The following is a 72,089-nucleotide window of genomic DNA, read 5'->3' on the forward strand; positions in this document are numbered from 1 at the left end:
GACCTTTCCTTGGGCAATCTCTTTTGAAGTGACCGGGTTGACCACAACTGTAGCAATTTCTACCCTTTGACCGGTTCCTGAACTTTTCATGAGCTTTGGATTTATCACGGCTAATCGATGCTTTATAAAAACTTCTTCTTCTTTTTTCCATGATAAGAGCTTGCCCCTGATTTTCGGGCTTCTTCCTCATCTTATCATTGAGTAGGATGGCTGATATAACCTCATTTAAATCAATGGTATCTCTACCATGCAAGATGGTTGTTGCCAAATTATCATAAGAAGATGGCAACGAGTTTAGAAACATGATAGCCTTATCAACTTCAGTGATTGTTTCTCCGAGGTTTGCCAGCTGTGTGATTAATTCATTGAACATATTTAAATGGGACAAAAAATTTGTACCTTCACTCATATGGATGGCATAAAGCTGCTTTCTCAAAATTAACTTGTGTTGTTAAGGATTTGGACATGTACAGACTTTTTAGTCTTTTTTAAATACCACATGAACTATTTTCATCCCCGACATAATTGAGTACTTCATCGGACAAGTATAGTCTGATTGCACTAGCTGTCTTCTTATCCATGTCTTCCCAATCCTCTACTTTCATGGTTTCCGGCTTTGCCTCTTTTTCATCTAGTACAATATCTAACCCTTGTTGGATTGGTAGGTCATTCATCCTTCTTTGCCATATGGAGAAACCGTCATTACCGTTGAATATTGTTACTTCATATTTTACTCCTGACATTTTTTTTATCACAAAGTAAAATCGACTGTAAATAATTTTTTAGCAAAACATGTGCTCTGATACCAGTTATTGAGAATAAACCCCCACAAAAATAATATTCACGGTAATAAAAGTAGAATAATAACGTAGCACCGAGATACGGTAATTAACAAGAATAAAAGAGTGACAACGATACCAAGAGTTTTGCGTGGAAACCCTTTTGAATAAGAAAAAAAATCACAGCCCGAGAGAAGCAACTGATATCACTATAGCAATGACTTTTACACTTTATAGGTCTAAGTAAGATACTCCAAAAACTACTATAATACTCAAAAGAAATGACCCTCTTTTGATATTCCCACCTTACAACAATATCGCTCACACTCTCTATTTTTCTCACAAACTATTTTCTTATACCCTGTCTGTGATGCCTCACTCTATCTTTCTCTCTTTATTGGTGTGTCTTCAACTGAAACAAAAGCTTGCTATTTATAGCAAATAAATGACTCATGTGATGTCATCAATGACCTCACATATTGTGTGAACTATAGTATAAACACAAGAAAAATTTGTCTTCCATTTTTCTATATTCAAAAAAGGTACACAATTCCCTTCAAACTTTCACACATAGGATATGGGACTGAACGCCACATAGATAAGGAGCCTACTGCTACAATTATCATTTATATTGAAGCACCAACAATTATATGGAATTTGCACATATTTTTAACCACAGACAGTCGCAACCTTTTGGTTCCCTAAATAAATGAGAAGCCAACTACATATAGTTTATATGTAAGTATATATTCTTCGGATCAAATTCAAATTGCACATTCATTCGAGAATTCAATACAATCCTCACCAAAGGATCTGAAGAACGTAACTATCCATTCATTTAGGTAAAACAATAACTTCTTTTTATTCTTACTGATTAATGATAATCATATATTCAATTTTTGATCCTATGTTTGCGATGCTAATGATACCTTTTGATAAATCTAAGAAAGAAAAGCGAAAAAAGAGAGAAGAAAAATAAATTTGACTGTTGAAGCAAGAATTTCTCCATTAATTTGAATATTGATCTTATAGTACATGCCTCTAATTACAATCCAAGTATAAATATTTTGTTCCTAGATTAGTATGTTGTTAACTAATTTTGTTTTCTAATTTTATGTCTAAAATATTCATGGCTACATAGGTAAAGAACCTTATCGATGAAAAGCCTAGTGAAGAGAAAATGAAAGTGGCCAAGTTAAGAACAAGAGAAGAGTTCTTGCAACAGCACAGCCAATTAGCAGCAGTAAAATCCAATCAATACATTTACTTTTTTCTAATCCATTTCACTTAACTTTACTGCATACACGAAGTAAAATATACATTGTTACTTCATAAAAGTTTATTGATTTTATTCATATGTTGGTTTTTCTTTTTTATTGTTTGGGGTCAAGGAGGATGGAGAGATTGATGAGGAAGTTACGTACCGTATAGGGGTGGGGTGGATGAAATAGAGGCTAGCGTCTGGTGTCTTGTGTGACAAAAAGGTGTCCCCGAAGCTTAAAGATAAGTTCTATGGAGCGGTGGTTAGACCGACCATAATGTATGGTGTTGAGTGTTGGCCAGTCAAGAATTCTCATATCCAAAAGATGAAAGTTGCAGAAATGAGGATGTTGAGATGGTTGTGCGGGCACGCAAGGCTGGATAAGATTAGGAAGGAAGATATCAGGGTGAATGTGGGTGTGGCTCCCATAGAAGACAAGATGCGGGAAATTAGGCTTAGATGGTTCGGGTACGTGCCGAGGAGAAGCATGGATACCCCGGTTAGGAGGTGTGAATGGCTGGCCTTGACAGGTGTGAAAAAAGGTAGAGGACAGACAAATAAATATTGAGGAGAGGTGATCAGGTAGGACATGGTGCGGCTTCAAATCGAAGACATGACCCTTGATAGGAAGTTGTGGAGGGCGAGTATTAAGGTTGTAAGTTATGAAGAAGGAGTCTAGCATGTGTTCTGTCTTAGGCTGCTAGTTGCTTCAATTGTGTCCATATAACTTCTTTAGGGTTGCAGGTTAGGTCGTAGGAGGCTAGTCCGATAGTGTAGTGTCTTAGGATGCTAGTGACTCTTGTTGCATCCATATTACTCTATTGTGTATGTAGTATTGTGCCATTGTTACTACTTATTGTTATTGCTTTTCTCTCTATTTTCTGGTTATTACGTTGCTGATGTTATTTTTCTTTCTTGCTTGCTTCCTCTGATATTACTGCGCCACTGTCTCTTTGCATCTCCCTCAGCCGAGGGTCTATCGAAAATAACCTCTCTACTCCTCCGGAGTAGGGGTAAGGTCTGCGTACACACTACCCTCCCTGGACCCCACTTGTGAGATTTCACTGGGTTATTGTTGTTATTGTTGTTTGTTGTATTTTTTGGGGTCAACGTATAGTCGCCCAAGTTACAGTGCATTTAATATTTTAAAGTGATTCTTCTATCAATTTGCATAACTATTGAAAAATACTTTTTTCTTTTTATTATATTTTTATTATTGTCTTCTTACTTAATTGTTAACAAAAATTTTACAAACATTTAACTTTCCCATTCTTTAAGAAAAATATAACATGTACAAATATGTTATAGTTTCTATTTTTATTTGTCGCATGGATCACTACGCTGAAACGTTAAAATGGAACAACTTTAAGAACAATATCGGCAAAGAAATATTAAATAAAATATACAGTTATATTATATGTTTATATCTCATAACAATAAAATTTATATAAAATATTTCTATCTAACTAAATATAACTAATTATCTTCGCAGGGCTATCCAATCAATTTGAGTTCAACACCATAACTATTTATTGTTTTCAGCTGGTATTTTTTCCTTTCAAAAATTTTTGTGTAATATTACACATGTTTTAGTAATATTTATATTGTATTTAACGGTTTTTACTGCTTAGTAGGATAATAAAGTTTAAAAAGAAAATTCCAGCGCTTGTTTAGTTCAAGCATCCGTAGAAATGTTAATTTGGCCCCCCGCTTAACATCTGAACTTTTAATAATGCTAATTTGGCCCCCGCGGCCCGGCTTAAGCTTAATCCCTTTTCTTTCGATTTTTTTATCACAATTTTCTAGCGCCGAAGCTGCAATTTGAAAAGACAAAAACAAAAAAACCCTAGAAAGAAGAAATAGTAGTAAGTTGAACCCAAAATCATGGCTTCTTCCGGCGATTGCAGCGAAGATGACGGCAGTATTTCTTACGGCGATTACAGCGAAGAAGACGACTGTAGAAATAGTATTTCTTCCGGCGACTACAGCGAAGATGACGGCTTTAGTGGTTGTATGTCTTGCGGCGACTACAGCGAAGAAGACGGCTTTAGTGGTAGTATTTCTTCTGACGACTGCAGCGAAGATGACGGCAGTATTTCTTCCGGCGACTTCAGCGAAGATCCTCCACCGTCGAAGAAACAGGAAGTGAGTGAAGTTGAAGGACCCCTAGACGACTATATCAGTCAGTTGCCGGACGCACTCCTTGTTCAGATTCTCTCTCTTTTGCCTACGACAGAGGAGGCGTACGCGACATGTGTTCTCTCAAAAGGGTGGCAGCATCTCTGGACTTCTGTTTACAACTTCTATTTCAGTCATTTTCGCGGGAAATCAAAACGCTTCCTATCATTTGTGGACTATGTGTTAGCTCATTCCGTTGCTTCCAAAATTAAAAAGTTTGAGATCCACTGTAGTCGCCTGTTTAAATACAAGTCCCAAATCGGTCGATGGCTTCGTTTTGCTGTTGACAAAAATGTGGAAGATGTTATAATCTATTCTGATCCTCACGTTTGCATATTGCCTGAATCTTTCTTCACCTGTTCGTCGTTGATAACGTTACATCTTGTAGAGAGTTGCTTGGTTTCTGATATTGTCATAGCGTGGAAGTCTCTAACGAGCATCAAGTTGGAGGATATGGTGGTAGTGGATGCCGAAATTATGAACATACTCTCAGGGTGTCCTTCACTGGAAACTATTGTATTTCATAAGGTTGGGGGCTTTCGTCGCCTGGAAATTAAATCTTCAAAAGTAAAAAGCCTGGCATTGGAAGGTTATTGGCTAGATGAAGGTTATTGGCCGGATGATGATGGAAGTGGAAGTAATCGTTCCTTCGAAATTTTTGCCCCGTATCTTCAGCATTTGGAACTTTCACAAGATTTTTATGATTTCAGGTGTAGGCTTGTAGATGTATCCTCCTTGGTTGATGCTAAGATTACTTTCGACATTAAATGTTTCAAAGAATTTCAGGATAATCCTGATCAAGATTCTGATGATGATGAGGAAGAGGATGACAGTTGTCGTGATTTTCATCAAGGTTTTAAGACCCTCGTCCAAGATTATCTTCAAAAGCTGAGATGTGCAACCAAGTTAACTATCGGAACTTGGTTCACTGAGGTTTGTGACGTTTGTCATTAATACCCTGCATAGCTGAAAAAGGATGTTTTTGCTTAGTTGTACATAACTTGGTGCAATTACGTTATCTTTCTCAAAAAAGTATAGTGCTCGTAAACATTATACAATTGAGAACCTTTGCAAAAATTTCCCCAACACAACTGGACATATTATAGAAACTTGTATGGACTTTTGTGCCTTTTCGCAATCTTTTTTGTCAATGTTGAATGTCGGTTATTTATTTTAGCAGATCTAGAAACGAGGATTTTTTTACGTCACGGTTAGATTTGTTACAACACTCTCTATCTCATGTAAAGTAGTTTCTATTCGTTGTTATTGCTTTCTCCATTCTTTAATAGTTTCATTGGGATTACTGCACCAGGTCCTGTGCATATTGCAGTTTAAAGAGGTGCCAATTCCAGATTTGAAATGCAAATATCTAGAGCTAGAGTTGCACTTGGAAAAGTTTAATTTGTATGGAGCAGCTGGGCTTTTGCGAGCCTCACCTCTTGTGGAGACAGTCATCATAGACGTCGAAAATCAGCCTGTAACTTCCTGGATCTTTTCTTTTCTTTTTACGTCTATTCATTTAATGGTGTTTTAACAATCTCCCCCCTCCCTTTCCCTGAAAAGTTGTTGTTGAAGGAGAATGCGAATATATCTTGAATTATCACTAAGAAGCTTTGCTTTTGTAACTGTAATATGGTAGGTTTTGTTGCTTTCGTTGTGGCAAATGAGATCTGAAATGAAAGATTGTTGCGCTGTCACCTTGTACCGCGGCTACCTGCCATGAATATTTATGGCCGGAAGGACCATCATAATCATGTTCCAAGTACCATTAATATTTGTTGGTTGTGAAATTTCTGTACCGGACACTTATACTGTGAAATCATTTTTTTGTCACTTTAGCTCAATTTCCATTAGGCTGGCCTGTATTTAGTCCTGACTATATTCTCCGTCTCCAGTTTAATGATTTCAGATGCCGCTTTGAGTTTGGATATTTGGAGAAAGGTGATAACATTGATCTGCAGAGATATATTTCAAGCTTTGTCTTTCCCAACCTAAAGAAGGTTAAGATTGTCATCTCCCCTGGGATGTGCTTGGAGGATCATCTCGAATGGGAATATATCAGGAAGGTTTTCCAACTTTCAAAATTTCTGTTAAAGAATGCATTGGTTTTGGAGAAGTTTGTCATCGTATCAAGTAGACGAAGGTGTGAGATATGTTATACCAAATGTGTGTCCCGATATTTATCTCGATTGGCTAAGAAGCTGTTAAATTGCCCAAGATCCTCCGCCAATTCTGTGATTATCTTCCAGGAGTGAGCTTTCTGTGACTTGACTGCAAGTATTTCTGTCTCAGGATACAAGAATGTTCCCTTATATTAAGTTACTGATAAACTTCATGCGATCACGAATCTTTAACTTCTCTATTAACTAATTACTGCCCCTTTGAACTTACCGTTATGGCATACCAAATGGTATAGTACCTTGGTTTAGCATTAAGCTTTTGTTTGATGCATTTTAGATGTAGTGCATGTGCATTGAGAGTTTCTTGCAAGTTGCAACACTTGTTTTCCTGTAAGTATTATGATGAGTAGATCTACAAACCACATTTCATGATAATTAACCTCATTAAATGTTGTGTTTTGCTACCTTGCTTCGTCCATAGCGTTAATCCTCTGACTGTGAAATGGTTCCCTCTTTGGCTCTTTTCTTGGAAGAAAGAGGTCTGCATTGTTTGTTTACCTCAGATGATTTTTAACAGTCTATAATTGAGGCTTACAGTGTTGTTGAATCTTTTTAGTTGAAGATAAGTCATAAAGTTTTCCCAATTTTTAGCCTTTCGTCAATGCTTCCGCTAGAAAATTCAATTTAAGTCATTTTCAATCACCACTAGAAAGTCTCTCCCCCCCCCCCCCCCCCCCACAACACACACGAAATCTCACTTTTTCAGCTGATTCAGGTTATAAACTTTATCATTTGTTAGTCATGTGGCATACGGCTTGGAAGTCTTTTGATTTAACATTCCATGTTATTCCAGCTTTGCTTATATTTCTCTCTTTTTCTTTTATACCAATGAATGGAAAGTTTTCTTGTTTGACCTATTAGGTGACAATTGATGGTGAATCTAATTTTTCATGAGTGACAAATGTTGATTTTAATGACAACAATCCAGGCTTGTTTCAAAATGCTATCTGTTATTTGAGCATCATCAATTAGAAAAGCTACCTCGAAAGGAAAACCTAAAAACTGGAAAAACTAGAATGGCAATACCCTGTATTCAAGCCAGATAGCAAGAGAAGAACTAGCTCTATCTCAAGGCTGTAATCTCATTTTTCTTCATCTTCTAATTTTCTATCCTTCTACATTAGCAATTTCTCCAGATTTTACCTTCTTTTCTGCATCTTATCATGAGTGAGACAGGCCCCTAACAAGCCATCCAAAACAGCACCATCTTGACTCAAAGTTACTACCGTGTTCCATTACCGAAGTTTTATTAAGTTTAAGTTAAGGGGAAGAAGTTCGCAGTAAATAAAAATAAAACAATAAATAACCTGCAACAATTAGTTAAATTTACAACCAATTAATTGTAAATGATAGAAAACCAAGATAAGGTGCTCATGGACCAATATATAAGTATCCTAAATGAAAATTAATGCCAAGTTTAGAAGGTCGTCTATATATTAGGCCAAAAGCATTTAATAGAAAAGGTTCTTAATTAATTTCACAACTATGAGTGAGCTATTTTTATAGGATGGAAATGATGCACTTGTAACAAAAAAATACTTAGTGTTTTCAATAAGCAAGAAAAGCAAATTATTGTCTTACTGTACAATAACAAACGACAAAAAATCTTTCCCTGGATTAGGCTTCAAAGCTACACTTTTATTTGCACGTAAAACCAATTTGTTTTATACTGGATAATAAGGGGTACTTTGGAGAGAGTGTTGGAGTCAAATCGATCGTGAGGAATGAAGACGTGTATCTAGATTTGGCCCAAAACTGTACTCAAATATCCTTTTGTAAACACTTGCTCAAGAAAATTCAGAATCAATCATTTTCAATTACACCAGAAAATTTTCGTAGTTACCAGTAACAATTCCATTCAGTTCGCTTTCGAAAAACTTGCTGGTCGCGGATTAGTTCGTTCTGCGCCGCCAGCGGCCTTTAGGAATTTATAAAATATTCCATAATCTACAACTTGTATTAGAATTATAAATTCCACAACAAAATATAAAAGATACACTCTAAAAATATGGTAGATTACCTATTAATGAGGAATCATATTTTGAAACGTATCCTTATTTGTCCCTAAAAATTCTCCAATTTATTAATATTGATTACCACTATAAGCACCCACTTGCCTTATTTATCCATGTATTATGCATCAATCAAACCATATCCCCTTGTATTATGCATCAATCATATCATATCCTTACCAAAAGAAACATTCCTTTGTTAGTTTTAAATTTTTTTACGAAATTATTTCTCTATTAGAACTCTTATGTTGTACACCATCCAAAAATCTCAAAGGATTCCCCAAATTTGATTTTTCTTCACCTCTCTGTCAACGCAAAACCCTGTTCCCCCAAGTCTTTTATAATATAATATTGTATATTGTTTAATATATACATGATATACATCTGTCTTGTATATTGTATATTAATCATATAACATACATTTTGTACAAGAAATATACAATATACAATATATTAATGGAGAAATTAGGGAAAAATTAATATGATAGATACTTTTAGATGAGAGAGAATCTTAAGAGAGATATTAGGATACATTTTAGGTGAGATAATCTCAATAGATATATATATAAGGAATATGAAAAGTTGTAAATTTTAAAATAAATTGTATTATATGTAATTTTATCAGTTGTAGGAAACTTAAATAATGTTAGAAAGGTTGTATTCTACGTAAATTCCTCAAAACTTTTGGCCCTTTATGTAACTTAAAAAGAACAAGAAATTTGCCCCTTTGCAATCCCATTTTTCTATTGGTTCCAAGTGGAAACTCTAGCGTTTGTTAGTCATACGAATTGAAATAATTGTGTGTTTACTTAATTACTTTCATTTCTTTCTTTTACTCAATTATTATAAAACTAAAAGAAACCAGTTTACCATAGTTAAGTGCTTAAGTTAAGAGTAAAATCTACCAAACCCCTTCACTTTTGAATGAGAATGTAAACTCCCTTGTCAGCCTACCCAGGGCTACTTATGTTGCTCAGCTGCATTCAGCTAAACACACAGTTGCATCATTTGTGTACTTCAGACATCCTTAGAACCATAATAGAATAGCAGCTGGTTCACAGCTAGCAGCATAGCAATACTTAGAAGTGTTGTACACGCCAGTAAGCTTTTCCACTAAGCTGCATTTGATGGAAAGAGACCCACCAATTTCGAGCATTCCAAATGCTGATATTTAGCATAGTGGCCATACTTGTCGCAGGTTTTCCTCCACTCCTTAGACATACCAAGCGCACACTGTACACTAAAGAATGATACAGCTGCTAGCTCCGATGGTGGGAATCTAAGCATTTCATACTCAATCTGTCATAGTTCAATCAAGAAGAAAGACATGAGCTCCACCTTCATATGAGTGAGAGAGAGAGTGGTTTTAAATCGGCTCATAAGCACATATACTTTAGGAACTGTAAGCTATTAATCATCAACTTTTCCGGTGTAATCCTTGTCAGAGATCAAAATTAAATCCTCCTTCACAGGTACAGAAACCTCTTCATACTTGCAGGCAAGAAGCATAACTGTTATTCCAACAAGCTGAAATTTTTCCCTAATCACTCATTGAACTGCCAGGAACCTAGTGATGAGATCCAAATACAAGGTCTCCCCAATCAGTTTAAACTTGTAGTGTACCTCAATCAGCCAGTCAAAGAGGATGGTTGTTATCCTCTAACTAATATCAGATTGTTGTTCCATACGGTTTGGCGGGACGCAGCCAAGAATCTGTCTTCTTGTAGTAGCATCATCAATGTACTCCACAACTGCAAGTGAGTTATTTTTATTGGCACTGTCTATATCCACAATTGACCACTCTTCTACATCGTCCATCTGTATTTCGCATCCATCCTATCCATTTCCTCCATCATTGCTCCTGCGTGTTGCATAAATATTGGTACGGCAGACTTAACCAGCATCCTGGGACTGGTAGGCTTTGTTACCTTGACTGCTGGTTGCGTGTTATTTGTGCAGCAAACTTCCTTGTGATTGGACGAACAAGAGGAGTCTCGTTAGCAGCATTTATTTTGTGGTCAGTAATGGCATTTCTCTTGTAGACAGCACAGGGTATTGGGGGAGCTCAAATTACATTCGAATTGATTGAACTTAGTGTCCTTCTATTTTGCCCGCTACTATAGTGAATTACTTTCACCACCAGGCCTTACCCCCCCTCCCCCCCTCTCTGAAGATTTGAAGGCCTAACGATACCTGGGTAGTTCTTGTCTAATCCAACCATCTTGACAGCAATCGAGTAAGACTAGATGAATCTCTATATTGATTGCCGGAAAAAAAATCAAAACTTTTTTCAACTAAAAAGATCCAACAGCATTGTAAGCCTCAAATACAACAGTTCAAAACTACTGAGGAAACAGACAATGGTGAGTTCAAAAGATTAATAGTAATTAGTTACATAAAGAAGTTAAAGATTCGTGATTACACAAGCAGTTATGGAAAGCTTACTCCTTGAAGATAATCATAGATTTGGCGGATGATCTTGGGCAACCTGACAGCTTCTTAGCCAATCTAGAAAAATACGTGGACACACAGTTCATTGAACATTTCTCGCACTTTATTCTTTTTGACATGAGAACAAAATTCTCCAAAACCTTAGCAGTCATTAACAGAAATTCTAAAAGTTTGTAAAACTTATCAAAGTCATAGACAAAAGCATACTTATAACCTTAAGGAGATGAAAATCTTTAACTTCCTCGAGGTTGGGAAACCCAAAGCTGGAATTCCAACTTTGCAAATCGCTATTATCTCCTTTGTCCAAATATCTTAACTCAAAGTGGCAGCGGAAACCATCAAACTGGAGACAGAGAATATAATCAGTACCAAATACAGGTCAGCCTAATGATATTGCATAAATGTGAAAGGAAATATTCATAGTAGAAGCGTCTAGTACGATAAAACTTCAAAACCAGCGAATCCTGATGGTACTCAAAAAAAGATTATGACCATTGTTCCTACCATCAAGATTCATGGCACAGTAATAGCACAATAATCATTTTTCTTTCAGAGCTCAATGGCTCATTGCCACAAAGAAAGCACCAGCACCAACCATATTAACATGAAGCTTTACCGTGAAATAAGCAAAGCTTCTTAGAGATAACTTAAGGATATATTTGCATTCTCCTTCAGCAATATCCCTGGAGGGGGGGTTTAAAACTTCATCACATGAATAAATATGAAAAGAAAAGAAAAATTTCCAGGAAGTCACATGCGCTGTTGCCATGTCTATGTCGAGCGTCTCCACATGAGGCGAGGCTCGCAAAAGGCCAGCTGCTCCATACAAATTAAACTTTCTTATATGCAACTCTAGTGTTAGATATTTGCATTTTAATTCTGGAATCAGCATCCTTTTGAACTGCAATATGCACAGGACCTGGTGTAGTAATCCCAAAAACTATTAAAGAATGGAAAAAGGCAATAAAGACAAAAAGAAAGTACTCCACGGCACAGTAATATTGATTTGACAAATGAACCATCTAAACACTCTAAGCAACAACAATGTAAGAAAATTCTGGTTTCTAGTTATATCTTTTACTGCTATGATAGAAATACCCGACAACGGAAGATTGACAAAAGGATTGGAAAGGGGCACAAAACAACACAAGTTTCTGTAATTGATACAATTGTGTTTGTGAAATTTGTGCAAAGGTTCTCAATTCTATATGTTCATGTTCTGCAACAATCTGCTAAGAATTATTTAGATAAGGTAATGACTTTTGAGTTAAAACAAACACCTGAGTGAACCAAGTACCAATTGTTAGCTCGGTCGCACAACTCAACTTTTGAAGATAATCTTGGATGAGGGTCCTAAAACCTTGATGATAGTCACGACAACTATGTTCCTCATCATCAATTTCCTCATCTTCAATTTCTTCATCATCAATTTCCTCATCATCAATTTCTTGACCCGGGATGTCTTTGATACATGTAATGTTGAAAGTAAGTTAAGCATTAACGATAGAGGACACATCTACAAGCCTGCACTTGAGATCATAAAGATCTCCTGAGATCTCCAAATGTTGAAGATAGGGGGCAATAATTTCCAAGGAATGATCATTTCCATCACTAGGAATCCAATATTCAGTCTCTTTAATTTTAAAGACTTAATTTCCAGGCGTCTGAAACCCTCAACAGTATCTAATTCCATAGTTTCCAATGCAGGACAGCCAAACAGTAAGATCACAATATGGTCATCATGTAACACCGTATGCTCCAACGTTATGCTCTTTAGAGACTTCCACGCTATGACCACATCATTATCGAAGCATCAACTTGAAAAAACTAAATTTATCAACGAGGAACAGCTGTAGAAAGATTTAGGCAACGTTATAATGTAATCCTCGGCACTTGACCAGAGTACAACATTTTCCAAATTTTTCACAGCAGCAAAACTAAGACATTGATTAAGTTGACGAGAGTAGTTGCACTCGAGCTCCAATGTTTTAATTTTGGGAGAAATGGAATGAGCTAGTACATATTCAACCAAGGATACCAAATGTTCTCTTCTCCAAACTGAGGTTATAAACAGAAGTCCAGAGATACTGCCACCTTTTCGAGAGAATACATGTTCTGAATGCAGCCTTTGTCATCGGCAGAAGAGAGAGAATTTGAACTCACTGAGCAGGTCTAGGGTTTCTTCAACTTCAGCTACTTTTTGTTTCTTCGAATTACTCAAATTACTACTGCTACTACTACCGAAGCCCTCGTCTTTGGAGCAATCGCCTGAAGCCATGATTTGGAATTGTCTCGTCCCGCCGCACTTTGGATTAACCAGCTCAACAGACGAGATTATTTTGGTCCAAATAGTCCTTAATGTATCGGTGTGGGATTATTTTTGGTCCTCCATTTATATATTTCTCAAACAGAGTAAATGACTCAACCCTACCCCACCTAACCCCATCCAATATCCATATATATAAATTAAAATAATACTAAAAATAAATTCTCCAAAACACCATACTTCTACTAGTTCTATCTTCTATTTTTTTCAAATTTTTCATTCAAATTAATAACATTATTTGAAGAGCTCTCTAATTATTCATATTTTTTTTTTGTCATAATCTCATGCATTCGAAACTAAAGTTTTTTTTGTGGGGCATGGGGAGGAGAGAGGGGAGGATTCATTTTTAGTATTGTTTTAATTTATATATATATGGATATTGAATCATGCCGGATTGGGTCATTCTTATTTTAAGAGAAAAATATAAAATTGACTGGTGGCTCGACTAATTGCATTTGCTAGCCCAAAAATTATATAAAATATGTATATTATATGTATATAATATATATCTATATATATATATATAAAAAATATATATATATATATATATATATATATATATATATATATTTTTATTGGCTATTATTTTTTAGAGCGGCTAAAAATATATATTTCTCCTATTTTAATTAGGTTAAATTTATTATACAAAATTAAAAAAAAAAGGCAGAATACCTTTAAAGTTGTTCACATTTTTCACTTAGACATTCTAATTTAAGTCTGTTTCATTTGAACACTCCAACTACATCTCAAATATGTCATTTAAACACAAAATTCATAAGGAGCCGAACATAAAAAATACGTGTAATTCACTCTGACATATGGATTTAACTTGAATAATTTAATAAGAAAAAACTTTTGCAAAAAAATTAAAGAAAAACAAGAACCCTACCCAAACATTGGTCATCTTCCCCAACACGTCTTCATCTGCCAAAAGAAAAATCAAAAGTCCACATGCCCTCTTCTCCACTGACTCACACATGTTTTTTTCTCCAAATCTCCACCCCAAAGTACAATAATTAATGGTATTCTCTTAATGCTGCTGCTAAGATTTTCACAGCAATAGCCATGACGACCAAAACAGATGATAACCTAATGGAACAATGTTCTTTAAATCAAGTGTTTGGAAGATGAAACGAAAAATATCAGGGTAATAGTAAACTATCACCATTAGTGTTCCTTCACCCCAAGCTACACTTTTTGGATTTTCAGATATGAGAAAAGGAGAATTATGTCAATTTTTTTCTTCTTTTTTTTTTTGGGTTGAAAATCCCTTCTTTTAGCTAATTGGAGAAGAAAAAACCCGAGTTGAGAAAAGCGGAAAGAAACGAAAAAGAATAAAATGTTTGGGGTTTTTTCGACGAACTCCATTTTTTCAGGCAATAAAAATTAATACAATAAGGTGATGGCGGTGGAGGGAGAAAGAGCGAGAGAGGAAGGTGGTGACGTGGACGATGGTGCGCCAAAGAATAGGAGGAAAAAGAAAGTAAAAAAAGTTAAAAAAAGAAATATTGATCTCTCACACTCTAGAAAGAAAATGGTGTAATACACGTACTATGTCACATCACTGAGTTGTGTCTAGATGAAACATTTGAGATATGATTGAAGACTTCAAATGAAACTGACTTAAAATGTGAAAATAAATTTAAGGATTGTCGATGTATTCTGCCAAAAAAAAAGAGTGCCAGAAAGTTGTGTTTTCCGGTCACTATATTTTTTTGTGTGTAAGTGAAAATTTTATAATTTTTGTGTGAGAAAATATAGTTATGACTTTGGTAAAAAAAATTATAATTATATGATCATTTGTGAAATTTACCCCAGGATTGAAAAGATTTGAAATCGGAGAGATCACTTGTGATAGGGATCAAGTAGAGGTGTATATTCAATAAGTTTGGACGATTTTGGGTTTATGAACAATGTAAAATGAGTTTAATTAAGTTCAATTTTTTATCTCAATTTAAATTAAGAAAAATGGGAACAAAATTAGCATGTCATTAAGAAAGTGATGGTATCTAATAGACAATTGGTCAGTATCTATTCACACTTTCCGTATATTATTTGTTTGATTAAATTTAATTTATCTCTAAATATCTTTAGATATTTTCCATCTAAACTTCAAGTTTAATAACAATTTTAGGTCTTGTAACGATCCGATCGGTCGTTACTTTTTAGATCCTCGTTCTCCTTTTTAAGACTTTCCATTTGTGCTTTTCCTATTTTTTGATTTGCAGGGGCAGTTGGTTTGGCTTTGGAAGGGTTCGGGTTGAATGCGGAACACTTAGTTCCATAATAGTGGCCGAAGGTGGCCAAGTTTGACTTGAGTAAATACTTTGAGTAAACAACCTCAGATTCGGGATTTGAAGGTTCCAATAGGTTCGTATGATGATTTTGGACTTGGGCGTATGTTCGGATTGAGTTTCGGGTTGACCGGAAGAATTTCGACACTTATTGTTAAAAGTTAGTGTCTTGAAGGTTTTACAGTTTTAAGTTTGATTTGACGTAGACTATGGTGCTATCGATGTCCGTTTGAAATTCCGAGCCTTAGAATAGGTTTGTATAGTGATTTGTGATTTGTGCGTAAAATTCATCGTCGTTCCGAATTGTCTAAGTATGATTCGTCACGTTCAGAGTTAGTTGGAAGAAGTTTGAAGTTCAAAAGTTGATTAATTTGGTGTTGAGGTGAAATTCTTGGTTTCGATGTTATTTTACATATTTCGAGACTTCGAGTAGGTCCGTAGTAAGTTTATGGACTTGTTAGTATATTTGGACGGGGTCCTGGTGGGTGGCGAGTTTCGAACCACCTGGAGCAAAGTTGAAATTTAGCCATACGACTCGATCACTTAGGCTTATGAAGGATATTCCTCAAGGGAAAGATTGTCACAACGGCTATAGGATGACACTGAAAATAGGGCCCAAGCTTTGGAGAGGCGACTACGAGAGATAGGGCCAATTTTTCAATGTGTGGATAACGTGTCTCCGCTCCCGATAGAACATAATAAATAAGAAATTACATACGTCCTTCCTCCCGGACCAGAACAACGCCTACCGCTACATCTGAGACCGCTAAATAGATTAATAACTACTCACCTTCTACCGGTTTTGACAGCATTGGAGGACTAGACAGATACCATTTAGATCTTTCAATGTCTGTTGATATTCCGGAGTCCACATGAAATCGTTCTTCTTTTTCAAAAGTTAAAAGAAGTGATGCCATTTCTTCGAAGACCTCGAGATAAACCTGCTTAGAGCCGCCAGTCTACTGGTTAACCTCTGTACATCCTTCACACTTGTTAACTGGTCCGGGATATGCTCGATGACTTTAATTTTATCAGGGTTTACTTCGATTCCTTTTTGAGAGAGCAGAAATCCCAAAAACTTACTGGAACCAACTCCGACAGTCAAATGTTTCTTGAAGATGTTTCAAATGATCTCTTGCATTAAGAGACTTAACTAACATGTCATCAATATAAACTTACATTGTCTTACCTATATATTTTTCAAATATTTATTAGCAAGCCTCTGATAAGTGGCTCCGGCATTCTTAAGCCCTTAAGGCATCACATTATACCAATATGTGCCAAAATTTATGATAAAAGAAGTCTTCTCTTGATCTTCCGGGTGCATCCTAATTTGATTATACCCGAAGTAAGCATCAAGAAAACTCATTAACTCATGCTCGGCCATAGCATCAATCATCTGATCAATGTTGGGCAACGGAAAAGATTATTTAGGGCATGCCTTACTTAAATTGATTAGTGATAGTTGAATTTGTAACGTGATTTATGGACACGTGAATTAATTTAACCCAAAAATATGGAATAAATAGGAACAAAAATAAGATTATAAAATAAACTTAAAAGAAATACAAGCATGGTTACAAATTTAGCTTCTCCGATAGCAAAAATGAGAACAAGATTAAAGAATAATGTTATAGAATGAGAGCTAATTCAATCTTTTGTGTACAGAATCTTTCGTGTCTTACAATGGATACTAATTCTCCTATTTATAGCTCTTATTTAGGGAGACAAGATCCCCAAATCAAAACTTTCTTGAATGAGAATAAAATTGTCAGTGATAGCCGCATAACAGTTGGTTTTAAGTGCAGATATTCTCTGTAATTGTTGTTCATTGAATGTTATTCGATATAAATCCTTCAAATCTTTATTATCGGTTATCATGTCTTCGGAATTCACCCGGTACTGGTCACATGATTGCAACAGGTATCAACTACTTGCTGACGCATATTTTACCTGTTTTCAGTTCCAAGTGTCACTTCCTCGTTCGTCCAGCTATCACTAATCAATTTTACCGCAGACATAACTGCAGTTAAGCTTTCAACTTTAGTTGCTCCGACTTTGGGTTATATTTTCTATTATAAACTTGAGGCATTTAACTAACTTGATTGGATATCAGATGTAGAGTCAATTTTGGTTTGAAGTCAAGTTTTAAAAAAATAGAAGTGTCCACTTGAAAATCCGTGGAGTAAAGAAAGCGGTACGGGATATTAAAACCAAACAAGTAAATGGGCTAATCATGCTATTCGACCTCCAAAATTGGACAAGTTCTCGACTTATTACTGTTTTCTGATGAGGTAATTCAGTAGCATCCTTTTTATCATGTTGACAAAAATTCAAAAAGAGTATCTACTGCATCCTAATCATAGTTCATATGTATAATTAGTTGACTGTATTATACGCCGGCGAAAAGAATCATATTTATGTGATAAACGGATCATATAAAGTTACCTTTAAAACATTAAAACCTTTATATGCTAATAGGTTTCTACTTTTTGGCTTAAAAATCAAATGTCACGTTATTAAAAGTGGTTAGATATATGATATATCTATCACTTTCCAAATTGAGTGATCTTTTGAGTAAAATAGCAAAGGATAAAGTGATTTTTTATAGGAAAAAGTGACTTTGTTTACCTATTGTCAGTAGTTCAATGTTCGCTTAAGCAACGAATCTATATAACACGCTATTAGATCTTCTCTCCATTATCTCTTAACAATTTTTTTAAATAAGGATATCTCTTAAACGTTCATTATAACATGAAACCCGTATTTTCGTGATATTACTTTCCATTTCATTTTTCCCAAAATATTATTTCAGAAAGGAGTTATCGCTATGTGATTGTATACGGTCGAAATAGATTTCGGCCTTCCTACGTTCGATCGAGTTCGAGTGTTAAGAAGTCGGAATGAGATTTTGGGAGTGAGCTTTGAGGTCGGTACTAACGAACCTCGAGCCCGAAGGTCGCTCGAGGAGGCGGCTCGATAATCCTATCGAGCCCGTGACCGAATCGATCCGCTAGGCACTGCTTCGAGGTCGGAAATGCGCGACGCCCATCTCGAAGGTCGAACTCGATCCAAGACCGAAGGGCCCGACCCGGTAACGAGTTCGAGCTAGTATCGAGCTCACAGACAAAAGCCGTTGCAACCACACCAAGAGAGAGAATCTTGGTGGGAATCAAGGAAGAGACAAGTCATCATGGGTCTTCCACTACATGTTTTACTTTATTGTATTTTGGTAATGACCCTCTTCTATAAAAGGGGAATCCTTGTAAGCTAGAAGGGGAGAAGAGAAAAAGATCACTTCTTATATTGATAGTTATCCCCTTGTACTTGTTTCACTTATTCATTCTTTTTGCTTATTATTTTCGTTCTTACAGTCAACAATACACATATTTCTATTTCTCTACGCGATTTATATCAAATTGTATCGCATATCCTTAGAACCATCCACAAATCTAACGTTATCCGATTTTTCCGGTAAACAATTTGGCGCCCACCGTGGGGCTAAGGGTAACCGTGATCGTTTGATATAAATCTAAAGTACACGCCAGTTTGCAACTTCAAATCAGTAATGGCTTCACCTATCGACCACGAAGCCGGCCTTCAAGATGAAACCAACAATTTGGCACCCGGGGCCGGAAGGCCACTCGATGAAGGCGCTGATGCTCGAATCAAAGCACCTGAAATTCGAGCCGAAGTATCATTGGATGTCAATTCACAAATAGCTCTAGAGGCGAATCAGCGTTCCGAACCGGAAAGAAGCATTCAGGGCGGTACTCGATCCATAGCTCAAGACACCCATAACGTGGAGGAGATCGGAGTCAGCTTACGGATGATCTTCGAGATGCTACAAGCCCAGCAAATAGTGATAGCTCAATTGCAGAGCCAAACTCAGGTACAAAGCAGGCCGGAGCCCAATCCGCTTCGAGAAGTCACCTACAGAACGGAACCAGCCATAGAGAAGCCAAATGAGAAAGAATCGGGGACTACTCCCAAAATTACTAAATTGCTCGAGGAACTCACAAAACGAGTCGAAGCCAACGATAAAAAAGTAGAAACATATAATTCCTGGGTCGACCAGAACCCGGGGGCTCCACCAATGATAAAAGGGCTAGATTCGAAAAAATTCATTCAAAAGCCTTTTTCCTCGAGTACAGCCCCAAAACCAATCCCCAAATAATTTCGTATGCCCGAAATACCCAAATATAACGGAACGACCGACCCCAACGAGCACATCACTTCTTACACGTGTGCCATCAAGGGCAATGATTTGGAAGATGATGAGATCGAATCTGTATTATTAAAAAAATTCGGTGAAACCCTGTCAAAAGGGGCAATGATATGGTATCATAATTTACCATCTAACTCAATTGATTCTTTTGCTATGCTTGCAGATTGCTTCGTAAAAGCTCATGCCGGAGCCATAAAGGTCAAAACCAGAAAGTTGGACCTGTTCAAGGTAATGCAAAAGGATAACGAGATGCTAAGGGAGTTCGTAGCTCGTTTTCAAATGGAACGAATGGATCTGCCACCAGTCACAGACGATTGGGTTGTTCAAGCTTTCACTCAAGGTCTAAATGAGCGGAGCTCGAGGGCTTCGCGGCGGCTGAAGCAAAATCTAATCGAGTACCCAGCTATTACTTGGACCGATGTGCACAATCGATATCAATCCAAAATAAGAGTCGAAGATGACCAGTTGACTTCTAGGACCATTACGAAAAAGCAAAAGTCGACCATAGATCGATACCAGCCATATAGCGGAAACGATACTACTGCTGAGTATCCGAGGCCTCTTTAAAATCAACCTCGTACACATGGGGGCTTTATCATTGAACGCATATATGATGATTATCAAGTTCGGTGCAAAGGAAGTTACTTCGTTATTTCATGACAAACAGTGTCTCAACGGGAAATGTTGTAAGGGCCAAACGGTCAAAACGAACCATGCTTATATAGTTAGCCCGAGCCCTGACGCAAAACATGAACCCATGTGTAATGACCTGTAAAGAAAGCTCTCTTCTTTACCGATATTCTATGTTCAAGGTTTATTATGCAAACAGGATCGAGTCCGAATCATTCGCTCGACTGCCAAGCCTACGGGCTACCTTTATTTCGAGTTCGAGCAATCACTCACTCGACCATTAAGCCTACGGGCTACTTTGACTACTACGCCTACGGGCTACATTGCATCGAGTTCGAATCATTCACTTGATTGCCAAGCCTACGGGCTACCTTTATTTCGAGTTCGAGCAATCACTCACTCAGCCATTAAGCCTACGGGCTACTTTGACTATTACGCCTACGGGCTACATTGTATCGAGTTCGAATCATTCACTCGATTGCCAAGCCTACGGGCTACCTTTATTTCGAGTTCGAGCAATCACTCGCTCGACCATTAAGCCTACGGGCTACTTTGACTATTACGCCTGCAGGCTACATTGCATCAAGTTTGAATCATTCACTCGACTGCTAAGCCTACGGGCTACCTTTATTTCGAGTTCGAGCCATCACTCACTCGACTATTACGCCTACGGGCTACATTGCATCGAGTTCGAATCATTCGCTTGACTGCCAAGCCTACGGGCTACCTTTATTTCGAGTTCGAGCAATCACTCGCTCGACCATTAAGCCTACGGGCTACTTTGACTATTACGCTTGCGGGCTACATTGCATCAAGTTCGAATCATTCACTCGACTGCTAAGCTTACGGGCTACCTTTATTTCGAGTTCGAGCCATCACTCGCTCGACTATTACGCCTACGGGCTACTTTGACTATTACGATTTATTATGCAAACAGAATCGAGTCTGAATCATTCGCTCGACTGCCAAGCCTATGGGCTACCTTTATTTCGAGTTCGAGCAATCACTCGCTCGACCATTAAGCCTACGGGCTACTTTGACTATTACGCCTACGGGCTACATTGCATCAAGTTCGAATCATTTACTCGACTGCTAAGCCTACGGGCTACCTTTATTTCGAGTTCGAGCTATCACTCGCTCGACTATTACGCCTACGGGCTACTTTGACTATTACGCCTACGGGCTACATTGCATCGAGTTCGAATCATTCGCTCGACTGCCAAGCCTACGGGCTACCTTTATTTCGAGTTCGAGCAATCACTCGCTCGACCATTAAGCCTACGGGCTACTTTGACTATTACGCCTGCGGGCTATATTGCATCAAGTTTGAATCATTCACTCGACTGCTAAGCCTACGGGCTACCTTTATTTCGAGTTCGAGCCATCACTCGCTCGACTATTACGCCTACGGGTTGCATTAGTTCAAGCAAAACTACTCATTTCTTCGAATTAAAACAAACACTTGACTATTTAAGCTGAAGGACGCTCGAACCCGATAAAACAAAGGGGACTACCCACAAGGCCTGAAGGCAACAAAGATTTAAATTCAAACTGTTTATTTAGTTTGAACGGCCATTTCTCTTCAAAAAAAAGAAGAAAGATTTGTATTTACAAAATTTTTGTACAGAAGCGGCGAAAACGCTATCAGAAGTTATCCGATTCAAAGCATGTTGGGCCTCGTTGAAAAGACAGGAAGTCGCTCCGCATTCATCACTGATTGATCTTCTCCGGTCACCAAGGACCGAAGGTAACTGGCAATTCCCACCGGGGAAGAGAAAATTCGGGTATCCTCAATGAAGTCGGGGATTATAAAGACGCATAAGATGATCGAGCATTACATACGTCATGGTCGGGATCGATAAAAACATCAGTGTATATCTGATCGAGCTGCTGGAAAATCATATCGTTTCTCGCCACATCCTTTTCCGAGAAACGAGGGGACTATCTGTATACGGTCGAAATAGATTTCGGCCTTCCTACGTTCGATCGAGTTCGAGTGTTAAGAAGTCGGAATGAGATTTTGGGAGTGAGCTTTGAGGTCGGTACTAACGAACCTCGAGCCCGAAGGTCGCTCGAGGAGGCGGCTCGATAATCCTATCGAGCCCGTGACCGAATCGATCCGCTAGGCACTACTTCGAGGTCGAAAATGCGCGACGCCTATTTCGAAGGTCGAACTCGATCCAAGACCGAAAGGCCCGACCCGGTAACGAGTTCGAGCTAGTATCGAGCTCACAGACAAAAGCCGTTGCAACCACACCAAGAGAGAGAATCTTGGTGGGAATCAAGGAAGAGACAAGTCATCATGGGTCTTCCACTACATGTTTTACTTTATTGTATTTTGGTAATGACCTTCTTCTATAAAAGAGGAATCCTTGTAAGCTAGAAGGGGGAAGAGAAAAAGATCACTTCTTATATTGATAGTTATCCCCTTGTACTTGTTTCACTTATTCATTCTTTTTGCTTATTATTTTCGTTCTTACAGTCAACAATACACATATTTCCATTTTTCTACGCGATTTATATCAAATTGTATCGCATATCCTTAGAACCATCCACAAATCTAACGTTATCCGATTTTTCCGGTAAACAGTGATAATTTAACTATTTGTCAACATTTTATGCTGAATTTTCTTACGTTGTCAAATTGTAAGTGTATTTAGGGGTCGTTTCGTCGAAGGGCTAAGAAAATAAATCCCAGCTTAAAATCTTACACACAATATGTAAAAGAATATTTGGTTGAAGACATTATGAAAATAACTCCCGTATAATTAATGCAACACTTGAATAGAGGTAGATAAAAGATAAACACCGTTGAACTAATGCACCGTCTGATTGACAATATTAATATACATTTATCGTGTTGTGCCAGGATATATAATCTTTTGAGGAATGAAATATGGAGTAAAAGTATGTGTATTAGCAATACGAGAATAAATCTTTTTAAATACATAGTTTACTTTAAGTAAGTAATTTTTATCCAACATTTCTTGCATTCACCATGTATAATTCAATAGTATCATTCACTGTAAATAATTCTTTCATTATTATTAACGTCATAAATGTTTTATTGCAGGGATTATTGGTCTGAAATATAAAAAAACGGAAAAGGGTCAGAAATGCCCTTAACGTATTAGAAATGGCTCAAAAATGCCCTCCTTTCACCTATGAGTTCAAATTTGCCCTTAATATTATTTTTAGGCTTAAAAATACCCCTCTCTTAACGGAAAGATGCCATGGCATTGATGAACATTTTAACATTAAGGGCAAATTTGAACCCATAGGTGGAATGAGGCATTTTTGAGTCATTTCTAATACGTTAAGGACATTTATGACCCTTTTCCGTTTTAATTAAACATGTAACATTTATTTAGTCTGGAAAAAAGTGAATTTATTTTTACTAAAAACAGAAAAAAATAAAAATATTTTTTCCCAGTTTTTACAAAAACAAACTGCTTTAAAAAAAGCTAAAAAATATTTTCTAAAACAATATTTTTGTAAAAACTAGAAAATAAAACTGAAAAGCAATTTTTTAAAGCAATGTTTTTGTAAAAGCTGAAAAATACATTTCCTCTTCTTCCTTCCTTATTTGTCCATATGCTTTTTGAATTTATTTTTTATAAATTTTAGTTCTTCTAATGAGTTAGTACATCAAAACTGAAATATTTTTGTTTTTTTTCAGTTTTTAGTAAAAAAAAAATTACTTTTTTCCAGACTAAATAAATGCTACATGTTTAATTAAAATATTATTTTTTCAGAACTCAGAAAGCCAATTTATTTTTAAATAAATGCTACATGTTTAACTAAATAAATGCTACATTTTTCAAGACTAATGAATAGTTTTTTTTTTAACTAAAAACTGAAAAAAACGAAAATATTTCAATTTTGATATACTAACTCATTAGAAGAACTAAAATATATAAAAAATGAACTCAGAAAGCATATGGACAAACAAGTAAGGAAGAAGAAAATGAAATATTTTTTTTTCCAGCTTTTACAAAAATATTGCTTTAGAAAATTGCTTTTCAGTTTTTGTTTTTTTAGTTTTTGCAGAAATATTATTTTAGAAAATATTTTTCAGCTTTTTTTAAAGCAGTTTTTTTTGTAAAAACTGGAAAAAAATATTTTCGTTTTTTTTTTCAGTTTTTAGTAAAAATAAATTCACCTTTTTTCGGACTAAATAAATGCTACATATTTAATTAAAACGGAAAAGGGTCAGAAATGCCCTTAACGTATTAGAAATGGCTAAAAAATGCCCTCCTTCCACTTATGGGTTCAAATTTGCCATTAATGTTAAAATTTCCATCAATGCCATGTCATCTTTCCGTTAAGAGAGGGGCATTTTTAAGCCTAAAAATAACATTAAGGGCAAATTTGAACCCATAGGTGGAAGGAGGGCATTTTTGAGCCATTTCTAATACGTTAAGGACATTTCTGACCCTTTTCCGTATAAAAATTTTTAATCTGCAATTACAATTTTATATTACTTGTACGACTTCCGATATAAAGTCTTGCATGACTAATATAATTTCCCATTAACTATACAATGTTTGGTTTTTGGTATTAAACTCGTCATAAGTTGTTTAGTTTAATAATCAAATGTATTATTAATTTTTGTATTAACTAATACAATAATATATGTATTATTTTATATGTGATATATAGAATGTGACATAAGAATATATGTATTTGGACAACAATATCTTAAAACCAAGTATACTTAAATTAGAGAATTCCCACTTTACAATTTATGTTCTATTATTCACCACATAATAATGCTCAGGGTCGTGTGGTGACGTACTAATTATGGGAGGAATTATATAGCAGAGACTGTTTATGCACTCATCAATAAATAGATTGTTATACATGAGTTATTTATTTTAAAATTTATTTTTATTTTTATATAATTTTATTCATACATTACTAGTACATATATTTAAACTCTCACACAATGAATACGGGATGTGATTTAGAGTGTTTTTGGTATAACGGAAAATATTTTTCGTGAAAAATATTTTTTTAAAAAATATTTTTTTGGAAAACAAGTAGTAATCTTATTTATTTTTCGGTGTTTTGTACGCAAATTAAGAAAAATAACTTCTCACGAATATTCATAAATAATTTAGATACAATAAACATGAAGTAATAAACTTTCGAACCAAACGAAAAAAACTTTTTGGGAGGTTGGGGGCGTAGGGTGGGTGGTGACGGAAAAAAAAACTGAAATTTAAAAAAAAAAAGCCTTTTTGGAGAGAGAGTGTGGGGTTAGGTGGGTGGGTGTGAGGGTGTGGAGTGGGTGGGTGAGGGTGAGAAAGGTTGAGAAGGAGTTTTGGAAAATGTTTTCTCTTCTCTTGATAAGGGAAACATTGGAGAGAAATGAGTTTATAAAAAAAATATTTTCCAAAACAGTTAAGCCAACGAAACATGAAAAAATTAAAAAATATTTTTCGAAAAATATTTTCCTTCATACCAAACACACCCTTAATATCATCGTCCAAACATTTGCATTAGTTTTGCAATGATTAATTTTTCTTATCACAATCAAAAGGGTCTATGGCATCATCGTTACTCTGTAATTGAACACATGAAACAACAATAACAATTCAGTGTAATCTTATTAGTGGGGTCCGGACATTGAACATCGGAAAATCAATAAAGAATTTCAAATCGGCAATTGCCCAAGGACAGTCACGTTCTCTACATGATGTGAATATTTATTTGGAGGCTATTAAAAGGAATCTAACGAGAAAGTGGAGCAAATAAAAAATGTAGAAATGATACTAAGGTCAAATGCACTAAGGTGAATCACATAGGGATCGGACTAAAATTAGAATAAAACAATAGACGAGGGACGAAAACCACTATTTTTCAAAAACTTTTTTGCTCTTTTTAGTTTTCCATCAACCTTGATTTGTGGGGGGGGGGGGGGGGGGATTATTCATAGTCTTAATTACCCCTCTGAACTAGGTTATTTGACAACAATTACCCCTCGACTAACTAATCCCAGGGAAGTAATATACACGTGCCTGCCACATGGATTTTTCTCTCCACGTGGTATTTTTTAAAAATAAAATATACTTTTAATTTTTTTAAATTCATTAATTTTTGAGTTTATCTTTTTCGGATTAGATTTGTAAAAAACAAAGAATTTACCCGAACCTCATTATTTAGGCTAAATTTGTTTATTTGGCTAAAAATAATAAAAATTTCTATTAAAACTTTTACAATATGACCAAAAAAATGAAAAATATACATTTAAAATAAGTAGTAATTGCATCTAAACAAGATATAAAAATATAGTTTGAACTTCACTATTTTTTCTAAATCTTTTTATTTGACTAAAAATCTATAAGCAAATTTTACTTGAAAAAGAAAATAAAAAATTAAAATAAATAGTCATCGCATCTAACGAAGAAGAAAATTACATACACAATTGCAGCTCCATCTTTTTTCTATATTTTATTTGACAAAAAGAATAGAGCTTTAGGTAAAATTTTTTAATTGATTTTTTCGGAAACAAAAATATACAGTTGAAACAAAAAGCTATTGTATCTAAAGAAAAGATAACAAGAAATACACTGTTGATACTCCATTATTTTAGCTTTAAAAAATTTATTTAGTTAAGATAATGGATTTCCATCCAATTTCTTTCCAAATTTAGCGTGAAAAAAAATTCACAGTTGGAATAAATAAAAATTATGTCCATATAAGATATTAATTTTTTTTTTAAAGGTTGGATAAATATGCATTGTATATTAAGATGAAATAATAACAAACACATCATTGTATATATGACAATTAATCCCGCCATGAAGCTAATTTATCGATTTTTATTTTTTATTTTTCTTCACATTCATCGTGCCAAAAATAAAATATATCCACTAGAGGGTAAAAACAATCCAATAGCTAAGGTCAGTGGTTCATTAATGCCGAAGCTGGAATTTGGAAAGACAAAACAATGGAACCACAGTGTTAAGTGACGACGATTCCAAACCCTTTTGGACCCTAAATCATGGCTTCCAGCTTTAGAAGTGGTAATAATTTGAGAAATTCTCCTTCTTCGAAGAAACAGAAAGTGACAGTCAGTAGAGTTGAAGACGCCCTAGACCGTATCTATCACTTGCCTGACTCACTCCTAATTCAAATTCTCTCTCTTCTTCCAACAAAGGATGCATTCAGAACATGTATTCTCTCTAAAATTAGGTGGCAGTATCTCTGGACTTCTGTTTATAACTTCAATTTTACTTGTAATAGTTTCATGGAAGTAGAAAGCTTCGGATCCTTTATTGACTATGTATTAGCTCATTCTGTTTCTTCCAAAATAAAAAAGTACTACTACTAAATTGACTGCAGTGACATGTATCCAGTATTCTATAGTAGCCTGTATGATTACGGCTCGCTTGTCAGTCGGATCTCTTAGTTTTGCTGTTGAGAGAAAAGTGGAAAATGGTGTATTCTGGTCATATGGTAATGACGACTACAAATTACCTGAATCTCTCTGCAAATGTTCGTCGTTGATAACTTTAGATGTTAAATATTGTAGCATTTATCACGCGATCATATCGTGAAAATATCTAAAGAGCATAAAGTTTGGGTATTCAGTGTTAAACGATGACGATATTGTGAACTTACTGTCAGGCTATCGAATTTTGTAATGTTGAGCCTTTTCGTCGCTTGGAAATTAATTCATTAAAATTAAAGAGACTGAAGCTGAAAGATTATTGGTGCTGTCGTGATGGAAGAGATCATTCCTTAGAAATTTGTGCCCCGTATCTTCAGCATTTGGAAATTTCAGGAGAGCTTTATGATCTCAAATGCTGGCTTGTCGATGTGTCCTCTGTGGTTAATGCGAAGCTTACTTTCAACATTAGGTGTATCAAAGACATTGAGGATGATAATGGTGAAGAATTGAATGACGAGGAAGACCGTTGTCGTGACTATCATCAAGTATTTAGGACCCTCGTGCAAGATTATCTTCAAAAGTTGAGTTGTGCAACTGAGCTAACAATTGGAACTTGGTTCACGAAGGTTTGTTTTTAACTCAAAAGTCCTTAAAATTGTTTGTATTTTTGGTTTAAAATTGACATTGTAAATGATATAGATCAGATGTTAGGCTTCATTAATACCCCCGCATAGCTAAACAGGGTGCTTTTGCTCAGATGTACATAACTAGTGTAATTCAGCACTCACCTGGTGCTGTCAAATAGAAAAATAGCTCAAAATTTAGGCTTTGATTCAAAATAGTTCCTTATATATTTGGTAGAGCACTAACTTTCCTCCAAGTATCGATAAGTGGTGCACATATAGTCATCGCCAACCTTTTCCGTTAAAGTTTCACAAATAACCATGTTGACTTTTTGTTGTTGAACCGTGCTTTTTGATAAAGTTGTTGTTGAACCATGCTAACTTAATGTCATGCTTCCGGAGCTTTTAAAAAGAAAAGAAAAGCCATTGACCGGGAATATTAGACACGACAGATACAGAAAATTTTACAAATTGACTATAAACAAGCAAAAGAGCGATTCAATGTTTCTTCACTTGATCAAATACTGGAATTGTCTTTCTATTTCTGACATTGCCAAATGGATAAAGTTATGGGTATTGAATTATCAATGCCTTCTTTATTTCTAGTAACACAAAATGGCTGCTTTCTACATTATTATCACAAAATTCACCCAAGAAACCAAGTAATCACGGTGTCTGAACAAAAAGGAATTGAAAATGTTTTGATGGAATATCAACTCCTAATCACATTCTCAAGGCTAAGTTTCTTCTATGTCTATATAGTTGGAGTAATCTTTCCCCTGTAAACTCCCCTGACACCTTTTTGGACTTTGTTAGCTCCTTATCTTAAGCTTAGGGCACATTGTAATGGAGCTGACAAACTCACATTTGTTCTATCTTTGTAATATTTGCATGTACTTGATGTCATTAATGAAACCACTTACTTCATCCAAAAAAAAAACCTAAGTAATCACGACCTGGTCACTCCACTATGCTCTGTAGTTCTATTGCTTCTCCTCAAGTACATCCTAAACCCTTGTACTGGACATACTTTGAGTCTTCAAAACAAAATAACTGAGATCCAGACTATCCTTAACTACTATAACATATTGAGGGAGACTAGTGCTGAGAGGAAGGTGTAAATTTCAAGCGAAACAAAATTGTCTAAGATTCGGCTATTTCCTCCTTGGGGTGCGGCCCTTCCCAGACCCTGCGTGAACGCGAGATGTTTCGTGCACCAGCTGCCTTTTATTCGGTTAATTCCTCCACCTATCTTGCCTTTCATTAGTCCTTCTCAACTCCAAGTTATCTTTCCAGACTACTTCATGGTTAAACCCACCACATTGCCGTATATCCAAATGCTTCTTTGGAACTCTCCTTCCACCGGAAAACTTTCCCCATTGCGAGAATATGCGACGATTCTTTAAGTTTTGTGAGTGGAACACGTGAACCCAACATGGTTTCTCCGTTAAGTCTTTAGCGAAAACAGTGAGTAAAGACTTGAAATGCACCCTTTTACATACTTGAAGGACTATTATTGCACCACTTGATATTTAAGGGACGACTCTGATTTCAGGTCCAAACTTAAAGGACAATTTTGGGACTTCTCTCTGTCAAGTAATTAAAATTACCTTACCTTTCTCAAAAAACTCCGAAGTCCTTATTTTGTTGGATTGATTGATAGGAGACAATTGCAGAATGTAAACCTTACACAATTGAGAACCTTTTGCACAAAATTCACCAACAGAACTGGACAGATTATAGAAACTGGTGGATATTTATGCCTTTTGGCAATCCTTTTGTCAACTTTTCCAAGTCAGGTATTTCTTTTGTCATACAGGAAAAAGATTGTCTAGAAACGAGGATTTTTGTGCATTGATGTTACTTAGAGTGTTCAGACAGTTAGATTTGTCAAAGCACTATCTCTCTGCTGTGTACTTTCTTTTTGTTGTTATTGCTTTCTCCATTCTTTACTATTTTCATTGTGATTACTGCACCAGGTCCTATGCATGTTGCAGTTCAAAGGGGTGCTGATTCCAGAATTGAAGTGCAAATATCTAACGCTAGAGTTGCATATGGGAAAGTTTAATTTGTACGGAGCAGCTACCCTTTTGCGAGCCTCGCCTTATGTGGAGGCACTCAACATAGACATGGATAACACAGATGTAACTTCCTGGAACTTTTCTCTTCCTTTTACATCTGGGGACAACTATTGTAATTATTTTCGAAGTCCCATTAAGATTTGTTGATTCTGAAATTTTTCTATACCACACACTTCTACTGTGAAATCATTTTTGTCACTTTTTTGCATTTTCTATTAGGCTGACCTGCATTTGATCCTGATTATATTCTCTGTCTCCCGTTTGAGTTTGATGGTTCCTGGTGCCACTTTGAGTTAAGCTATTTGGCCAAAGGAGATAATACTGATTTGCGGAGTTGGATTTCATGCTTTGTGTTTCCCAACCTCAAGAATGTTAAGATTGTCAACTCCTCCGGGGTGTGTTTGAAGGATCATTTCAAACAGGGCTATGACAGGCTTTTCAAACTTTCAGAATTTGTGTTAAAGAACGCAACTGTTTTGGAGAAGTTCATTTATCATATCGAAGACAAGAAAGTGCAAGAGATGTTCGATGAACTGTGTTTCCACATATTTATATCAATTGGCTGGGCAATTGTTAGGCTGCCCATGAGCCTCCTCCAATTCTCTGATTATCTTCCAGGAGTGAGCTTTCCAAGACTGTTAGTAGTTTCTTGTCTCAGCATATAAGTAATATCGCCTTATTTTAAATTTTTGATAAGCTGCTCGTGCAATCATGAAACTTTAACTACTCTATGTAACTAGTTACTTATTTTGCTTTTGGACTAACCCTTTTCGAGATTTTAGCCAATATTGTCCCTTATCTTTGAGGGTAGGTTTATTTTGGTCCCTCAAATATTGCCATGAGCATATTTAGTCCCTTAAGTATACTAAAGTATAGCACCTTTAGTCTCACTGACACAATGCATTCAAAAACTAATGGTGTTACCCAACTCTGATTCATGAAGCAAATCTTCTGCTCTGAAGCAAAACGTTTCCTCTCCTTTTATTGGATAACGCAAATTATCACTTTAATTCCTCATTTTTAGATAATGTCTTCTAAAATTTTGACCTTGAAAATATCCTCTTCTGTGTCAGTTTTCCTTTGGAAAAATGACACTGTATAGCCGCTGTAAAAATAATAGCCGAAAAAATGTATAAAATTTGTATATTTTGTGTGTTAATATATAAAAATTATACAAAATTTATATATTTTTTCCGCTATCCAGATGTAAATAGTTTCTGGCACATGCTAAAAGTGATAATACAACCTGGTTATTCGTTTGGTTCAATAATATGACTAGAAGTGATCCTAGCAACTCTATTTTTTTCAAATTTTAACTTTTCTTTTTGAAAAAATCAACCGAAATCTTTAAATGTATATATATACAAAAAATATACTCCTTCCGTTTCAATTTATGTGAACCCATTTGACTGGACACGAAGTTTAAGAAAAGAGAGAAGACTTTTGAACTTGTGGTGTAAAATGAGGCACATATATTTTGTGTGGCTATAAATCATTGGATAAATGTAAACTGTTTCCAAATAAGGAAATTGATCATTCTTTTTGGTACAGACTAAAAAGGAAATAAGTTCACATAAATTGAAACGGGGGAGTATAAATTTTATACATTTTTTCGGCTATTATTTTTACAGCGGCTATACAGTATCATTTACTCATTGAAAATTGGCACATAAGGGGATATTTTCAAGGTCAAAATTTTAGAAGACATTATCTAAAAATGAGGAATTAAAGTGATAATTTGCGTTATCCAATAAAAGGAGAGGAAACATTTTGCTTCAGAGCAGAAGATTTGCTTCATGAATCAGAGTTGGGTAATACCGTTAGTTTTTGAACATATTGTGTAGGTGAGACTAAAGGTGCTCCACTTTACCATACTTAAGGGACTAAATATGCTCAGGGTTATATTTGAGGGACCAAAATCGACCTACCCTCAAAGATAAGGCACAATATTGGTCAAAAACTCTATCTAATGTTATGGTATCTTGGTTCATGATTTTAAAAAAATGTTATGGTATCTTGGTTCTCGTGAAGCATTTTTTGTTGCATTTTAGATGATGTACATGCACATTGAGATTTTCTTGCAACTTTTGTTTCTCTGCACCTACTAATATGAGCAGATAGATAAGCCACATATTTTATGATAATTAGCGGGCATGAAATGTTGTGTTTTGATACCCTGCTTTCTCAATAGCATCAAGGTCTATGATTGTGACATTTTTGGCTCTTTTCTTGGAGGAAAGAGGTCCGCAGTACAATTGAGGTACCAGAGAAAACTCTGTACAAATGAAATTGTAATTTATTAGAACCTGCGAATAGTTAGACAAACTCCTAGTATAGTATAGAATAGAGATGGGGAAACTGTGATACGAGGATTGCCTGCAATGATCACAGGACTTGGGATAATGTCATTTACCGTTTCTGAAAAGAAATGGTGTATAGAGAAAGAACATGCAAAGGCTGCAGGACCAAACAACTATCACATTGAATCTAATTTCTTATGTTTGCGAAATATCTGTTTGGCATGTGCTCTGTTAGTTAGGTACCATCAATTGGAAAAGCTACTTCAGAAGGAAAACCCAAAAATTGGAAAAACTGTGATGGCAATATCCTCTGTTCAAGCCAGATAGCAAGAGAAGAGCTAGCTCTTTCTCAAAGCTATAATCTCTTTTTCCTTCATCTTCTACTTTTCGATACTCTTCCACTATTTCCTCTGATATAATCACAGTCCTACAAAGTGGACAAGTTGCTTTTCCATCCTTCTGCATTAATAGCCATTTCTCCAAGCAGTTTTCGTGGAACATATGCTTACAAGTTTCCAGCTTTCTCCCCTTGTCTCCATACTCAAATTCTGATAAGCATATTACACAATCTTGACCAAAGAATCCCATAAGCTTCTTTCTTCTAAACACAAATTTACAGCTCTTCTTGTTTAAAACTTCCCTATACTTGTAATTCGCGATCGCATATCTACATGAGTTCCAAAAAACAATAATAGCCAGTATCATGAACCTTACTACTTGAAGAAGCAATGAATAGAACAAATTTGGATACACTTTATAGAAGAGAGAGAAACACCTAGTAAGAGCTGCCATAGTTGATTGAGCTACTATTTACAAGCAGAAGAGATAAACATATATTGTAAGGGCAGAAAATATTGTCCAGTGATTATAATAACCCCGTCTTGGAGGGAAGTTAGCATGTAGTGGTTAATGTTTTTCATCTAACCTGCTGACTATATTGATGAAGCATAAAATATGAAGCAGAATTTTAGAAAACAATTTCAGGTTGAGTATTTTACAGAACATGAGGCAACTGCTACATATTGGATATAGTTGTAACATAAGTTGAAATATATGCGTTAAATGGCGAAGTTAGAATAATTGTGTAATATATTGGTTGTGGCTTTGTTTGGAAATTGTATTGCGTAATGCCAAGATAGATTAAAAAAACAATTAGGTGAGAAGATGTTTTGCAAATCCGCTTCATACAATCGATCCTTTTTCCATTTTTAGGGATCTCAAAGTTCAAAGAGGACTAGAAACAGAGACAAAAAAATACTTAAATATTTCGATAGCGTGTTCTATTTCATAATATTTTGAAGTAATTCAAACAAAAGGTGGTTACTGGTGCTATAGATATTTTACTGCAATTAAGCTATCAACTTTCGTGGAAATTCAAACAATTAGGTAATAAACCTCAGTAATGGTCTTCCATTTTCATTTTAAATTTGGGCGACGTATCATTTTTAACAAAACTTGAAAAAGAAAAAACATTTTTCTTTTCCTTTACTGTTAATTATACCTTTTTATCAGTTTTCATTTGCTCTTGGTTTAAAATAATCCATCTATAATAAATGGAAATGTATCTAATATTGATTTGCAACATTAGATTTCAAGCTTTGTATTTCCCAACCTCAAAGCTGTAGGCTTTTGCTTAGAAAATTCAGAACAGCCGAAAGCTTTTGCACCTTTGCAATCTCATTTTTCTATTGGCTTCAAGTTGAAATTTTAGCGCAATGTTAGTCCCTTTGACACACGATTTGAAATTTTTGGACTTACGTTCAATAGTATTATAACCCTGCTTTCATTTCTTTCTTTTTCTTCGGTATAAAGGAAAAATTCTTGTATTACTCCTCTATCTTGACTTTTACGTGACCTAGTTTGATGACAAAATTGAAATACTATGACAAGTCTAAAACTAGCACAGTTAATCTAATTTTTATCAGTGATAATGTGATGAGCCTAACGACAATAATTCATGGAAAATATTTACCCACGCCCAAAGTTAACACCAAATCACTTGCATACCATGATTAGGTGATAAATTTAAGTAAAAACTGAATATACTCTAATTAATGAACCATAGTTAAGTAAATGCATATATAAATATAGGGTGTGGATACAATTTTTCCATGACAACCTCCAAAAGAGTCTACCTACTTTGGGAAGGAGAAGAATGCAAGGTGCTTTGAAGATATAAACAGCCCTGCACAAAAAATCAAAATGAACTGCATTCTTCTTTTTAGTTTTTGGTGTTAAGCAGAATATATAGATGACCAGGTTCAATCATAAAAGTCTTAGGCTCCTTCAGAAGAACAAGGAAGTTTTTGTTTTTGTCTTAGCCTTTCTTGATGTAATTTGTGCTGTTGATTTATTAATATATTGAATTTTTTACCTTATCAAAAAAAAAAAAAAAGGTGTTGCAAGAAAATCTCAATGCACATGCACATCTAAAATGCAACAAAGAAATGCTTCAAGAGAAACCAAGCTACCATATCATTTGGTATGCCACAAGGATTAGAATAGTGTAATTAGTTACATAGAGGAGTTAAAGATTTATGACTGCATGAGCAGTTTATCAAAAACTCAATATAAAACAACATTTCTCATATCCTGAGAGAGAACTACTAGCAGCCAAGTTATGCAAAGCTCACTCCTGGAAGATAATCAGGAAATTGGTGGAGGATCTTGGGCAACCTAACAATTTCTCAGCCATTCGAAATAAATATCGGGATACACAGTTCATTGAACACCTCTTGCACTTTCATCTTTTTGATATGAGAACGAACTTTTCCAAAACCGTTGCTCTCTTCAACAGAAATTCTGAGAGTTTAAACAGCTTGTCAAAGCCCCAGTTGAAATGATTTTTCAAACACACCCCGGAGGAGATGACAATCTTAACTTTCTTGAGGTTGGGAAACACGAAGCTGGAAATCCAACTCTGCAAATCAATATTATCTCCTCTGGCCAAATATTTTAACTCATACTTGCAGAGGGATTCATCTGACTGGAGACAGATAATATAATCAGTACCAAATGCCAATAGAAGTGTCTAGTACGGAAAATTTTCAGAATCAACAAATCGTAATGGTACTTGGAAAATAATTATGATGGCTTTCCTAACATAAAGATTCATGGCGTATGTAAAACAAGTAAAGAGTGAGCACAAGAATCGGTTTCCTTTCGGAGCTCATTTGCTACAATGAAAGCAACACCACCAACAATAATAATGTGAAGCTTTTCAATGACATCAGCAAAGCTTCTTACTGAAAAGGATATATTTGTATTAACCTTCAGCAACCTCCCGGTAAGAGGGGGGTTGGGAGTGGGGGTGGGGAGGGGTAGTTAAAACGTCATAAGATGAATAGATGTGAAAAGAAGAGAAAAAGTTCCAAGAAGTTACATCAGTAGTATCCATGTCTATGTTGAGTGTCTCCACATAAGGCGAGGCTCGCAAAAAGCCAGCTACTCCATACAAGTTAAACTTTTTCATATGCAACTCTAGGGTCAGATGTTTGCATTTTGATTCTGGAATTAGCACCTCTTTGAACTGGAACATGCACAGGACCTGGTGCAGTAATCCCAACCAAACTAGTAAAGAATGAAAAAAAGCAAGAACAACAAAAAGAATGTACTCCACAGTCCACATCAGAGTGAATCGAACCGTCTAAACACTCTTATGCAACATCAATGTACTTAAATCCTGGTTTGTACAAAACAATCAGAGAAAATAAGGACTTTTGAGTTAAAAACAAACCTCTGTGAACCAAGTTCCGATTGTTAGCTCCGTTGCACAACTCACCTTTTGAAGATTATCTTGTACGAGGGTCCTAAGAAGTTGATGATAATCACGACAACTGTCTTCCTCTATATTAAAATGTTCAAGAATTTCAAACTTGATGTCTTTGATACACTTAAGGTTGAAAGTGAGGCAGGCATTAAACAAGGAGGACACATCAACTAGCCTGCACTTGAGATCATAAAGATCTCCTGAAATCTCCAAATGCTGAAGATACGGAGCAATAATTTCCAAGGAATGATCACTTCTATCATTAGCCATCCAATAACCTTTCAAATTCAGTCTCTTTAATTTTAAGGAATTAATTTCTAGGCTACTAAAACCCGCAACCAAAGATAATTCTAAAGTTTCCAAAGCAGGACAGCCAGACAGTAAGTTCACAATATGGTCCTCAGATAACAAAAAAAAACTCCAACTTTACGCTCTTTAAAGACTTCCACGCTACGACCGCATCACGACTAAAGCAACAAAATATAAAATCTAAAGTTATCAACGACGAACATGTACCGAAAGATTCAGGCCAAGTGCAAGTGCTATCATCATCTGACCAGAATACAACATTTTCCACTTTTTTCTCAACAGCAAAACTAAGACATCGGCTGATCTGCGACAGGTGTTCATCCAGGATACTACTATCTGACCAGTTTACATACCTTTCACTGCAGTCGAGCTCCAATTTTTTTATTTTGGGAGAAAGGGAATGGGCTAATACATAGTCAGCAAAGGATACCGGGTTTTCTACTTTAAGGTAATCTCTACAATTGAAACTGAACTTATCAACTAAAGTACAGAGATAGCGCCACCTTTTAGAGAGAATACATGTTGCGAATGCATCCTCTGTCGGCAAAAGAGAGAGAATTGGAACTAGGAGCGAGTCCGGCAACTCACTGAGTCGGTCTAGGGTTTCTTCAACTCCACTAACTCTCACTTTCTGTTGCTTCGACGGTGGAGAAATTGTCAAATTACTACTTCTAAACTCGTCGTCTCTGCTGGATTCGCCGGAAGTCATGATTTTGGGACCAAACGGATTGGGAATTGGAATCGTCTCTTCAAGCAAACACTTTAACGGTTTCTTTTCAAAACCCAACTTCGGTTTTACTCTTAGATTTGATGACGCAAACAAAATGAATAAACACATTTGACAATCTGACCCAAATGGAGTAACTCTTTTTCAGAAACAACATTTTTGGAATTATCCAAGAGAAATGAAATACTATCTCCGTCAACTTTTACTTATCCACTCTGGACTTTACACGCCCTTTAAAAAATAATAAATAAAGTATATAATTTATCATAATATCTATATTAATTGATGCATATTTTTAATGAATTTAAAAAAATAATTTGAAATGAATAATTAATACTGTAGGTATAATAGAAAAAAAGAAATTATCTTCTCTTGATATGCTAAAAGTGACAAATAAAAATAAAAATTTATTTTTAGAATACTGGACAAGTAAAAATAAATGGAAGGAGTGAGCCCGTTTAGATTGACTTAAAAAAAGTGGCTTTTCAGCATAAATCGCTTTTAAGCCAAAAAGTAATAAGTTGGGGTTTCCGAGCTTATTGCTTTTGGCTTGTTTTAAGCAGTTTTTAACTTTGCCAAATACTGAAAAAGCTAAAAAAAGATTAAAAGCTGATTTGACCACCTTAAAAGCCAAATCCAAACACCCTCAAAATAAGGTTTTAATCTTTATCTACTTAAAAATTATTACTAGTACATTATTATGAGGTTATTTAAGAGACAAAAGCAGGTAAGTTAGCAACATAAAAAAGAGAGCACTAGTAGTAAATAATATGCTACAATTAGTTAAATGTAAAAATAATTAATTATAGTGGTAGAAAACAAAAGGATAAGGTGTTAAATAAGTTGAACGTCAAGATAAATCTATATATAAATAAATCTATATTGTTGGGAATGAGAAAGATGACGTGGCACATTTCTAGTGCGCAGCAATTTTATTTATCTTTTTTCTCCTTTTTTGATAATTTTGCTTTTATTTCCCTATGATGTTGCCCAAAGATCCGTAATTATATTGGTTCTTTTTGAATTCTTTAATTTGCCAAGAACGGATGAAATTTTTGATATATTTAAGTCCCTATTTAAAGTCCTTAATTTGCCAAGAAACGGGTGAAATTATAGAAGAATATTAAGGGTCGGGGATAATATTTCCTCTATATAAAGAGACATAATCTTCGTTAACCATAGCAGCAGAAACATGATATAAAGTTTATTTAAGTGAACAGTACACAAAAAAAAGTAGACCAATGGGTAAAAGAGAGAAGGAAAGCATGTTTTTCTTTACTCTTTTTCGTTTTGTCCTTCTTTCATTTTGCCCCGGGAGAGGGGGAGGGAAAATCTTGGTATAGAGGATGTTCTCCAACTCCCTCTCAGTGATGGTCAAAGAAATTCATTTGATAGAATGGTAGGGGCCAGTTGTAGAAAGGGGGGCTGTAAAAAATTATGTACTGTTGGCTGAATTTTGATCCCAAAAAAAGCATATACAGTATGTTTTACTTGCTCAATTTCAGTTTCTATGATTTATGAGGATAAATTATTTAGCAACTTTCAAGTTGGAGTATATTCCATTTAAAGTGAGTCCTACTTGGATTTGATCTTTTTTTTCATGGCTTTTGACCTAGTTGCTTAGGGAAAAGATAGGCCGCACTACATCTATCCGCTATTGGAAATTGGGGTATTCCATGTACTTTTACAAGGAGTTTAGCGCAGTTTGTATACCAACTAAAGTATTAAAGATCTACTGCTATTTCAATTACCTGCTCATTTATCTTCAATTGAACTATAAGTACTCTTTTTCAGATGACTTTTGTTTTAGGCTTTTTGTTGTTGCGCGATCTTAATTACTTCTTTTAATACTCACTTCTTTGTTTAAAATAAATTTTTAGCCAAGGATTGTAGTTTTAGTTGTAAGGTGATTGTGTGTATTTTTTGTTTGTACTTGTGAAATGCAGGACTATAATTTTTGTTTCGTTTCTTATGCAATTCTTTAAGTTGGTTTATATTTTATGCAGAATGCATATGGATTGAAATGTAATCTTGTATTTCTAGATTATCTTTTGAAAGAAAAATTAAAAAGTAACTTTTTGTTTATACAAATATATTTTAAATTATTTTTAATATTCAGATACCAGAAAAAGTTTAAATCATAAATTCACGAGGTATTTTACAATCGCGCGAATATATTTACTAGTTGTTTAAATAAACAATAGTGCTAAGTATAGAGATCCGTCTATTATTTGACCAAAGCATTTAATGAACAGAACTTCTTAATCAATGTCACAAGGACCGTCTTGTTGAACGGAAATACTGTAACATGAGAAAAGAAAACAATTTTCAATAAGCAAGAGAAGCAAAATTTAGTCTTTCTTTGTATTAGGCCTCAAAATGTGTATAACTAACCTGCTTTATACTGGACTTTTGGTATCAGATTATGTAGAGTCAGTTTCACATTATAAGTAGTCGGGTCTCTCTATTCATATAAAATAGTTAGCTATTTTATAAATGCGTATTTTTAGTGCATCAAATATAATAGTACATCATACTATGCACCATTATATTTAACACCAAAGGAATTGTGACATCAGTAATCAGATTATTAGTACGGTACATAAGGCCTCTAAATGACCAAAAGATACATTCTTTATGATGTTTAAGATCCATTTATTAAATGTCATAGTTGTTCCTTTTCTTTGCCCATTATATTAAAAGTGCTTCAACACTTTTTTTACACTCAAATACATTATTGGAGCAGACCACTAATCTCTCTTTATAAACATATATTTATTACTTCCTCCGTCTAAAATTATATGTCGTGATTCTCTTTTATACATCCCTTAAGGAAATATTAAATAAAAAAGGGTTTTGACTATTTTTTACCCTTATTTATGTCTTAAAATATAATCTCTTTTCATTTAATACTTATTCATAATTAAGGTATTTGTAGTCTTCAAAAACAATTAATATTAAGGGTAGAATAGGAAAAAAAGAATTAATTTATTCTTGAACTTTTAAAATGACAAATAATTTAAGACAACTATTTTTAGAAACCACAACAGATAATTTGAGACGGAGGGAGTAGCGTAGTATTTTATCAAATCAATTGGAATCTTCAAATAAGTTGTTTCAATCTTATATAGAACGTCATACGGTGTATGCTGAGATTATTCAAAACTTAGTAAGGTACCAGTAATTCTTTTACATGGGATTTATCAAGGTCCTTCTGCAATAGTTTTGTTAAGCAACGAGATTTACAGTAGAATCGACAAAGTGTAAACTAGGGTTCATGAGAGTTGAGAGAAGGTTCGAGAGAATCTGATATCTTCTTAGTTGAAAATATAAAATCTGTACAATATGAAAATGGTTTCTACTAATAAATAGTGGGCCTGACCCGGTGAGCTACCTATTACAAAATAATGGACTCAATAAAAACATGGGCCTAAATACTAAAGTGGCCCAAATGATCAGCCTGCATCCAATATCCTAACAGCCCCCTCAAGTTGGAGGGTGATAAAACTTGATCACGCCTAACTATGCCTTATAAAAAGGACTAAGTGGTCGTTGCAAATATAATCCGGTTTACAAGTCCGGAGTCGAATCCCACAGAGAACTAAGGCTTAGCTACAACTGTTCAATATTGCAAAGAAACACAAGTTCGAATAATTTCCAAATTATAAAGATTATAATGTTTATTTTTATCTAATTAACTAACAAATACTAGAAAGCACTAAAACTATCAATTAACATGGATGAAATTATAGACAAGACTAAGGAGGTCTAGAGTTATGATTTCCCCAATTGTCGGAATCCTGTCTGCTACGTTTCCTATAAATTTGCCTAAGTCTTCTCTATCGACCATGAACACTCTAACTGTCGTAACTCTCTCCCGAGTAATTACCACAATTTACTAGACATATTCTCCCGAATTACGCTAGCTGGCATTAAGTACAGCTCACTCAGATCGCACCAAGGTTTCGTTATCCATAATCTCACCTTTAAACCTCCGTATTGATCCCTCATATACGTTTAGGAGTGATGTTGTTCAACAACTACCTAAATATGCACTCTCTCCTGAGTAATACACAGCTAATTGAGAGCCCTTCAATCAATCACAAGAATAATATAGTTGAACAAATAGAGAAAATACTACGACAAATCTATATTAACATAACAAGAAAATCATCCTTCAATAGGTTTCATCAAAACTCTAGATTAGAAAGTTAGCTACTCATACTCATATTAACAATATCCCAAATATTTTGTATAATTAAAATACAGAGTAAAGATGAAAAGATGTATAAATAGATGATTCTAACTCCCAAGAGGTGATTCCACCAGCTCTCCTTGCCTCTAGCTTCCCAAAAACGTGGCTGCTGATAGAACCCCTTTGGATGCTGAAACCACCCCCTTCCAAGTGGTGTTTTAGGTCTATTTATATGTGTAGAAGAAATCCTAAACGTGTGGGCTGGGTCCTAGTCAAACCCGAAATGAATTAAGTCTTCAAAACTCGGATTGAACCTGGCGTTAGGCCTGGCGTCGCCAGCCTAACGCCTGGAATTTGGCTGGCCTCGCTACGCTAAAGCCTGGTTCAGCCTGGCCTTAGGCTGGCCTCGCCAGGCTAAAGCCTGGTCCAGCCTGGCCTTAGGCTGGCCTCGCCAGGCTAAAGCCTGGTCCAGCCTGGCCTTAGGATGGCATCACCAGGCTAAAGCCTGGTCTCTCCTTTTCACTGTTCTCGAGCACACTTTCAATGTTTAAGTATCCCTTTTGCTCTACTTTCATCTTTAATTCACCTACACATAAAATAGACTCTATTATGCACAAATAAAGTGTAATTTATCATTAAAGCATGTAAAATGCAAGGCACATAATGTACGAAACTATGGAATTATAGCCACACATCAATACCCCACACTTAAACATTGCTTGTCCTCGAGCAATCAAAGTACACTTATAGATACGACCTTTTTAAGCAATTATCCTAACTCATTACACCAAGAAGTTTCAAAATAGTTTAAGCACACAAGTGTCACATCCTCGCCTCAAGATTCGACTTACAAATACCATACCTTATTCACAATTCACTTACTTACTCCAACATGGATGTCAACAACATTACCTTTCCTTTCATGAATCATGTGCCCTCACCCAATCAAAGATCTTAGTTCCACACACGATGAATTTTAAGAACATAGGAACTCAAGATAGACAAAATTCACTCGCTCTCAGAAATAACATTCATATGCCACAAATGATGTACCATAGGCTTGCCCGTAGTGTAATACTCTACTAATCGAGTTCATTCAGTCCAAGATCAAGTAGGACTTTTATTGGTTGTAATGTAGGCTATGGGTCGGGTAGGATACATTTGGATATGAGTGACTACACCTCCCTTAAGAACTTTAATACATATACTTTAACACTCGAGCCCATACTTATGTCAAACCATAACTCCACCTTCACCTCATTATATATTAACTCCATATTTCTTTAAGCACAATTACATCAAGAATCACTACTATCAAGGAATATTTTTCACAGCAATATAGCTAATTTTTTTTTTCTTTCTTTTTCAATTCAAGTGGCTCTTACTTTTTCAAAACAGTGCACCTTTCTCTTTATTTCATTAGATCCACACCAAAGCCGAACCAACTACCCCACACTTTAACTTTTACAAAGTTCATAATAATTCAAGTAACCATGAGAGGTGAAAAGGTTCAAATATATGATCGATTAAAACAAAGGGGTACGACTTGTAATGTGGTTACCAAAGAAATAATATTATAGGCTCAACGGGGTTAACTACGGTACATAACATTTAGGTGGGTAAACTTTATATATCTGGCTTAACAAAGAAATACCTATATCACTTCCTAGACTGAATAATACTACTATTTCGCTTCGCAAATACACGGGGCAAGTTCTAGACATCAAATGCAATGCATAGAATACATACAAAACCTCACACATACATGAAACATAACTCACTCAGGATTGGTTTCATCGCGACATTCCAGTCAAAACAGTTAGGCAAATTAGGAATCTACGATTTAAGGTACTTATGCGAGAGTCAAAACCCGAGCCTAAGCGTCACAACCATAGTACTAACTATTCTCAAGGCATAACAAAGCTAAGAGATATTGCTTCAATTTAATTCATGGCACAATGGTTCTTATTCCTAAAAACAAATAAAACTAACTACACCCGGTTCAAACAAAACCCTTGAAAAAGAACCGCGGTACAAAGAAAAACCAAGGGGGAATTGCTACACTACCTAACAAAAGAAAATCTTTTTGTCTTTTTCCTTTTGAATTAAATCCCTCAAGAAAATTGTCTAATTGATCCATCGTCAGGAAAAGTCCAATCTTTTCTATTTTTGTTCTCTAAAAAAATATATTCAATTAAACTAACACAACTAAAATAGCATAGAAAGTCACCTAGACAATCTCCTCACCCCACACTTAAAATTGTGCATTGTCCCCAATGCACACCATAACTAATAAGAGGGTAAAAGAGACTCCATGGTAGGCCAAAGGCCGAAGCACTAGCAACTCATGGGGTACTCAGATTTCTCCCAGACTTGGTCCTTCGTGCGGGTACCTCACACTTAGTTTCAACTATCTGGTTTGCTGTTGCATCCTTCCAATAGCTTTGCTTTCCATGCTCCTAGAAAAGTAAAAATTGACACTACAAAAAATAATAATAAAATAAAAAATAAAATAAAGCAGTAAAGTTAGGTTTTCTCCCAACAAGCGCTTGATTTAACGTCACGGCACGACACGAATCACTTTCTGCCTCCACTTTGAACATATGAATTGGACCCCAAGTTTTGATTCTACTCTATGATCATGCTCCTGGGGTGATGGAATGAATCTGACTGGCCCAATAAAACAATGTAGTATTCTGCACTTCTTGGCCTTTAGATGAGATGTGTATTCCCGACTTTCTCGCAAGAAGCATTTCAGAATGTAGGCGCTTTGATCCTCATTTCTTGACTCCTCAAGTAGCTCGGATGACTCTATTTCTATATCATCATCCAAACACAATGTGGAAAAATGCTTGGAGTGTGGACCAATACGTTCAACTACATGAACATTGGGACTGTCTACATCCTCAACACTAATGACACTAGAGTCAACTAAGTATGTATCATCAATGTCCTTGCTTGACTCTAGTATCTTTTCTACAATATCGGCATCCTCAAATTCTAGTTTGATTGATTGTTGGTGTTCTACTATGGACCCCTCTATTGTTACCTCAATTTCTGCATTTAATTCACGCTCTTCTTGGATACTATTCACAATATTGACTTGTTAAGCATTAAGATCTTCAACCAGTTGATTCACTTGAACTTTCAAGTTGTGAATAGTTTTCTCTTGCCTTTTTATCTGCAGCTGTCTTTTAGTATTTTGCTCCACAATGCACTTTAACATATCAAGGCACTTTTGCATATTACTGATCTCTTTCAGGTCATCATCCCTGGGTTCTTTGTTCCTATTAACTTCACAAGAAAAAGAAGAACCATCAAAGTAAGGGGTTGGGGGAGGATAAGATATATAAGCACAACCATGAAAGTCACCATCTTGACCACCACACATATCACACACATTCCACACATAAGATTGAGTTGGTGCACATAACTCGCTCTCAGGAATATTTTGATAATTTTGCCATGGGTGGTTTCCTCCACAATATGCATAAGGAGGATCAAAAGTAGAATTACCAACATCAAAACTGTCATAATTCCAAGATGCCATGTTTCTAAAATTAACAAGTAAAACAAAAATAAAAAAAATCAAATACAAGAAAACAAAATTAAAGTTCAAACTTGCAACCTAGCAATATGTACACCTACAACTATAAGTGTTTCTTTATCAACCTAGCAATGTATTTCTTTGCAATATAAACACCTACAACTAAACCGTTAGTTTTCCGGCGACGGCGCCAAAATTTAATCACACCCAACTATGCCTTATAAAAAAGACTAAGCGGTCGTTGCAAATATAATCCGGTTTACAAGTCCGGAGTCGAATCCCACAGAGAACTAAGGCATAGCTACAGCTGTTCAATATTGCAAAGAAACACAAGTTCGAATAATTTCTAAATTATAAAGATTATAATATTTATTTTTATCTAATTAACTAACAAATACTAGAAAGCACTTAAACTATCAATTAACATGGATGAAATTATAGACAAGACCAAGGAGGTCTAGAGTTATGATTTCCCCAATTGTCGGAATCCTTTCTGCTACGTTTCCTATAAATTTGCCTAAGTCTTCTCTATCGACCATGAGCACTCTAACTGTCGTAACTCTCTCCCGAGTAATTACCATAATTTACTAGACATATTCTCCCGAATTATGCTAGCTGGCATTAAGTACAGCTCACTCAGATCGCATCAAGGTTTCGTTATCCATAATCCCACCTTTAAACCTTTGTATTGATCCCTTATATACGTTTAGGAGTGATGTTGTTCAACAACTACCTAAATATGCACTATCTCCCGAGTAATACATACTAAATAGGCACAGCTAATTGAGAGCCCTTCAATCAACCACAAGAATAATATAGTTGAACAAATAGAGAAAATACTACGGCAAATCTATATTAACATAACAAGAAAATCATCCTTCAATAGGTTTCATCAAAATCCTAGATTAGAAAGTTAGCTACTCATACTCATATTAACAATATTCCAAATATTTTGCATAATTAAAATACAGAGTAAAGATGAAAAGATGTATAAATAGATGATTCTAACTCCCAAGAGGTGATTCCACCAGCTCTCCTTGCCTCTAGCTTTCCACAAGCTCTTCTTGCCTCTAGCTGCCAAAAAAAATGTCCTTCCAAGTGGTGTTTTAGGTCTATTTATATGTGTAAAAGAAACCCTAAACGTGTGGGTCGAGTCCTAGTCAAATCCGGAATGAATTAAGTCTTCAAAACTCGGATTGGACCTGGCCTCAGGCCTGGCATCGCCAGCCTAACGCCTGGAATTTGGCTGGCCTCGCCAGGCTAAAGCCTGGTTCAGCCTGGCCTTAGGCTGGCCTCGCCAGGCTAAAGCCTGGTCCAGCCTGGCCTTAGGCTGGCCTCGCCAGGCTAAAGCCTGGTCTCTCCTTTTCACTGTTCTCGAGCACACTTTCAACGTTTAAGTATCCCTTTTGCTCTAATTTCATCTTCAATTAACCTACACATAAAATAGACTCCATTATGTACAAATAAAGTGTAATTTATCATTAAAGCATGTAAAATGCAAGGCACATAATGTACGAAACTATGGAATTATAGTCACACATCAAAACTCCCAACTTGCTGATGAGCAGGCCCAGAAAGTGCCTTGGTAAGGATATCAGCAACTTGAGCATCACTGGAAACATGGCTCAAACTGACCAACCCATCACCAATTTTTTTCCTGACAAAATGACAATCCAACTCTATATGTTTAGTCCGCTCATGAAAGACTGGATTGCGCGCATTGTGCAAGGCTGCCTGATTGTCATAGTACAAATGAATGTGAGAAGAAGAAGAAATGCCAAAATCAGACATCGGCCTTGAAAGCCAAGTGACTACAGCTGCAGCTTTACTCATGGCCCTGTACTCAGTTTCAGCAGAGGAAAGAGAGACCTCAGCTCACCAAACAATCACCAAGGAAAACATAGAAACCAGTCACAAATCTTTGATTATCAGCACATGAGGCCCAATCACTATCACAATAGACCTTCAAGGAGAGATCAGATGAATTGCTGAAGAAAAGGCCAAAATCAGAAGTACCCTTCAAATACCTCAATAAGTGCAAAGCAGCCTGCATGTGAGGAACACAAGGAGCTTGCAAGAACTGGCTGAGATGTTAAACTGCAAAGCTAATATCAGGCATGGTATGAGTCAAGAAATTCAACTTACCCACCAAGCACCTATATTCCTTAGGTTTAGGCAAATGATTACCAACAGAAGCCTTCAGTTTCTCATTAAGAGCAAGGGGACGGACAACAACAGAATAAGCAGAAGAAGCAAAAGAATCAAACAAGTCATGAACAAACTTCTTTTGATGTAGGAGAACCCCCGAATCAAAATAAAGAACTTCAATTCCTAGAAAATAATTAAGAGAACCAAGGTCCTTGATTTTGAACTATTCATGCAAGAAGGCTTTTAAAGATGAAATCTCAAACAAATCAAACCCAGTTAGGATAACATCATCCACATACACAACTAGAATGACCAAAGAAGACCCAGAACCTCTAGTAAACAGTGAGTAATCATTTAAAGAATGAGAATATCCTCTAGAACAAAGGGCCTGGGATAGTTTAGCATACTATTGTATGGAGGCTTGTCTCAAACCACAGAGGGACTTAAGTAGCTTGCAAACCAAAGGAGCAGAAGAGGAATAAGAAGGAGGAATAGATAAATCAGGAGGCACCTTCATAAAGACTTCCTCATCAAGATCCTTATGTAAGAATGCATTATTGACATCAAGTTAAAATAAAGTCCAGTGTTGCATAACTGCAACGACAATTAAAGACTTCACAGTAGACATTTTAACAACGGGAGAAAAGGTTTCATGAAAATCACCCCCCTCAACCTGAGTATCACCCCTAACACCCAACTTAGCCTTATACCTTTCCAAACTCCCATCAGCTATATATTTCACTTTATATACCCATTTGCAGCCTATAGGCTTCTTACCAGGGGGTAACTCAATAATATCCCAAGTTCTATTAGCCTCCAAAGCCTCAAACCCCTTTCTCATGGCATCTTTCCACTCAGGGACAACAGCCTGAGAGTAAGTGTAAGGCTCAGGAATATGGAGCTGAGTAGTGGTTGCATTGAAAGAAACAGACTCAGAGCTAGAAGGGCAGGAAGGGGTGCAGAAAGAGGAAGAGTGGGGCAGACATAATCTTGAAGGTATACAGGAACAGTGTGAGGTCTGCTAGATCTTCTGAGGGGAGGATGAGAGGAAGGTAGAACAAAAAGAGGAGTTGGGCTAGAACAAGAGGAAACAGAAAAACCAAGGGAACCAGAGGGAAGAGAAGAAGAGTTAAAGATGGGAGAAGACTGAGGAGAAGGACCAGGGACATGAGGAGAATGAGGAAACTGGGAATTATCAGAGAAAGGACCAGGAACATGAGAAGAAGGTAGGGTAGGGTAGGAGGTAACAGAGGACTTAGAGAAAGGAAAGATGTGCTCATGAAACGTCACATCTCTAGAGACAAAGCAGGATTTAGTGGACAAGTTACAGAGTTTATAACCCTTTTTGTCAAAAGGGTAGCCTACAAACAGACATGGAATGGACATAGGATGAAACATGTCCCTATGAGATTTAGGCACCGTAGAGTAGCAAAGGCAGCCAAAAGACTTGAGAAGAGAGTATACATGAGCCTTCCCAAATAATAATTCATAAGGACTCTTGTGCTGAAGGAGAGGAGAAGGGAATCTAGTGATCAGGTAAGTGGCAGTAAGAAGGCAATCACCCCAGAATCTAACAGGGAGGTGAGACTGAAATAAGAGAGCCCTGGCAATTTCTAACAGATATCTATGTTTTCTCTCTACTACACCATTTTATTAAGGAGTATGGGGACAAGAAGTTTGATGAATGATACCCTTTTTAGAAAAGAAAAGAGGACCAAAAGAACTGGAGCCTAACTCTAAGGCATTATCACTTCTTACAGTTTGTACTTTAGTTTGAAACCTTTCAACCATAAGGATGAAAGCTTTCAACAAATCAAAAGCATTACTCTTTGCCCCCATCAAGTGTGTCCAGGTAGCCCTGGTGTAGAAAATATTTGGAACCAAAAGGAGTGGGAGTAGAGTAGGGACCCCAAGTATCTATATGTATAAGTTGGAAAGAGTGAGTAGACTAGATAGAGCCAACAGGAAAGGGCAGCCTAGTCTGTCTTGCCAAGGGGCAAATATGACATGTGAAAGACTGTTTAGAGGATAGCCCACAATCAAGACGAGGAATAAGCTTCATTTTGGAAAAAAAGAATGTGCCCAAGTCTATAATACCAAACAATATCAGATGTATTCATTTTATTAGAATCTATGATGGTGTTTACAATTGAATTGTCAACAACAACATTATTAGAAACTAAAGGTACAGAACAAGCAGCAGAAGAACAAGAATTGACATCAACAGACTCAACATGAGAAGTGGCATGTTGAAACAACTTGTAAAGCCTATTGTCCAGTCTACCATGTAGCTTCTTCACTAAGGGGCCTTGGAAAGTGCAAGCAGATTTGGTAAACTGTACAACATCATCACAATGAGACAACTTATGGACAGATATGAGATTATGTTTAAAACTAGGGATGTAAAGAACATTATGAAGGATTAAATCAGGAAAAAAAGCTAAAGAACCAACATTGGTAACTTTCACTTTATAGCCATTTGGAAGAGACACAAGGTAAGGAATAGGAAGAGTGATTATATCAAAGAGTAAACTTTTAATGGAAGTCATATGATCAGTAGCTCCAGAGTCTATTATCCAAACAATGCCATTCACACTAGACAACATGCAAGCTCTATAAGAAACACCCTCATAATGCATGAGCTTACCAACAAAGTTAGCATAAGCCAAGAGAGGTGGAGAATGTGGGAAACAGAGATCTGGGATTGTTGTAATAAGATTATCAGTTGAGAGTATTGATTCTTGGTAAGGCCAAGTATGATAGAGGACTGCTCATTCTCAACAGGACCATCAGAATCACCCGGCACTAAAGAAGTACTAGAGGAGTCAACTTCAACATGTGCATCAGTTCTACGAGGGGGAGGTCCTCTGTTGAACTTGAAATTGGGAGGATAGCCATGCAATTTATAGCATTTATCTATAGTATGCCCAGGCTAATTACAATACGTGCATATGACAGAAGACATTGGAGCCTCAAAGGAGACTTTGGAAGGAAATGATGGCTTAGAAGTCCCAACACTAAACGAAGCGTAGAGAATTGGGAGGCAGAAGACACTTGTCTCTGCTTCTCATCAGACAACAAAATGTTGTACACATTCCCAATAAATGGAAGGAGTTCCATTATTAAAATGTTGCTGCGAGTTTGCATGTAGGCTCTGATACCATGTTAAGCAGCGAGAATTACAGTAGAATCAACAAAATGTAAACTAGGGTTCATGAAAGTTGAGAGAAGGTTCGAAAGAATCTGATATCTTTTGAATTGAAAATATAAAATCTGTACAATATAAAAATGGTCTTTACATAAATAGTGGGCCTGACCCGGTGGGCTACCTATTACAAAATAATGGACTCAATATAAATATGGGCCTAAATACTAAAGTGGCCCAAATGATCAGTCTGCATCCAATGTCCTAACAAGTTTACAACCCCTAGAGTAAGCTATTTCAACTGACTAAAGATTTGTGCCTGATATATGAAAATTCCAGCTGAATCAAGCAGATGTAACAATATGACCCTAAGTTCAAGAAAAAGCATCCAACCGCATTGTAAGCCTCAATCATTGGCTACAGATCATTTGCGATAAACAAACAGTACAAATCTCATCCTTACAAGAAATGCTTAAAAGGTAACCATCTCCCAGTCATGATATCTTTGATGTCATATGGACAAAGGTTACAAAACATAACATTTCATGACCCTAATTATCACAAAAAATGCTGCTTGTAGATCTGCCTATCTTGACAGATCAAGGGGGAAGAAGCCGATGAAGAAACTCCGGAACTAGTGTACAACATCTAGAATGCAACACAAAGAAAACTACATAAACCAAGCAACCATAACATTTGGTATGTCATAAGGATAAGATAACAACAAATAGTTATTAGTTACATAGACAAGTTCAAGATTTTCATCACCAGTAGTAGAAAAACTAAATATAACGCAACATTACTGGTAAACTGAACAGAAATCTACTTCCATTCTTTCTTTTGTAGTATACTTTTTTTAATCTACTTGCAAGTAGCAATTTAATAACAGAAAGCTCACTCCTGGAGAACCATAATTACAGAATTGGCAGAGGATCTTGGGCAAGTTAACAATTTCTCAGCCAGTCGAATTAAGTATTGAGACGCCCAACAGCTCTCCCACTCTCTTCTCTTTGATATGATAACGAACTTCTCCAAAACCTTTGCATTCTTTAACAGAAATTCTGAAAGTTTGAAAAGCTTGTCAAAGCAGCATTCTAAATGATCCTTCAAGTATGTTAAGGAGATGACAACCTTAACATTCTTGAGATTGGGAAACTCAAAGCTTGAAGTCCAGCTATTCAAATCAATAGATTCTCCTTTGGCCAAATATCTTAACCCAAAGTTGCAACGGGCAATATTAAACTGGAGACAGAGAATATAATCAAGACAAAATCCAGGCGAGCCGAATAAAATTGCAGAAAGCTGACAAAATATTATTTCACAGTAGAAAGGTCTGGTACAAAATAGATCGGAATCAAATGAATTTTATGGTAATTGGGAAATGATTCAGATGGCTCTTGCTGTGATAAATATTCATGGCATAGGTAACCCAAGCAAAGACTGATAGCGCAACAATCCTTTTCGTTATGGAGCTCATTTGCCACGAAGAAAACAACAACACCGACCATATTAAAATGTAGCTTTACAGTGACAAAAGCGAAGCTTCTCACTGATAATTAAAGATGAGTTTTTTCTGAACTACTGAAGTAGGTTAACACCCTCCCCATTTTTATTTCTCTTAAATACCGTTACTGTTCTTACTGCCACTTCATTATCTAACTATCTAAGGAACGTTTTGGTCTTCTCCACAAAAAAGTCTATATACTAAATAAGTCATGTTCTGTAAGCCAGGCCATTCAATCCTTTACTCTTCACCAATGAATCCCTCGCCCCCCCTCCCGTTTTGTTTTCCGGGTTTCCAGCGACTGGTTCTTTCTATTTTTTGTTTTTATTTTTTTTTTGCCCAATGATCACTTCCTCTCATTGTTTTGATGAAGATATTTTTTTAAATTGAATAAAGACAGAAAGGTACTGACACCCCCAGCGAGATTTGAACTCAAGTCTATCAGCGCATTATGATTGACCACTGGACCGCTTCCCCCATTGCTTGAAGAAATAGCAACGGCATTTAAGAAAAATAAAAATGGGGAGGGTGCTAACCTACCACTCTCATGTAGTAGGTTAACAAAACCCATATAATAAAGAGAGAAAATTCCAGGAAGTTACCTTAGCAGTAGCAAAGTCTATGTTGAGTGTCTCCACATGACGAAAGGCTCGCAAAAGGCCAGCTACTCCAAACAAATTAAACTTTTCCAGATGCAATTCCTCTAATGTTAGATATTTGCATTTTAGTTCAGGAATATGCACTCCTTTGAACTGCAACATGCACATGACCTGGTGCAGTAATCCCAATGGAACTAGTAAAGACTGGAGACAGCAACAACGGCAAAAAGAAAGTTCTCCATCGCAGAGACACAACGCTGGGACGAATCAAACCATCTAAAACATTCTTTTATCTATCACTCTGCTTAAAAAAAGAACCATCTAAAAGCTATATCAATGTACAAAAATTACGGTTTCTAGATATATCTTTGGAGATACGATAAAAGAAATAACGGGCTTCTAAAAGTTGACAACGGATTGAGAAAAGGTTCGCAAGTTTCTGTAATTGATCCTGTTGCATTTATGAAATTTATGCAAATGTTCTTAATTATATAATGTTTTACATTCTACAAAAGTCTACTAATTATCAATCAGAGAGAATAAGGACATCCGAGTTAGAAACAAACCTCTATAAACCAATTTCCTATTGTTAGCTCATATGCTCATCTCAACTTTTGAAGATAATCTAGGACGAGGGTCCCAAAAATTTGATGTGAATCATGACAATTATCTTCCTCGTCATCATCATCTTCTTTAAGAAGAGCTTGGCCATCTTTGATACAGTGAGTGTGGAAAGTAAGAATAGCAGTAACCAAGGAAAAAACTGTGTACGGTCAAAACCGATTCTCAGTCATAAAGACCGATCGAGACAATGACGTTTCAATCGAAGGGTATCCACGTGACAAGCTCGGACGAATTCCGAAGTAGGGACGTTGAGTTTCGAGCTATAAGACCAATCGACGGCAAAACTCGATATCATTATCGAGCCCGTATCCGAATCGGACTACGGGGCAACACCGATCAACACAGGCCCCGAATATCGATTCCCCAAGGTAGAACCGAGCTCGAACCAAGACTGGGGGTTCGATCTAACACCGAGCACGAGCCAGTGCCAAGCTCGCAGACAAGAGCCGTTACAACCGCACCGAGGGAGAGAATTTTGACGAGAATCAATGAAAAGACAAACCATCATGGGTCCTCCATTATATGTATTATTTTATTATGTTGTTATAGATAAAGCAGTGACCCTCTACTATAAAAAGGGGGATAGACTGCAATAGATGCAGGTCCTCCAAGATACATTAAGATTTTATTGTGCTTATTTTTCTAATTCATTTCAGTCTTCCCGTCCATCATTCCCAATTTATAGCAAAAATACCTGTATTGTTATTTTGTATCAAAGGAATTTGCATACTCTTAGAACCATATCTAAATTTAACGTTATCCGAATTTTCGGATAAACAGTTTGGCACCCACCGTGGGGCTAAGGGTAACAGTGATTGTTTGATATATATCTACAGTACACTCCAGCTTACAACTTCAAATCAGTAATGGCTCTACCTATCGACCTCGAAGCCGGCCTTCAAGATGAAACCAACAACTTGGCACTCGAGGCTCGAATCGAAGTACCCGAAATTCGAGCTGAAATACCATTGGATGTCAATTCACAAATAGCTTTAGAGGCAAACCAGCATTCCGAACCGGAAAGAAGCATTCAGGGCGGTACTCGATCCGTAGCCCGAGACACCCAAAACGTGGGGGAAATCGGGGACATCTTACGTATGATCTTCGAGATGTTGCAAGCCCAACAAGTAGCGATAGCTCAGCTACAGAGCCAAACTCGCACATAAAGCAGGCCGGATTCTAATCCACTTCGAGAAGTCACCCCCTGAACAGAGCCCGTCATAGTGAAATCTAACGAGCAAGAATCGAGGACTACTCCCGGAATTACTAAATTGCTCGAGGAACTCACAAAACGAGTCGAAGCCAACGACAAGAGGGTGGAAACGTACAATGCCAGGGTCGATCAAATCCCGGGGGCTCCACCAATGATAAAGGGCTTGATTTGAAAAAATTCATACAAAAGCCTTTTCCCTCGAGCGCGGCCCCAAAACCAATCCCCAAAAAATTCCGTATGCCCGAAATTCCCAAATATAACGGTACGACCGATCCTAATGAACACGTCACCTCCTACACATGTGCCTTCAAAGGCAACGATTTGGAGGATGATGAGATCGAATCCGTGTTGTTGAAAAAGTTTGGAGAGACCCTCGCAAAGGGAGCAATGATCTGGTATCACAACTTACCACCAAATTCCATTGATTCTTTTGCCATGTTAGCAGATTTGTTCGTAAAAGCACATGCTGGTGCCATAAAGGTTGCAAACAAGGAAATCAGGCCTCTTCAAAGTAAAACAAAGGGGTAACGAAATGCTGAGGGAATTCGTATCCCGATTTCAAATGGAACGTATGGACTTTCCACCGGTCGCAGATGATTGGGCCGTACAAGCTTTCACCCAAGGACTGAACGGGCTAAGTTCGACATCATCACATCGGCTGAAACAAAATTTGATTGAGTACCCAGCAATAACTTGGGCAGATGAACACAACCGGTACCAATCAAAAATCAGGGTCGAAGATGATCAATTGGGAGCTCCGTATGGGCCCGTACGCTAGAACCACACAACCGCTAAAAATCAGAGGGAAATCAACAGAGAACAACGGTCGAACAGAGACCGATACCAACCGTACGACACAGATCTGATGAGCAATAGTTCAGCACATGATACGGTTCTAAACAACCGAAGGACTGATCGGGGGAAAAATCCTCGGGGACTTATGAGCAAGAGCGGCTTTAATAAATATGTCGATCCTATAGAAGTCCCTTGACTATCAGAGTATAACTTCAACATTGATACATCTGCCATCGTATCGGCCATCGAACACATCAAAGACACCAGATGGCCTCGACCTATGCAGACCGATCCTGCCCAAATGAATCCCAATCAAATGTGCGAATATCATAGCACCCATGGCCACAGAACGGAAGATTGCAGGCAACTAAGAGAGGAAGTGGCCCGCTTATTTAACAAAGGACACCTTCGGGAATTTTTGAGTGATAGGGCGAAGAACCATTTTAGGAACAAGGAATTCGGCAAGCAAAACGAGCTAGAAGAATCGCAACACGTCATTCACATGATCATCGGCAGCGTCGATGCCCCTCAGGGACCGATGCTTAAAAGCACTAAAATATCAATTATGAGGGAAAAGCGATCTCGAACTCAAAATTATACACCCATAGGGACTTTGTCCTTTAGTGATGAAGATACAGAGGGAATCATCCAACCCCATAACGATGCACTGGTAATATCCGTACTCATGAATAAAACTAAGATTAAGCGTGTGTTAATTGATCCAGGTAGCTCGGCCAATATCATCAGATCGAGGGTCGTAGAATAGCTCGGCCTGCAAGATCATGTCGTACCCGCAACTCTGGTTCTAAACGGATTCAATATGGCATGTGAAACCACCAAAGGCGAGATTACCCTACAGATAAACGTGGCCGAAACCATTTAGGAAATAAAGTTTCACGTGATCGAAGGTGATATGAGATATAACGCCCTTTTCGGAAGGCCGTGGATCCACAGCATGAGAGTCGTACCCTCGACCCTACACCAGGTCGTCAAATTCCCAACATCGGGAGGTGTCAAAATAGTGTACGGAGAACAACTGCCCACAAAAGAAAATGTTCTCCATCGAAGAAGCAAAATCAATATCCTCGTCTTTGCCGATAAAAGGATCAGGTTCAGAAGGAGACACAATCGGAGAGCAGAGCGCCAAATAGCATTCACAGTCATCGGCTTCGACCCAGCCAGGTAAGCAGAACATTGAAGAAGATGATGATGATCGATGGATCCCTCGGTCCTTCGTAACCCCGGATGATTTCGATGCCACCAAATCAACAATTGAGGAACTGGAGCAAATCATACTGATCGAACACTGGCCCTAATGAAAGGTATACCTGGAAACGGGTTTGAGCCCCGAACTCAGGAAGAAACTCATTCAATTTCTTATCAATAACATTGACTGTTTTGCCTGGTCCCATCTAGATAGAACAGGGATCCCGCCGGACATAACGGCGCACCAGCTAAGCTTGAACCTTAGGTTCAGACCGGTGAAGCAAAAAAAAAGGCCCAGTCCGAGGAAAAGCACGCATTCATAAAGGACGAGGTAACCAAACTTCTCAAGATAGGGTCCATTCGGGAGGTAAAATACCCCGAATGGTTAGCCAATGTCGTTGTAGTACCTAAAAAATGGAACAAACTTAGAATGTGTGTGGACTATAAGGATTTGATCAAAGCATGCCCCAAAGATTCCTTTCCACTGCCCAACATCGATCGCATGATCGATGCCACGGCCGGCCACGAGATCCTTACCTTTCTCGACGCCTATTCCGGGTATAATCAAATTCAGATGAACCCGAACGACCGGGAAAAGATTTCATTTGTGACCCGATATGGAACATATTGTTATAACGTAATGCCCTTCGGGCTAAAAAATGCAGAAGCTACTTATCAACGCTTAGTAAGCAGAATGTTCGAAGAACAAATAGGTAAAACAATGGAAGTCTATATTGATGACATGCTAGTTAAGTCCGTGCACGCAGAGGACCATTTGGCCCATTTGCAGGAAACGTTCGAGATTCTGAGGAAATACAACATGAAGCTCAACCCCGAAAAATATGCTTTCGGGGTCGGTTCGGCCAAGTTCCTCGGCTTCATGGTGTCAAATCGGAGAATTGAGATCAACCCCGACAAAATCAAGGCCATCGAAGACATCACCATCATGGACAACGTGAAAGCTGTATAAAGGTTAATGGGAAGAATTGCAGCCTTAGGCCAGTTCATTTCAAGATCATCAGATCAAAGTCACAAATTTTTCTCCCTACTCAAAAAGAAGAACGACTTCTCCTGGACACCGGAATGCCAACAAGCATTGCAGGAATTGAAACGATATCTATAGAGCCCACCACTGCTTCACACTCCAAAAACCGATGAAAAACTATTCTTGTACTTGGCGGTATTGGAAGTCGCCGTAAGCAGTGTCCTAGTTCGAGAAGAGCAAGGTACGCAATTTCCCGTTTATTACGTAAGTCGGACCTTAGGAGAAGCGAAAACTAGGTATCCGCACTTAGAAAAATTGGCACTTGCGCTGGTAAGCGCATCTAGAAAGTTAAGGCCGTACTTTCAATGTCACCCCATAAGCGTATTCACCACCTGCCCACTCCGTAATATTTTTCATAGGCCCAAACTATCAGGCCGATTGGCCAAATGGGCCATCGAACTCAGTGGGTACGATATAGAATATCAACGCCGTACAGCCATCAAGTCTCAAATTTTAGCAGACTTCGTGGCCGACTTTACGCCAACCCTCATACCCGAAGTCGAAAAGGAACTCCTTTTGAAATCAGGTATATCGTCCGGTGTATGGATCCTTTTTACGGACGGTGCTTCGAAATTAAAGGGGTCCGAATTAGGCATAGTTTTGAAACCCCCCCATGAGTAATATTATTAGGCAAGCTATTAAAACTATCAGGTTAACTAACAACGAGGCCGAGTATGAAGCCATGATTGTAGGTCTCGAACTAGCCAGAAACTTGGGAGCAGAAGTCATTGAAGCGCATTGTGACTCTTTGCTGGTGGTGAGTCAAGTAAACAAAACCTTCGAAGTCCGAGAAGATAGGATGCAAAGGTATTTGGACAAACTGCTTATCACTTTACACCATTTCAAGCAATGGACCCTGCGACATGTTCCACGAGAACGAAATAATGAGGCCGATGCTCTTGCAAATTTGGGATCGTCGGTCGAGGTAGATAATTTGAGCTCGGGGACTGTCGTTCAACTTTCAAGATCGGTAATAGAAGATGGACACGCCGAAATAAATTCTACTAGCTTAACCTGGTATTGGAGAAACAAGTATATTGAATACTTAAAAAATAGAAAGCTCCCTTCAGACCCTAAAGATTTCAGGGCCCTACGGACTAAAGCTGCTCAATTTACGTTGGCTGCGGACGGAACACTATATCGAAGAACATTCGATGGACCGATGGCGGTATGCGTGGGTCCGGGAGATACCAATTACATCCTCCGGGAAGTACACGAGGGCACTTGTGGCAATCACTCTGGTGCCGACACATTAGTTCGAAAAGTGATCAGAGTGGGGTATTATTGGATCGATATGGGCGAAGATGCGAAAGCATTTGTTAGTAAATGTGATAAATGCCAAAGGTTTGCTCCAATGATCCATCAACCCGGAGAGCAACTTCACTCGGTCCTATCCCCATGGCCATTCATAAAATGGGGAATGGACATCGTCGGCCCTCTGCCATCGACCCCAGGTAAAGCCAAATTTATTTTATTTGTGACTGACTATTTTTCTAAATAGGTTGAAGTGCAGGCGTTCGAGAAAATAAGAGAGAAAGAAGTTATAGACTTTATTTGGGATCATATCATATGCCGATTCAGGATATCCGCCGAAATAGTATGCGACAATGGGAAGCAATTCGTTGGCAGCAAAATCACAAAATTCTTCGAAGATCACAAAATAAGAAGGATATTATCAACACCATACCACCCCAGTTGGAATGGTCAGGCCGAATCAACGAACAAGACTATTCTTCAAAACCTGAAGATGAGATTGAACGACGCGAAGGGAAAATGGAGAGAAATCCTGCCCGAAGTCCTTTGGGCATACCAAACAACGTCAAAATCCAGTACGGGGGTGACCCCATTCTCCTTAGTATATGGTTCCGAAGCATTGATACCAGTTGAAGTCGGTGAACCTAGTCCCAGATTTCAATTCATGACGGAAGAATCAAATAACGAGGCTATGAACACCAGCCTTGAATTATCGGATGAAGGACGAGAAGCTGCCCTCATCCGATTGGCCGCCCAAAAGCAACGAATCGAAAGGTATTATAATCGAAGAACTAAACTTCGCCATTTCAAGCCCGGGGACTTAGTGTTAAGAATGGTCACCATCAATACTCGGAATCCAAACGAAGGAAAATTAGGACCAAATTGGGAAGGACCATACCAGGTGCTCGAGAATGTTGGAAAAGGATCATACATGCTCGACATCATAAACGGCAAACAGCTATCAAGCAGTTGGAATGTATCACATCTAAAGCGGTACTACTACTAAGGTACGACCTTTCCATATTCATCTAACTGACCCATGCAGAAGTCCGAACAAGAGCTGAAGAAGATCTTTCGCTTAAAAGCACGCGTTGTACTCTTTTTCCCTTAGACCGGTTTTCTCCCAAATGGGGTTTTCAGCAAGGTTTTTAATGAGGCAACCATCGATCGTGCTGCACTTTTAACAATATCCGAGGCCTCTTTCCAACCGACCTCGAATACCGAGAGGGGGGGGGGGGGAGGGCATCAGGGCCCTCAAATACATCAAGTTCAGATGCAAGAAAGTCATCTCACAACAATAGGGTTCCAACAGAAAAAATTGTAAGAGCCAAATGGTCAAAATGAACCATGTTCATATAGATTGGCCCAAACATAAACACATGTGCAATGACTTGAGATTTATTGTGCAATCAGAATTAAGATTCACTCAACTATTAAGCCTACATGCTACTTTCATTCCGATTTCGAAATAATCACTCGAATATTAAGCCTACAGGCTACTTACATTATTTCGAGTTCGAATCATTCACTCGACTAAGCCTACGGGCTACCTTTATTTCGAGTTCGAATCATTCACTCGACTAAGCCTATGTGCTATCTTTATTTCGAGTTCGAGCAAACACTCACTCGACCATTAAGCCTACGGGCCACATTATCTCGAGTTTGAAACATTCACTCGACTGTTAAGCCTACGGGCTACTATTATTCTGAGTTCGACCATTACGTCTACGGGCTATGATATTTCGAGTTTGAAACATTCACTCGACTATTAAGCCTACGGGCTACTGTTATTCCAAGTTCGAGCATGCACTCACTCGACCATTACGCCTACGGGCTACGATATTTCAAGTTTGGAACAATCATTCGACTATTAAGCCTACGGGCTACCTTTATCTCGAGTTCGAAACACTCACTCGACCATTGCGCCTACGGGCCACATTATCTTGAGTTCGAAACATTCACTCGACTATTAAGCCTACGGGCTACCTTTATCTCGAGTTCGAAACACTCACTCGACCATTGTGCCTACGGGCCATATTATCTCGAGTTCAAAACATTCACTCGACTATTAAACCTACGGGCTACTGTTATTCCGAGTTCGAGCAAGCACTCACTCGACCATTACGCCCACAGGCTACAATATTTCAATTTTAAAACATTCACTCAACGGCTAATAAGCTACTTTGGCTTATGTTCCTTCAAAGTTTGAATCATCGACTCAACAAGCAAACCCAGGGGCTACAAATCTGATCGATCAAAGAGACTACAAGATCAACATTCGATTAAAATTCTTCACAAAAAAAAAACAAGTCGACCTCGTTATACATATATATATATATACAAAAATTGCCTACGTGATTAATTTTCAAACATGAAGAATTAGAAACTAAGCTTCCTGGTCGAGCTCTTCCCCGTCCTCGGATCTGCTTTTGCTACCATCATCATCATCATCATCAGAAGCCAAGGCTTCAGCTTCCGCTTCGAGCTCTTTTGGCTTTTTTACATCTTAGGTAAGGTCGAAACCTCGAGCGTGTATCTCCTCGAGGGTCTCCCTCCAAGACCTACACTTGGCAAGTTCGGCAACCTAATGAGCTCGAGTATCGGTGGTCTTCGCCGCTTCCCAGGCCTCCATTTGAGCAGCCTCAGCATCAGCCCGATATACAGCAATGGACTTATCTGCCAAGACTTTCGACGACTCAACCTCTGCCTTAGCCTCAGCAAGTAGTGTTTCAAGCTCCTCGATCCTCTTAGCTTGAACCGACCCCTTTTGCTTGACACTTCGAAGTTGAACGTCGGCCGATAATAATTTTTTTAAGATGGTTTCTTTTTCCGCTGCCAGGCGGTCGAGGGTCTCCTTCCACCGATTGCATTCAGCTCGGATTTGATCGACTTTTTCTCGAAGTAACCCGATCTTTTCGATCTTTTGCTGCAACTGAGACAACGAAGGGTTAACTTCCACGGCCGAGTTAGACCCATACTTTAACAGAACGAGGCTCACCTGCTTATCGAGCTCGACCCCTTCTTCACGGACCTTAGCCAAATCCGCTTGGAGGTCCTTTATAGCCTTGTCCTTTTGGCTACAAAGAAGCCGCATGGCATCTCTCTCACCTAAGACCTTCCGGAGCTCGGCCTCACACTGGCTAAGATCGACTCGTAACCTACTAATGTCCTGCACAGTAAGAAACACGAGTCAAGTATGGAAAAGAACAAAGAAACCAAGTATGGAAGAATCATTACCCGAGTAATGAAACACTGAGCCTCCTCTAATAAAAGAGAAGCGTCACCAATATCGGAACCATCATCGACTCCAGTAAAACAATCCCTAAAAGTATCCCCTGCCCCAGAGCCTGCATCGATATCGGGAGTCTTCAACTCTCGAGCTTCCTTCAACGCCTCCTCAGAGAAAGATGGAAGAGAAGGCGAATGACCCATTGTCATAGCCCCGAGCAAATCACTCGTAGTACTCCGGTTGAGACTCAGGTCTTCGGAAACAACCCCGGCAGGCACAGCTGCTATCGGCTCGGGAGCTCTGGCAACCTCGATGGCCTCCGTAGATCGGACTACTAAAGCCGAGGAGCTATTTTCTTCTTCTTCTTCTTCTTCTTCTTCTTCTTCTTCTTCTTCTTCTTCTTCTTCTCTCAGTCGTTGGACCGAGCCAATCGAAAGGGCAATTGCTTTTCTCCTCACCCTTCGAGTTTTGGGCTTGGGGTCCTCTGACCGAGAGGAAGCTCCTCGCTTCTTATCTTCCCCATGTTTAGGGACTAGGGACTTGTTTCCTTCTTCACCGCTCGAAGGCCTCCAAGCAGCATCCCTGGTTACGCCTGCACAAAAGGAAATCGGTAATGAATAGAACACAAAGAATACTTCGAAGGAAAAAAGAAGCAAACCTCACCATGGTTCTTGGCCTCCCATCTGCCTTTTGCCAAAGCACGCCAAGCGCGATCGGCGTAAGAGGAGGTCGAGGCTAGCTTCCGAACCCAGTCCTCGAGGTCAGGCACCGCTTGTGGCATCCAAGGGGCAGTTGAACATCAGGGAAGGACATCAGAAAAAAATTGGAAAATGACATGAAAAGTGAACAAAAATCACTTACGATCAAAATTTCATTCTTCAGGGAACGACATCTTCTCCTCCGGAATGAGATCATGGGTCCTCACTCGAATATAACGACCCATCCAACCCCGATCTTTGTCTTCATCGATGCTCAACATCAAAGCCTTCGATGCCCGACGATGAAGTCTGATTAGCCCTCGAAAGATCTGAGGCCGATACAGTCGTATGAGGTGGTTCAGAGAAAAATCCAACCCCCCGGCTTTGATAGAGAAGAAGCGCAATAAGATCACTATACGCCATAAAAAGGGATGAATTTGGCCAAGGGTGACTTGATACCTTTTGCAGAAATCAATAATCACCGGGTCGACGGGTCCCAGTGTGAAGGGATAAGTATAAACACTTAAAAAACCCTCCACGTAAGTGGTAACACTCTCATCGGAAGATGGAATTTGCAACACGACCTCGGAACCCCAGTTGCAGTCTTTTCTGACTGCCTCGAGGTGATCCTCCATTATAGAGAACGTATACATCGATATGTGTTCACATCGATCCGGAACGGAGGAAGGATTCTCCACCTTAAAATCGGTCTTTAAAGTGCACGGGCCAGGAATATAGTCATGAACTGACGGCTCCACCGACGCCTTATCATCAGACGTCCGTGAGGAAGAAGCTTTCTCCTTCTGAGGTACGGTTTTGGAAGTTTTAGCCATTGATATGAAAGGAAAAAGTGCAAAGGAAGGTGAAGAAATAGACAGCACCAAAATTCTGGTATGGGCGGCCCCGTAGCAGCGAAATAAAGAGGATAAATAAGAAAGTTTGGAAGAAGAGAAGGCGCAAAAATGGTAAAGGTTGTATGGAAAGACTATTTATAGACTAAGGCACGACGGTTCGGTATCAGCGGTGGCCGACCACCGTCTGACACACATTAAATACTTCGGTAAAATTGAGCTGATGGGACAGCTATCACATACGTCAAGATCGGGTTCGATAGAAACGTCAGCATAAATTTGATCGAGCCGCAGGGAAATCATATCGTTCCTCGCCACATCCTTTTCGAGAAACGAGGGGACTATCTGTGTACGGTCAAAATCGATTCTCATCATAAAGACCGGTCGAGACAATGACGTTTCAATCGAAGGGTATCCATGTGACAAGCTCGGACGAATTCCGAAGTAGGGACGTCGAGCTTCGAGCTATAAGACCAATCGACGGCAAAACTCGATATCATTATCGAGCCCGTGTCCGAATCGGACTACGGGGCAACACCGATCGACACAGGCCCCGAATATCGATGCCCCAAGGCAGAACCGAGCTCGAACCAAGACTGGGGGTTCGATCTAACACCGAGCTCGAGCCAGTGCCAAGCTCGCAGACAAGAGCCGTTACAACCGCACCGAGGGAGAGAATCTTGGCGAGAATCAAGGAAGAGACAAACCATCATGGGTCCTCCACTATATGTATTATTTTATTATGTTGTTATAGATAAAGCAGTGACCCTCTACTATAAAAAGGGGGATAGACTGCAATAGACATAGGTCCTCCAAGATATATTAAGATTTCATTATGCTTATTTTTCTAATTCATTTCAGTCTTCCCGTCCATCATTTCCATTTTATAGCAAAAATACCTGTATTGTTATTTTGTATCAAAGGAATTTGCATACCCTTAGAGCCATATTTAAATTTAACGTTATCCGAATTTTCGGGTAAACAGACACATCTACAAAAGCCTACATTTGAGATGAACTCCTGAAATCTCCAAATGCTGAAGATACGGGGCAACAATTTCCAAGGTTGGATCTCGTCCATCACTAGGAAACGTAAAACCTTTCAAATACAGTCTCTTCAATTTTAAAGAATTAATTTCCACTCGAAGAAATCCTCCAACAGAATCAAATTCCATAGTTTCTAAAGCAGGACAGCCTGACACTAAGTTTGCAATATCCTCTTCGGATAACACCAAATACTCCAACTTTATGCTCTTTAAAGAATTCCACTTTATGACGGCTCCAGAGTCAAAGCAATAAAATGTCAAATGTAATGTTACCAACGAGGAACAGGTGTAGAAAGATTCAGGCAATGTGCAACCGCTTCTATTAGAATTTGACCAGTACACAAAATCTTCCACTTTTTTTTCAACAGCAAAACTAAGCCACTGGCTCATATGCGATTTGTACCGAGACAGGCGACTGCAGTCGAGGTTTAATCTTTTTATTTTGGAAGAAACAAAATGAGCTATCACATAGTCAAAAAAGCATACGAAATCGTTTGTTTTCCGGTAACTTGTACGAGTGAAATTGAGGTTATCAACTGAAGCCCAGACGTAGCGCCACCTTTTAGAAAGAATACAGGTTTTGAATGCATCCTTTGTCGTAGGCAAAAGAGAGAATTTGAGCTAGCAGTGAGTCCGGCAACTGACTAATTCGATCTAGGGTTTTGGTCACGCTCAACTTTTGTTTCTTCAAAGATGGATGATTTATCAAATTACTACTACTACTACTTGTAAAGCCGTCATTTTGGCTGGAGTCGCCGGAAGAATCTGAGCTGGAGTCACCGGCAGAATCTTGGCTGGAGTCGCCGGAAGAAGCCATGATATTAATTTTGGGTACAAAAGGATTTAGAATCGTCTCCTCACTCAACAACTTGTGTTCTTTGTTTTTTGTTTGACTACTAGTATTAGATTTGACGCAAAGAAATTGAATATTTTATCAAATGGCAAATGGAGCAACTCTTTTTCAGAAATACTAACATTTTAGGATTGATGCAAATAAAAATGCAATAATAAAGTCACTTTCTTTATATGGCCACCTATCTTATACGAATATTCTATCAAAATTATTTTTATTTATTTGAAATAATAAAGTTACTTAACTATTAAATTTTGACTCAAAAAAGTTACACATATTTGAGTCTCGTCACTATTGAGCCCCGATTAAATCCAAATTCTCCACTAAAAATTTCATATTATGGTAAAACGCTCCCTATTAAAGACAACTTTATACTAACTCTTTCATATTGCACCACTGGTGGAATAGATTGGACTATTCCCTACCGAGACAACATAAACTCTTCAACGGCTCGAACCAGAAAACTAAGGACCCGTTTGGTTATAGATTTTGCCAAATTTTTTCCAATTCTTTTTTGGCAAATACATGTTTGTTCATAATTTTATCCATATTTTGGAAAATTTCACCCAAACTGGTTTTGCCCCAAAATATTACTATTATATTTTTAAAAATTGCCTCACACTTTTCTATTTTATAAAAAAAGCCCACTGTTTATTATTTTGTAACAATGTTGCTTCGTCTTCTCGGTCATCTGATAGTGTATTATGTAGTTCATTATATAAGTGATAATTTTGTACCAAATTTATTTATGTTCAGGAATATGGTTTGTGATAATGATAATGAATGTTATTGATGAAGATAATGTTGGGTATTTGTAATAGTTTTTAAAACTTGTGAATATAAGTTATGTTTCACGTTTTTTCAAAAGAGAAAAAAGTGAAATATGTTTTAAAAACTGATGTCCAGACACATTTTTATCTTCAAAACAAACTTCATCAAAATTATATTTTTCAAAATAAATTTGGAAATATATGACCAAACGCTAGCAAAATATATTCTTGATGAAGCAAAGAATGTTAACTGCGTTGCAGGACGTCCTCCTCACACAAACAGATATAATGGAAGACGGATATTGAAGTGATAATTCTAGTACATTGAGACGTCAAAGTCTAGCGCTCAAATCAATATTATCTTCATAGAATAAAATATATTGAAAGAGTGTTCAAAATAAAAGATTTTAGCATATGATAATTTTCTTTGTTGTAAATAAAGGAAATATTATTACTAATTGGTTACTATTACATACTTTGACTTGCCTGCAATAGATGAAGTACTCATATATAGATTTACAGAAAGAAGTCATTACATAAAATTATTAAAAAATGGGATCATGGGTAGGTTTATTATTAGAAAATGAAATTTTGGCATGTCAAATGTATGATATTTATTTTCTGAGTCAAAACAAAATAGTTGGGTGACTTTGTTGTCTTAAAAAAAACAAAAGTGACTTTAATAGAATATTCTTATAAGTTGGATCACTATTCAAGAAATTTACTCAAAGAGTAATGTAAACCTAATTTTTATATGCTTACCGTGTAAGAAAATTTGTACTCTGTAGTATATTGTTAGGTTCATTAAGAAACAAAAGCAGGTAAGTTAGTAACATAAAAAAGAGGGCACTAGTAGTAAGTAATATACTACGATCCGTTAAATTTACACCAATTATTATAGTGATAGGAAACCAAAACAAGTTATTCGATACGATAAACTGTCAAAATAGAAATTAGTGCAAAATTTAGAGATGCCTGTAGAAGAAAAATAAAGTAACACAAAAACAAAGCAATGTTCTCAATAAGCAAGAAAAGCAAAAAAAAATCATTACAAAGATAAAAAAGTTTTTTTATCCCTTCAACATTCCGTGGATTAGGCCTCAAATCTATGCTTTCATTGAATGTATAACCAGCTTGCTTTATACTGGACAAGGGCTCTTGGTACTTAATTTATTTACTGTTTGTATCAAACTTCCAATGGTTCATATTCATATGAAACAGTTGGACAAATGCGTATTTTGAATGCGTCAAATTAATAGTAACAAGACTCGTTATAATTAATATGGTGTACAATCAATTTGATGTACAGATTATTATCATTAGGATCATTATACCATCTATCAGTCAAAATTTAGATTCACTTTTACTATTTCGCGTTCTCTATTATGACACCCGAAATCGCCACTCATATCAACATAGTTTCTGATAAAAATTACACACTATTGAGTTACAATTATGTTAGAAGCCCCAGTGATGTGAAATGGAAATTCAAGATTCCAATAGAATTGTTATCTCTAGAGCATGTTCTATTGAAACCTGTTAATGGTATACTTTGTATTTGTGGACCTTTATCTTCCCATGTTTCTTCTGTCTACTTGTGGAACCCTTTAACTAAGGAATTCAAAGCTTTGCCTAAGCCAAAAACTCATTTGGGATATGTTGCTGTTGATTTTGGCTTTGGCTATGTTCCTAAAACTAACGATTGTAAAGTACTGAGGATAGTAAAACATGAGAGAAAGTCCGATTTGCGGATTCATAAAATTTACTCTTTGAATCGCAATTCTTAGAAAAGGGTTAAGAATTCGTGCTCGGATAGTTATATATGTAGCTATTGATTTGGAAAATGAAGTGATCACTAAGGTGGGTTATTCATATAATAGAAGAAGGGATCAGCAATGCGGAGATCAAATAACTTGGAGAAATGAAAGTGATAATGCTATATTTTTGACATGTCCTGAAGATGAACTGGTTCTATGTTACAGTGGATACGAAAGAGAGATATTCGTCTTACTACTTTGTAAGAAAATTAGCTTTTGCTGGGAGCCTTGTTTCACTCTATAGAAATCAGGACAATCTTGGCTAATAGGTGGGAATCCTTTAAATATTCTTGATATTTGTGATTTTAAGTTATATGACCGTATAAATATTTTTTATACGGTAAGCGCATATAACTTACTCTTTGCGTTTTGCTTTTCTTACCAAATGTTACTAGAGTATAGTGAAAAAAATGGCATGTTAGACCTTGAAGAGCATAATCTTTGTTATTCAGTAAGAAGCTTTTAGTAGTGTTTTTCTATTTGGATATTAAATGTAGCTAATGATCAAGAACAATAAAGAATGGATCTTTTTGGCCTTCTATTTTCAACTTTTAAGTGTAGATTGATGCTTTTTAGGCAATGCCAAAGAAATTTTTAGATCATTTCTATATACTTTAGTCGGTTAAAATGTAGATGTTGAATATTCAATAGATTGTAACATAAATTTGTATAATCACCATTTTTACCTTTAGGAGTAGTACATAAACACGGGATGTGACTGCCATTTTTCAACACATACTAGTCTTATTTAAACAAAAGAAAAAAAAAACATTGTTCGAGTAAGAACATGCTGCTCTAAAAGCAACAAACATAAAACTTCAATTCAAACAAGTACTCAAAATTAAGAAACTGATAAAGTTTATACTTCCAGGAAAGCTGAGTTCATCACCAACATGTTTTTTGACAAACATCACACTCGGGAATAAATTTTTCAACCTTTTTCCTCAATCCCTTGCAATAAAAGCATTGCCCGAATACGATGAAGTGTCTTATGAAGACATTCATGTGTGCTACTATGGAATTGTTCAATAATCGCCTTTAATAAAGGAGATTCCTCGTCAAGATAAATACGCCCTTTGAAATACAACACTCCATCTCGAACCAAATGTTGAACGTTGGAGCTAGTCGAATGTTCTTTCTTTATTGTTTCTAGGCACCCTAGAACTAGTAAAGTAATTGCCATCAACTTCAGAATTTCTTAGAAAAAGTGCATCAGCCGCGATATTTTCTTTCCCTTTATTCTTGCATTCCACAACAAAGTCAAATCCCATGAGCTTAAATAGCCAACGTCGATTGGCTGCAGTTGAAATTTTTTGCTGGAGACTCTCATGATCCGTCTGAACAATGAATTGCTTACCAAAAAGATAAGGCCTCCATCTTTGAACAGCTAAAACCAAGGCAAGGATTTCCTTGTCATAAGTGGAAAGCAACAAATTTTGCCCATGTAAAGCTTCACAAAAGAAAGCAATAGGACGATCTTGTTTCAAAACTGCACCAACTCCTGAGCCTGAAGCATCACATTCAAATACAAATGTTTTTGAAAAATCCGGCAAAGCAAGAACAGGAGCTTGTCTCATTGCTTTCCTCAATTTGGTAAAAGCTTTTTCAGTAGCAAAAATCTATCCTTTTTGAGCATTTGTGTAAGAGGATCAACTATCTGTCCATAGCGTTGAATGAATTTCCTGTAATAGCCACAAAGTCCCAAAAACTCACTCATGGCTTTAGGAGTTGTTGGTTTTGGCCATTTAGTGATGACTTTAATTTTTTCAGGACCCACTGCAACACTATTGCTAGATATAATATGGCCAAGGTACTTAACTGACCTCAAGCCAAAATTTTTTTTTTTTGGGTTGACAAACAACTTATGAGTTGGTATAAGTGAGAAGACAATTTCCAAATGCTTTAAATGATCCTCTGAATATTTACTATAAATTAGAATTTCGTCAAAGGAAACCAAAACAAATTTTCGTACCTCGTTGATAAGAGAGTGGAAGGTAGATGAAGCATTTGTAATACCGCATAACATCACCAAGAATTCATAATGTCCGTTAGAAGGTTGAACTCTTATCTGGTGATCATTGCTTGAGCAAAGATTTAACTTTGAAAAAAGCTGTGCTCCGTGCAACTCATCTAGCAGTTCATCAATAATGGAAATGGAAATTTGTCCTTAATCATGACTCGGTTTAAGACACCATTATCAATACACTTCTTCATTTCCACAAAGCAGAGAAAAGAAAAAAAGAGTGTAGATATCTGGTTTGAAAAAAGAAAAATTAGTTACTGTCCTTTTTTCAATAATGTATCAAACTTATTTATACAAAAATAAGGCAACGTTCGGATAAAGAACGTTACGTTGCGCACTAAAAGCAACCAAATAAATTTGAATTGCAAATAGCTATTCAAAATTTAAAACAGTAATAAAGTTTAACAAAATTTTCGGCAACTGAATTATGATCTTATCGTGGAGATAACTTTAAGAAAAATTCCTATAACTTCAAATTCAAAAATACAAGCTTCTATTCTACTCCAGCAAAATATAACCAAATAGAAATAAACGAAATCAAAACATGGAAACAAGAAAGAACCTTAAATATAATTCCTTTAACCTTGAATATAATTCCTTTATCCTTGTGCTTGTGAATCTACACTAAACTTGACAAATTACTAACAATTAAATCATAAAATTATTCATGTCTTATGTTAAATTTGTATTATTATTTCATATTTGAGTAATATACAGTCTTTAACAATAATTAAGGATTTTGGAAATAATATGGTTCTGATTCCATGCTAAAATGAAAAGAGTAGCAAATTCCTGGGAGAATTTCTCACGTTTTTTTTTAATTGTGAGCACCTAATTTTTTATTATTCTTGAATTTATTTTCACTCATCTCACCAATATCTCACTTCTCGCTCCATCATTTTCGCTCTCATTTTCTTACGTGTGTGCTCACTCCACTTTCCCACTCATGTCCCCCTCTTTGTCCTCCACTCATGTCCTTCACTCATGTCCTCCACTCTTTGTCCCCCACTCATGTCTCCCAATACTTGTCCCCCACTCCTTGTCCCATATCCCCAATCCCTTCACGAACACACACACAATATTCATTCACTTTCTCTCATCTCTCTTATAAAACAAAACCCTCTATATAGTTGGAAAAAAATAAAACATCAAAAAGAGGTAATAAAAATCAGCAAGAAAATAACCCCTTTTTTCCAGCAAAAATCAGCTACGAAAATAGCCAAAAAGCAACAAAAATCAGTTGAAATCAGCCCCTAAACTCCTGAAAAAGTAGCTCCAAAAGATCCACGAAGACGGGCTATTTTTACACTTTTAACAACCAAAAATCAGTAGCGAATCACCTCATGAAACCGGCCACTATAACCGCTCTTTTCAACCTTAAAAATGCCGCAGCTGCACCTTCATTCATTGTCGTTGTTCTCTTAAGATGAAGAAGTCCAGTGAGGTCAGGGTCGCGTCTTGGGTCGAGGTCTAGTCAAGCACTCACAGTTTGTTGTTGTAGACGATTTAATCGTGAAGCAATAAAGGCCCGATCTTTATTTAGTTTTGATCTCGTTTATTGATATATTGCTTTGTGTTAAGTTGTTGGTTGAGTTTATTTTGATAAAATCATTGTATGAAGTAGCCTACTAAATAGTTGTTGGAATTATCCATGTGTTTGTGTGTTCCTATTGGTTTTCACTTTCATTAATCCTATTAGTTGGTGGTTTAAGAATATTTGTAGTAATTGATGAATTATTGGCCAAGTTGATTGTTAAGTAAGTCTTGAGTTTTTTTAGTTGGGATTAAAAGGATTTGTGCCATAATTAAATGCATATGGGTATTGGGATTAAGAAATAAGTTTTGGACCTATAATTTCGTGGGATATTTTTAAGAAGGAACCAAAATTGAGTTTTGGACATTACATTGGAAATTTGGGCTTTAAAAAATGGTGTTTCTATATTAGGGACAATTGGGCCAAAATTAATAAATCACCAGCTGG

At 37.1% G+C, this 72,089-nt stretch overlaps 4 protein-coding genes, 1 long non-coding RNA gene and 1 pseudogene across 6 annotated transcripts; 2 read left to right on the forward strand and 4 right to left on the reverse strand.

Moving 5' to 3' along the window:
* Positions 1–1,437: 1,437 nt before the first annotated feature.
* Positions 1,438–6,773, forward strand: LOC107784875 (putative F-box protein At1g49610). The gene is made up of 4 exons (XM_016606068.2): positions 1,438–1,621; positions 1,921–5,151; positions 5,531–5,695; positions 6,114–6,773. Exons 2-4 carry the CDS (start codon positions 3,925–3,927, stop codon positions 6,471–6,473), a joined length of 1,752 nt encoding a protein of 583 aa, XP_016461554.1. The 5' UTR covers positions 1,438–1,621; positions 1,921–3,924; the 3' UTR covers positions 6,474–6,773.
* A 2,441-nt stretch (positions 6,774–9,214) lies between these two features.
* Positions 9,215–14,760, reverse strand: LOC107784874 (cyclin-B2-3-like; annotated as a pseudogene).
* Positions 14,761–27,255: 12,495 nt separating this feature from the next.
* LOC107784872 (uncharacterized) lies at positions 27,256–31,211 on the forward strand. Its single transcript, XR_012697269.1, has 3 exons — positions 27,256–28,364; positions 30,341–30,505; positions 30,662–31,211. It is a non-coding gene; the product is annotated as an uncharacterized LOC107784872 (long non-coding RNA).
* A 1,789-nt stretch (positions 31,212–33,000) lies between these two features.
* On the reverse strand, positions 33,001–33,534 carry LOC107784871 (uncharacterized). The gene has a single exon (XM_075227264.1). The coding sequence runs from the start codon at positions 33,532–33,534 to the stop codon at positions 33,001–33,003; it is 534 nt and encodes a 177-aa protein (XP_075083365.1).
* Positions 33,535–35,193: 1,659 nt separating this feature from the next.
* Positions 35,194–37,703, reverse strand: LOC107784873 (uncharacterized). 2 transcript variants are annotated; one of them, XM_016606067.2, is made up of 4 exons: positions 37,324–37,689; positions 36,479–36,551; positions 36,125–36,289; positions 35,194–35,728 (listed from the first exon to the last, which is right to left on the reverse strand). In XM_016606067.2, exons 1-4 carry the CDS (start codon positions 37,656–37,658, stop codon positions 35,486–35,488), a joined length of 816 nt encoding a protein of 271 aa, XP_016461553.1. In that variant the 5' UTR covers positions 37,659–37,689; the 3' UTR covers positions 35,194–35,485. The 2 variants fall into 2 exon arrangements, 1 of the variants encoding a protein (XP_016461553.1); XR_012697270.1 differs by lacking the exon at positions 36,125–36,289 and having other exon boundaries at positions 36,479–37,703.
* Positions 37,704–64,591: 26,888 nt separating this feature from the next.
* Positions 64,592–65,035, reverse strand: LOC107792502 (F-box/LRR-repeat protein 25-like). The gene has a single exon (XM_016614724.2). It carries the CDS (start codon positions 65,033–65,035, stop codon positions 64,592–64,594), a length of 444 nt encoding a protein of 147 aa, XP_016470210.2.
* Between the last annotated feature and the right edge of the window lie 7,054 nt (positions 65,036–72,089).

This window comes from Nicotiana tabacum, chromosome 12, assembly GCF_000715075.1.
Source record: "Nicotiana tabacum cultivar K326 chromosome 12, ASM71507v2, whole genome shotgun sequence".
Taxonomy (NCBI): Eukaryota; Viridiplantae; Streptophyta; class Magnoliopsida; order Solanales; family Solanaceae; genus Nicotiana; species Nicotiana tabacum.

Coding starts and splice junctions, on each gene's coding strand:
- LOC107792502 (XM_016614724.2), bottom strand. CDS start 65,035: ATGAGCCAGTGGCTTAGTTTTGCTGTTGAAAAAAAAGTGGAAGATTTT.
- LOC107784875 (XM_016606068.2), top strand. CDS start 3,925: ATGGCTTCTTCCGGCGATTGCAGCGAAGATGACGGCAGTATTTCTTAC. Junction 5,152..5,530: donor TCGGAACTTGGTTCACTGAG/GTTTGTGACGTT, acceptor TTACTGCACCAG/GTCCTGTGCATATTGCAGTT. Junction 5,696..6,113: donor TAGACGTCGAAAATCAGCCT/GTAACTTCCTGG, acceptor CTCCGTCTCCAG/TTTAATGATTTCAGATGCCG.
- LOC107784873 (XM_016606067.2), bottom strand. CDS start 37,658: ATGTGTTTATTCATTTTGTTTGCGTCATCAAATCTAAGAGTAAAACCG. Junction 36,552..37,323: donor ACATGTATTCTCTCTAAAAG/GTGGCGCTATCT, acceptor TCAACTTCTTAG/GACCCTCGTACAAGATAATC. Junction 36,290..36,478: donor TCGGAACTTGGTTCACAGAG/GTTTGTTTTTAA, acceptor TTACTGCACCAG/GTCCTGTGCATGTTCCAGTT.
- LOC107784871 (XM_075227264.1), bottom strand. CDS start 33,534: ATGGCAGCTCTTACTAGGTGTTTCTCTCTCTTCTATAAAGTGTATCCA.